General features: G+C 38.4%; 3 protein-coding genes and 1 long non-coding RNA gene across 4 annotated transcripts in view; 3 read left to right on the forward strand and 1 right to left on the reverse strand.

Annotated features, from left to right (window-relative positions):
* The first annotated feature begins 5,343 nt into the window (after positions 1-5,343).
* Positions 5,344-26,869, forward strand: ham (hamlet). The gene is given in 9 exon segments (XM_068295685.1): positions 5,344-5,658; positions 8,773-9,293; positions 12,863-12,994; positions 13,107-13,350; positions 18,178-18,322; positions 20,633-20,789; positions 23,908-24,363; positions 24,366-24,902; positions 24,972-26,869. Coding segments are annotated over 9 exon segments (3,519 nt in total). The 5' UTR covers positions 5,344-5,630; the 3' UTR covers positions 26,271-26,869.
* An 8,616-nt stretch (positions 26,870-35,485) lies between these two features.
* LOC137581451 (peptidyl-prolyl cis-trans isomerase-like) lies at positions 35,486-36,186 on the reverse strand. Its single transcript, XM_068295690.1, has one exon. The coding sequence runs from the start codon at positions 36,063-36,065 to the stop codon at positions 35,568-35,570; it is 498 nt and encodes a 165-aa protein (XP_068151791.1). The 5' UTR covers positions 36,066-36,186; the 3' UTR covers positions 35,486-35,567.
* A 2,331-nt stretch (positions 36,187-38,517) lies between these two features.
* On the forward strand, positions 38,518-39,155 carry LOC137581452 (uncharacterized). The gene is made up of 2 exons (XR_011033160.1): positions 38,518-38,803; positions 38,889-39,155. It is a non-coding gene; the product is annotated as an uncharacterized lncRNA (long non-coding RNA).
* A 29,300-nt stretch (positions 39,156-68,455) lies between these two features.
* Positions 68,456-72,089, forward strand: part of LOC137581448 (transcription factor hamlet) — a 20,326-nt gene continuing 16,692 nt past the window's right edge. Inside the window, 1 exon segment of the mRNA XM_068295686.1 lies at positions 68,456-68,823. The gene's annotated coding sequence lies outside the window, so the exon portion shown is untranslated.

A 72,089-nucleotide genomic window follows, 5' to 3' on the forward strand; every position in this document is an offset into this window, starting at 1 on the left:
CTTGCAGAATGCAATGCCACTGCTAACGGTTACGCTGGCAGCATTTGACCTCGTTATAATTATAGTCCTGACCCTCGGAATAGCGCACAGACAGTCAGACAGTCTGTCTGTGCTTCAACATTTGACTTGAGAACTTGGTTTACTTTTTTTTTCAGTTTTTGGGGTACTTTTTTTTCCTCTGTTGTGTAGAGGAAAGGACGACTTCCGTTTGCTTCGAGTGGGAACAATAGAACAGCAGTCAGAGTACTGGCATGTCAATAAGACACACAAACACACACACACACAGACACACACACAGACATACACAATTGAAATCGCCAGTTTTACAAGATCAGTAGATTTTGATATAAGGTAGTTTTTGGGCTTGGCAAGGGGCAATCCTGCACTCGGGCCACTTGAAAATTCAAACAAAGAAGTCTCCGACGACTTTTGATTTCTTCAAGAACTTTTCACAAAAACCTCCAAGCAAAAGGAAAGAAAAAAAAACATATGTAAAAGCTGCTTCCCTACAATTCCAATCCCTATCGAAACTATTGTCCTTGTGCGAGTCTGGAGCAGACAGTTAAAGTCAAAGATCAGCTATCCAGCTGAGTTAATTATAGCCGACAGCCGACAGGCATAGAGCAGGCACACAAACACACACAAACACACATACACACACAAATATCGGAAGACAAAAAGCCAAAGTCACTGAGTTTGAATGGCATTCCGAGTCTTTCGAGTCAAAGGAAGTGTTCAAGTTCAACCCAGGATCCAAAAGTACCTTGGGTTATCATCCATAATGCTGAAAGAGAGAGAGAGCGAGAGAGAGAGAGAGAGACAGAGATCAGAGGCCACTGTTTCTCAAACATAGAAGTTTTTGGCGCGTAAAATTCTAAAACAACAATTTGGCTACAATTATTCAAAAAACAAATACAAAAAGATCCTTAAGTTGATACAAGAGGAATACAGGGTAATAAATGGAGCTGGATGGTTACTTAATATGGCTAAATGGTTTGTTCTGATCCTCAAAGGACAACAGTTTTATAGATTTCAGAACTTTTTTTTTAGTTCTTTATAAAAGAATCTCTCAAGTTTTTAATTCAAAAACTTGTCTTTTGTGTTGATCTCATCTTAAATATTTTTAGATCACATAAAAACTACATTTTTATTTCAAAAAATAAACTTAAGATTAACTCTATACTTAACTTTAGGGATCCCCCCAATTAATTGGTTCGATTAGACTTTCATTTGAAAAGTGCAAACTAATAAAACCATAAAGAAAAATAGATTATCTAACAAAATACAGTTTCTAGAAAGAACTTTCAAAAAATTCTAAGAAAAACCAAGAGATATCAACGGATGTTTTGACGGCCCTTCCAAAATTTTGTGGACTCGCGTCATTTCCTTTCAGCTTCTTTGGAATGACTTATCTAAGAATTTCATCCAACTTGCAAAAAACTCAACGAATTTAAAAATGATAAAAATAATATTAAGTTTGGTTTTCTGATTTATATGATTTTCGGAAACACATTTTGAAAGTTTTTGAAAGGCGTTTCCTGTCTGAAACCCTTTGCCTTTTGACTTTTTGAGGCGTGTTAGCTAATGAATTATGTGTCTCTATTCAAATCTAACCAAATCGAAATGCAAATAAAGAATCATCCTATCCAAATGGGCTCTCTCTGTCTGTCTCTCTCTCTATTTCTGTATTGGTATCTTCCTTTTTGGCTTCACGCCTGTGACAAGGGCCCAAAACGTGTGTCGCATCGTTGTCGATTATGTTGTTTTAATTTAACGCTATTAGAAAGGAACCCCGAAAGTCAGACCCTCGTTCCACATGGAACGACAAACGACCCTTGCAACCCTTGACGATGTGGCTCACCCGTACCCATGCCCTCACCCTTACCCCTGCCCGTATGTACATACATACATACATATGTGTTGAGGTCCTAATTGACTGCTGCTGTTTGACAAACGCAAATAGATAGACGGCAGCAGAGATACCGATATGAATACCAATAACGAATGACACTTTTTGACTCGTATTCATATTTTATGATCGAGTTTTTTTTTTTATCATGTATGTTTCGCATTGTCATGTAGAATTATTAGGGGGATTGCCTTTAAGTGGCATATTCCTCATGCAAATAAATAACAAGTGAACAAATTTATGACCCAATCACACAATGCTCCTCCTCACTATCTCACCTTCGAAGAGTACAAAACCCATTCGGGTGAGATATGAACATGATTTGCTGGCTTTGGCATTGATTTTATTTAAGGGTTATGATTTTATTTATTTGTGGGAAAAAACACGACTTGCAAATTAGCATGAGAACGACAATGTATATCTATCTATTAACTAAAACGGAATTCCGTAAGATAGTGATACAGACTTTGTTGTACTTATAAATAGCCTGATAGTACGCCAAGTACTTACGTAATTTTCATGTCATTTTCAATGAGTCGGCTGTAATAATGAGTGTGAAGAGGACAGCAGATGTGATAAGCCACGTTGAGGCTGATTTATCTTATAAGGCAAATGACTCGATGAACAAAATTCTCAAGCTTATTTTAAAAACTCTTCAGATATTATAGAATTTTTGTGGTTTATGATGCTTTAAGCTTGGGATACGTCATGAAATTACTAAAATTCTTGACAGATTCAAATGATCAACTTTTAGTCATCCAGGAAGAATGAATGTTTTAAAATTCTAAAATCAATTCTTGCTAGAATTGAGGTAACAGAAATTCATAACTATCAGTAATCAGTTCCTCAACTAACTATCAGTAATCAGTTAGTTAAGGAAAAGTGACTTTCCTTTGAGAAAACCTTTCCAAACACAGTTAAAGTTTCATTTTAATACAAATTCAATAAGTAAAACTAGAAAATATTAAATAAATGAAGTACTTTTATAGTCTAAATATTAAGTATCGAACATAATCAAAAATAGGCGCTTAATTAGTGACTAATTGAGTTAGAAAAGTCATCAAAATGTATGTAACTGACCGAACAAGTCCTTAAACTATATTTCTTCCTTATCAGTATCAACTGATTTTCAACTCAGAGTTGAATTGGTGCAAGGACAATGCAAGGACTTACTTCTAATTCTATTCTAGCCAAACTTGGTCTCGTAGCATTATCTTGTTAACATTAACCACAAGCATTGAGTAAGCCATCATCTACATTATTTAAAGGTTTTACTGAATCTAAACTAAATCATATTAGCCCAGGACTAAAATATATTACAGAGCTAATTTTATACTCATTACTAAACAAGTAGTAGATAAATTTTAATGGTTCAATTTTGATTCCAGAAATTTGAGCTCATATGTATGTACATATATTCAATCCATTTGACCAAACAGATCAGCCGACTTTTTCTGATGCTTAATGCTAAATATATTTAATTTTGACTCATTAATGTTTTAAAATGAATATGCAAATGATAAACCGACTAGTCATTTAATCTTTTCCTCTGAATTTTTTGGTTTTCTTTTTTGTTTTTAGCAAATGTGGTGAAAGATAAGTACAATTGCGTGGGTAGACGTCCTTCTATATGTATATACATACATATACACAAATACACACACACACAAGCACACACATTTGCTTACTCACTTGCATCAAGCCAAAAAAAAAAGACAAAAAACTGCACAAAAGCCCCTAAAAAAAGTGCTAAAAACCACATTTAACTTTTCTCCCTTTTCCCTTTTTCTTGGCCAACAAAAAAGTTTAACGACAGATACGAAAATTAAGTTGCCAACAAAAGGCCCTTGGCCCCCCACATATACACAAACCCCCCCCCCCCACACACACACACACAAAATTCTGATGTTTGCCTGGCCAAAAAAAAAAAAAGGAAAAGAAAAAAAAAGCGCAACAGAAACGAAGTCCCGCTTACTTTTTGCCAGCCTCAGGCTAAAAGTCGTCATCGCTTTCAATTATAGCCATGAGTATTGTGGCCAGTATACACACACACACACACACATAAAGAGCACACCCACACACATATACATACACACAGAGCCATTAGCCTAATGTGTGCTTATTGCGCACGCTTTGGAACAGAGACGCAGGTTAGCTTTTGGCTGAAAAGCCACCAACCCTACACCTAACCCCCCCACATCCACACACCCAGCAGGATGGTTAGGATATGGGCAAACCACAAGCCAGAAACTTGCCACTGTCTGACTGCAGTGGCAAGGAGATGGGAGGGGGGGTGGCGACAGGTTATGAGTCGATGAGTTGGGTGGGCAACCACAAACAAACAAACAGAGAGAGAGAGAGAGAGAGTAAGAGTGAGGGAGAGCATGAGAGACAGAGACAACCACAGAGAGTGAGTGAGATGTGAGAACAGAAAGAGAGAGATAGGGCATCTCTATGTATCTGTATATCTCTCGTTTTGTGTATCTGTATCTAGGCATAATGAATGCACAAAGATGTATGCGTGCCGCCCTATTATCCTGTTGGCTCCTCCCTCGGAACTAAGAGATGTATCTCAAAGATACATAAGCAGCAGCCAGCAGCAGCAGGCAGTAGCTAGCAGCCGAGCAGGATTCTGATAGGAAAGAGGTAGGCAGAGTGCCACCAACTTACTCGCTCTCTCTCTCTCTCTCTCTCTTTCTGTGAACTATCCTTTTGTGGCCAAACTGCCCTTAGCAATATTCCTATCAGAAAATTTTCAAATGAAGTTTGAGTTGGAAATAATAATGAAACTGACACAGATTTTCAACAACCAGCGAGAGAGACAGAGAGAGAGAGCGAGACTAAGAGAGAGAGGATGATGAGAGAGAAAGTAGGAGAGGGATGCTTACCTCTCTTTTTCATATGCTGTTGCTTCTCTCAGATGCTCCTGTTCCTGCTCCTGCTCCTGCTGCTACTGCTTGCTGTTCATCCCTCGCCAAAGATACTTTTAGTCCTCATCATTGCTTGATCATACCAGCTGTGAGGCAAGAGCTGGAGGTGTAGATGATGATGATGATGATGCTGATGATGATGATGTCGATGATAGCCCACCACCATTTCGAACGAACGACAAAACAACCAACCAAAGAGATGCTCGACTCCTACCCATTCCCATTCAGAGCCTGGGCGACTGGGACTCATCATCATCATCACCATCATCATCTGTTCCTCATAGTCAATTCAGTTTGTTGCTTTGCGCTCTCGCAATCGGAATCGCTGCAGTCGCCGTCAGCGTCGTCGTCGTCGTCGTTGCTGTCGCTGTCGTTGTTGTCGACCATCAGAGTTCTCGGTTCGTTTTACGTTCAGTTTCAGTTTTCTTTCGCCTTTTTTGCTTGCTCTATCGGCAGCGGCGCTTCTTTTCGCTGGCAGCGTTGCGTATCCGTTTGGGGTATTCAGTCTTGCAAAGACAACCGGCAGATAGAGACGAAGACATCACAAAAAAAAAAGAACAAAAATCAAAAAAAAAAAAAATAAAACTTTAACAAATTGTGACAAAAAATCATATTAAGCATACGCCGCGTTAGCCGTCAAATCAAATCATAATCTTTCATCATGTCGCGTCGCGTGTGGTTATAGTATTATTGATAAAAATAAAACAAAAATTGCATTTATTTATAATTGTGATAACTACAAAGAAAATAAGAATAAGCGCAAAATTGTCAAAGCAAAAGAAAACGGCAAAATGCTATTCGATCGATATGTTATATCAGGTTGGTTCTAATGATGACAGACAACCTTATCTCAAAAATTGTGCAATTGTATATATGTATATGTGGTGATGTGCAACCTTGTGGATTACTTTGGTTAATTAATTTTACTCTCGGAATATATACATAGATTAAGTTAAACTAATCTCACGGCTCAGGATTCTTCAGAATGTCCATCCTTGATTCTTTTCTTTCCATTTCCATTAAGGGCTGACAAACTTTGACACTATTATGACTCAGTTCGATCATAAAGTTTAACAACATTGTGAATCTTATCGATAACCTATCTATCCACAGTTATCTGCTGTCTTATCGACTGTCCTTAAACGTTATTAAATTGCTGACCTTTAAATCAAATGTTTCTAATCTAAATTGTGGTTAATTCAGCGAAACATGAGTACAAGGAAATGCTCTTCGTAAAATATTAAAACGTTTCTTATTACCAAAATGTGAATAGTAATACATGGGATGAATCTTGGCAGTAATTTTTTGTTCTCCAAGGCATTTACATCTTAAATTGTCACTTTTTTAGGATCTTCTTTGGCCCTCTTATAGTTTAAACCTTTCAGTTTAAATTGAATCTTTATAGATCACAAAGCAATCCCTGACTAACTGTAAGAAGAGTTCCAAGTCCACTTCTCCTTTGTTATAACATTTGAAAAGACTTTAAACTACATTGGCTACCTGTAAACTTTATCAGTAACCACTTTTGCCTGATGACAAATTGCAGAAACATTATGATTATTCAAAAAGAAACTCAAAAAACAAACCAATTAACTACTTGGACAGAACTAAAACACATTTGGCCAAGAAAAAGTGAATAATTGCAAGTGAACAATAGAACAAGGACAACAGACCAGTCAAAGACTGAGAGAGGGAGAAAGTTAACATAGATTGAGAGTAGGTGCGAGGACAGGCAGGGGATCGGCTCTTGAGGGCACATCAAAAACATTTCACTAAATGGTGTGAACCCGCCGCAGCCGCCGACGAAGCCGCCGCCACCGACGCCGCCGGCCGGCAAATCAAACTACAGAAAACAAGAACTCAACTCGAATAGCCAATAAAAAGAAGGCCGAAACCTCAAGGGCTAAGGATGCTGGATAAATAAATATGCACATGTATATGTAGCGTGTGCCAAGGATGTGCGAAATGCGGCAGGTTATTGAGGGATATGTATCTAAGAGGTACCGCAACCATGTGAAACACTTATTCCAACAATGGGCCATAGTTCACCTTATTCGGTCTGTGTTTCTGTCTGTCTGTCTGTCCGTCTGTCTGTTTGTTGTTTGTGGCTTATTTATATGGCCGATACTTATCGCCTGGGTTCTTGTGTTTTACTGTTGACCATTGACTGGCCAGTATCTTTTTTGGTGGCCGTTTTACGTGCGTTATCTCTTGTGGCACTTGGCAGCGTTGTCATATTTTGTCTAACAGCTCAAATTACGATTTAGTCTCAAGTGTTTAAACAAGGCAGTAGGCAGGCAGGCAGGTAGATAGGTAGGTGGCTAGGTAGGTGGGTGCAAGCCAAGCCAAACCCAATTCCTTAAACAAATAACATCTACAAAAACAAATCAATAATCGGTGCGTAATTTGTGCGTGTTACTTTAGGGGATTTTCGTGTATTTTTTTTCATTTTTGATTTCTTTCTTGGCTTGGGCCATTGAGAATTTACAAATTCCCTACCTTAAATCACAATATACAATTATATTTTGTTTAAAATGATAAAGTATTTTATTCATCATTGAAATGTCTGAAAATATTATAAAATAGACGAAAAGCCTTCAGGAAGTTTTCAATCGCCAAATATGCAAATAATTTGATTTATGTTTTCGAAAAGGATATAACTAAAATACATTCATCTTAAAAATCTTAAATTTTAAGTCCGATGAAACATATTTGTAAGTTTGAATGACCGAATTCTAATCGAGAATATCTATATATTCTGATATAGTTATGTTTTAAGAAGGATAAAACTATCAAAAACGACAAAACGAGTTGCCATCTTAAAATAAACTTTAATTAATGTTTTCTTTTTATTAGAAAAAGTATCTACAAATGAATTTTAAAGAGTAATACAGAAACGAAATATAGAAAATTGAAAGTTTCAATTGAAATATAAGAACTCTGAATCCTTTCCTTAGTCAGAGTTTCATTACGATAATAATAATTACTTTGGATTTAACTTTCGGAAAAAGTAATTATTTGTTTGTTCAATTATCGATAGTTCATTCTTTTAGCTTTCTTCCTGCGAGTATGATTAATAGGGGTAATCGAAGCTTACATCATTTTCGTTTACTTGTCAATCAATTGGATGACACTCTGTCTGTCATGGAGTCTTGTGTCAAGCGAATGACAATTCAAAATTCTCTAGTCATAGTTTGGTTTTCTCCTTATCTATTTGAACGGCAAAAGCAGAACAAGTCACATCATTTGTGAAAGTGAATAACTTACATTTTGAAAGAAAAACAAATTTCCAATCGAAAAGTAAACAAAATATTTGAAATATTTGAAATATCTGTATTAAAGTAAAGACAGATATTTTCCATAAATCTAGAATACACTATTTGCTCAGGCTGCTCTGCTCGGGCGTACATATGTACATATAAGGTAACCTAATACAATTACAGGTGAAACAACTATTCTGATATGCCCCGTGTCTAAGAGTAAGTAAGACCAATTGTATGATAGATAGATGATATTGGACATGAGTGAGTGAGTTAGTAACTAAGTGGGTGAGTGAGTGGACGTTCTTGGTGGCGATGGTTTGAGTGATAGCAAGCAGAGGGAGGCACTTGTCCAGATCTATGGACTGTCATTTGGACATTGACAACTGCTCCTTGTAGTTGCGTGTTCTTGGGCTATGACTGTGTCTGTCAATCAGCTGTTGAGTGCAATTGCAAAATCAAAAGGAAATACATACATTTTTTTGGATGATAGAACTTCAGTATATAGTAGATTGTCATGTCATACTTTATCTATTCTATTTTATTTCTTTCCATGCCTTGACAGCTTGGGTTTGATTAAGATTTCGGATTAAACCTCAAGTGCCGGGTGTTCGAATCCCCTTTATCTCTCATGTCTATATATAAATAATGGTTTTCTGTTTTGGTTTTGTAGGTTCCAACGGTGACGATTACGATCCAAGTGTTGTGCGCCATCACCATCATCATCATCACCATCATTTGGATCTCAGTACAAGGACACCAGCGCAATCATTTGGTCCTTTGAGTGCATCATCGCCGTCAGCCTTTACCCGCCATCTTTTACCACCAACAACTGGTGCCTCATCATCAACGTCCCCGCGATTGGAACAACAACAACAGCAGCAGCAAAGTCACCCGCCGCAACATCCAAACCAAGAGCCACCGCCACCTACGTTGCCATCGATTGGCCCTGGTCCTGGGCCTGGTCACGGTCCTGGAGTAATAAGCGATTCCACCTCATCGACCCCCAACATGGAGCAGTTTACTACGGAGCGGCTCCTGCAGGAAATGGTACGCCTGCGCGAACCCGTCTGTGAACTCGATATACGTGATAATGGCGTCTATGCCAAGACAAATCTTCATAGTGGCACACGCTATGGCCCGTTTCCCGTCAAGCTCTGCCAACAGCCCAGCGATTTACATTTGGCATGGAAGGTGAGTGAAAAGGAAATCTGTTTCTGTACGCATACTTTTTCCTCCTGTTTGAAATACCCGACTATTCTTCTGCAGACTTCACTAGTCTGGAAGAGTTCTATATTTTCACATAGAAACTTAAAGGTTTCAACATCCCATGGGCATCTTTATGGTCTTCAATAACTTACGTGGATTTTCCACCACAAAAATTTTCCATTTAATTAGCGAGAAAAATAATTATTGGCATTGATATCTGTATTACCTAACACTTAAGCCTTTCGCATGTGTTCCCATTTTTTTCGCACAGCATCGTGCGGGCATCTCAAATTTCCGTCTGGGGAAATCTAATCCCATCAAAGCTGAGCTGGGCAAACAATTTTTTTATGACAAAATTGCATAGTTTTCATTACAGTTCCGTTTTTTTTTTTTTTTTCTACTTTTTTTTGGGTGTTTTCTATAGAAAATCAAACGATTGGAAAAAGATTTGATTATTTAGAGAGAGAAAGAGGGAGAGAGAGTGAGGGAAACAGGGAAGCGGCTTGCTTCCCAAAATGTGGCTCAATTGTCAGTCAAATGTCCTTAATCCTCTGGCCAGAGCTAATTTTTGCAACCAGGACGAAAAATCCACAAAGTGTACCCCTAAATGAGGCTTAAGTTGAGGCCGGCTGATGATTCCAATTAGTTTTGGGACGCGACCAACCGGCCAGACGACAACGATGAACCCTTCGATTGATTGTCAGTCAGTCATTCAGTCAACTGACACTTTTTGCGCCCTACATGCTTGGGCCTAAGCCCAGTCGATCCCGATCCCGATCCCTATTTCGGTCAGGCAGACAGACACACTGACAGACAATCCAATCAAATTATCGCGCCTAGTCTTGTTGACAATTTGTGTGTGCGGAGGGAGGAGGGAGAACCAGAGAGAGAGATCTCCTACCTAGTCGTCGTCTAGTATCTTGTCACTCAGGTATATAAATTCTGCCCATAGAAAAATATTGTTTTGCCACTCGAGCCAAAAACGTAAAACCGAAAAATTGCAAACAGACATCGCTCGACTGATCCCTTCCCTTTCATTCCCCTCTCTCCTCTTCCCAGTGGATGATCTTCACAATCAAGCGCACTTTCCTCCCGTTCACATTTCCGTTTTGACAGATACATTGGCCGTCTTCCTTCGTCTCTATTATTTCGAGATCTTCAAAAACCTTCATATGGATCTCTGGCAATTCGAAGCCAGTTGAGTTCCGTGTGTGAACCCAACACTTTTCGAGATTATCTCTGGCGCGTAAATATTTTCCCTGCTCATTGACTGTGTCATGTTATTTATTTTGCGTGCAAAAAAAAAGTTATGAATAGAAACGGTAGCAAGGACATGTTTGTCCTTATTTCATATGTTGTTAGCTGACTGGACTCTGGGATTAAGACAACTCAAATAACTATATATGAGACAGAAAAGGCAGAGAGAACTGTCAGCAGACATTCACATAGGTGTTTAGCCTTTGTGTATCCTTAGAAATGTATCTATCGATGATCTTATCTTTAGTAGCTGCCTCAAATTACTATTTCCGTTATGGAGATAGCTTAGGGAGAAAAGTTAATATCAATCAGGGGACTTGGTTCTTATAACTAATGTGAATTTTTAATCATTTTCTTTCCACCTATGACTGAGCTTCAATTCACAATTAAGTTTCATAGTTTATCTCATTAAAAGGTCTTACTAGTTACTTTCAACTCTCTCTCTCTCTCTCTTAATAGTGGAAATTGCCTTTATTGCATATGCCATTCGTTTTGAAGGATATCCTCAAAGGAATTAATATTTCTACTTTCTTTCTGCTTTCTTCTAGCCGAGTATTCAAATTAAGAACCCTAATTTATGTTAGATTTCTTCAATTGCTTAAGAACTTGAGTTATCTTAGCTTACTTTACATCAATTTCATAAGATAAGTGTGTGGAATTTGATATCCATTTCTTCAATTGAGTTCTTCTTAGTCATTTTCCAATAATTTTCCAACCAAATGAAAGGCCTGTTTCATTTTCCCATTACCGGAGATGATACTTGTGGTTGGTTCCAGCAAAAAAAAAAAAAAAAAAAAAAACACTCAAACACACAGACACTCAGATTTCAAGCTAAATGTTTGTACAATCCTCTTATGTGAAAACCGCAACTTGATTCGACGTTTTCTGTATTTCTTTTTTCTCATTTTTTGTTTTTCTCCTATAAAAATATAAAGTTTATTTCATATAAAAAACGCTCGCGCGTTTTCATTGCATATGCCAGGGGGCAAGGCACTTGAAACGTTGTTAACTTAATTTTTGGAGCGTGCACACACATATGCTCGCTCTCCAGACTCTCCCACTCAACCGCACACACACACACATACGCACAAACCACTTAATAAAGAGTAAAAACTGTAAAATGCCGTTTTTCCAAATGACTTCATAGACAAGAGGCTAACGACGGCGGGGACGATGACGATGACGATGACGACGACGACGAATGAACAACGACGGGCTGCATACGCAAAGTCATTCAGCCGACAACAACAAAAACAACAACAGCAACAACTAATGCTCGTTTTCGAATTCGGCGGCGTCACAGGGTCTACTCCTAAGGCTTTTCAGAATCGAAAAGATTCGAATGCAAATTATGCGTACTTGGTTAAAGGTTTTTCTATATGATTTTTGTTATTGCATTTCGAGTCCCCCCCATTCGCCGCTGGTTTTGTTTTATATACAAAAACCGTTGTTCGTCTCTTCCTCTTCTCTTCGCCTGTTATTTCTACTACACAATTTGATACATTTTTTAGTTGTTGTTTCCGTAATGACCTTGAATTTCGTGTTGTGGCCAGACTAAAAGGGCGACGCCAGTTGCCAGTTGAGCAGGTGGATTTGAAAAAGAGTTGGGACTGGAATCCAAACTGAACTTCATTTCAATTGGGTTATTTGTGATCTTTGACCATCAAGTTCTATTTCAGAACTAATGTTCATCTACCATAAAAATGACTAAATTATGTTTTTATTGCCCGAAAAAGATCATCAAAGTTATTACAACATAATTTTGAATGAAAAGTAGGAGAATAATGGTAAACGAATTGATTCTTAGGAAGCCTTTTATAAGATAAAGTCGAAACATAATATTGAATGAAATATTTCTTCTTAATGGAATAAGATTCAACACAATGACCTTAAAATTGGTTTAAACTAAGCTAAATTAGTTATTGTATGAAGAAATACTGAAAATTCAAATACCTTGCAATTTAAAAGTTATGAGGACAACAATGTGAGAGGAATAGAATATGTCCAATTAAAATTATAAAATTCTTTTAAATGTAATTTTTTCTTTCAATTTATGTTTCAAATTCATTTCTGCCGTTACTTGATTTGAAATTGCCACAACAGCAATTGAGCTAACATAACAGCTCATTTTGAGTCAACAGTGGCGCTGTCGGTTACAAGTTTCAGTGTTGTGGCGCCACTGAGCAAACAAATTGGGCGCCTAATTTGAAACATTTTTTATTTGGTTTAATGTTTAACTTTGTTAAATTAAATGCTTTAAATTAAATTTCTTTTTGGTTTTTGTATGTTTTATGCAGGTTCATGCTAGTAATTTTAGCGGCTGGCTGGAACCCTCATCCGATGTGGTCGGCTGGCTAAAAAAGATACGCTCCGTTCAGGAAGATGAAATTGAAGAGGCTAATTTACAAAATTTTATAATGGGCGGTTATGTGAGTATTATTTAACCACGTGCCAGAGACCAAACAAACAAAAAAAAAAAAAAGGCACACAATTACAACTTAATTTTCAATTTTATTGACATTGTTTCCAATTTTTCAACAGCTGTGGTACGAAACGAATCGTTTCATAAATGCTGGCAGTGAGATTGTTGTCGATGGCCGACCCAAAACTCCCTACAAAATCAATGATGATTGCATAGGAGCTGCTGCTGCAGCGGCAGCAGCCGCCGTACTGGCCGCCGCCTCAGGAGCAGGAGGAGGAGGAGGCCCTGGGAGTAGTGGAGCCGGATCTATCAATAACATCTTGGGTTCATTACCCAGCGATGATCGCAGCGATCGTGATAACGGTGAGTGTTTAAAATCAAGGGGCAACTGCATCCTATGCTGGTGTGGCTAATAACAAATCCTTGGCATGTGTGTGGTGCAAAAGCAATTACCAACGCATGGCTTCTGTCCATGATAGAAACATTGACCCACAAATGCGCGTGACAAAGTTATTGGCACGAGCGAGACAGCGAGTGCGCGGGAATAAAAGGGCAGGATCCTGCAATCTGATATCATCAGCAATCCTTGGGATCATCAACAGCATGAGGGTTGTTTCTCAGCAGCAGCTTCCCTTGTTCAATTGAACGCAATGTAGTTAGAGGCCAGGCACCTTTTTTTTTGTTCGGATTTTGGGTCTATGTGTGTGTGCGCATGCGCCCATGCAATATAAGGCAACCGCATATGTTTTCATTTGTTATTAAAATGTTTGATAATTTCATTAGGGATCCATCATCAAACAACGGGAATGGCTGATGATGTCAGCGATATATTGTGTTGGCCGTCAAAATGGCACACGCTCAATTTAAGCCTAATCCTTGGGAAGGCTCAATTGCATCCCTAACATCCATCCCGTGTACATTAAACGAGAAGAGCGGAGCTAGTCGGAGAGAGAGAGTCGTGTTTGATTATAAACATGTGGGATTTATGATACATTCGGTCTATTGTGTGTGTTCACACTATTTTTTTTTTTATCACACATTTCAAATCTGTTTCTCATCAGCTTAAAATTTGAATATATGCTAAGCATTTCCATATATTTCAATTGTCCATGTTTTTTGGTTTTTCAATTAAAGCCAAACTGGCTTTCCCATACGAGAACACACACACACACACACACAACAAATGTATTACCAACACCTGTGAAGGACTCGTTTGCTTGACTTTTTAACGTATTTTCGTGCAAGTTTTCTCTTAGTTCACGGCCTGCTGAACAGGCAGCCTGGCAGACAAAGTCCTTGAGGGTGCCACTGGCTGGTTATCCTGCGCAAGGGTGTAAGAAGCACACTCTCCTACTCCTACGAACTGTGGTAGGAAATTATACCATAAGATCGTTGAATTGTCAGGGGTTCAAACATGCATTTTGGCCGTTACATTTATGGAATACTTAATGAAAATGCTCGGCATTTTCAAGAAAATGCTTGGTGTAACTGAAGCATATGCAAATGACTTTGAAAGCTAGTTCAGCCGAACGTATATAATTGGTCATATGAATTGCATGAATTACACAAATCGCATTTCCTATACTCATTCGTTTTAGCAGTACGGAGACTTATTCTAATCTGATTTCCTGCACGTTTTAGTTCCAATTTATCAGTGAACTTAACCGATTAGAAAGGTGAACTGAAAAATCTATCTTTGAGCCTCTAATGTTTCTCTTTTACCAGCGATTCTGAAATACCAAACATTCTGTCTTGAAGAACAAAAATTTCAATAACAATCTCTATATAAGAAGTTGAAGTATTCCTAATATCAGAAAGATGTTAGATTAGCTTTAATATTTATTAAAAATATTAATTTGAGTTCACACAAAGTCAACTTCTTAACAATTTTAAAATGCTTAAAACTGAAATACGAAAATAAGATAAACATATTAGAAATTGCTAAATGAAGAAAGAGAATTTGCTTCCAACATTTATTCTGAAGAAAAGATTTCTGAAAATTAATTTAACTTATTTTGTCATCTTATATGTTGGCCATTTCCTAAAGAAAACTCTCAAATTTCCTCAGAAATTCCAAAATTAGGTTTATCAAATTAAACTTATTTTCCTTTTTGAAGATTCTAGTTCACGCCTGTATTTTCTTTCTGTGTAGTTCATTTCAAAATTTTCAAAACAATTCATTAACAATTTATCAAAGAGATCCATTCAGAGATGGATCAATGTATATGCTTGATTATTTTTAGATTTTCTTTTCGAGACAATCAGACCTGCCCCCTTTTCACCTCTCTCTCACTCTCTCTTACATCAATATGTTATCAATCGGCAATTGCCATTCCTCTTCCTATACATTTCTCAATCCTTTCACGCCTTTCTCTTTGGCTGCTACTAGAGGCACAGATTGATTTACTCGCCAGGCTGGCTGACAATTCAATAGAGAGATGCCATTGTCGGGGCTGGTGGATATTTGGTTTGAGGAATCGCAGGATAAAATCAGGCAGGCATGCCGATTATATAGTCGAAGAGTTTCAAACTGGTTGCGCTGACTGCCGTCAACTGACCCTGAAACGTTCCGAATGTTCCGTCGGGTGTTGCTGGTGTTAAACGGAAGCCAAAACTGTTGACAAATGATTGATTGAATTATTTACACCTTACAACTTGCGACGGCTGCTGCAAACTTAGATCCGCCTGCTAATCGATTTGGCAGCAACAAAACTCAATATCTATCTATCTATCTATCTATATATAATTTATAAAAAAAGAAAAAAGGGTTCGGTACGTTTGAGTTTGATTGGTTTGGCTTGCTGCTGCTGCTGCTACTACAAACACTCCTAATGATGCCCAAATTGACACACGATGATCAGAAGAGGCGACACGAGACACATAGACACACATGGGGCGATTGTTGTTTAGTATTATTTTTCTTTTTTACAACATGCCAACTCATTAATCATCCAATACTTCTCTCTTTTATTTCATTGTGGCGACAATGTGTCAGTGTGTGTCAGTGTGTGTGTGTGACATTAGCTAAGACTTCGAATTTTGATTTTGGGATTGGTCTCAAGTCATGCTACCCTCAGTCGTCTTTGGCGTGTTTCTGCCAAATAGATATACAGCAAGTTCAATTAAATTCTTCAATTGTTCGTCTTAAGCTGAAAGCCATCTCGAAAAAGGCTTAAAGAATTCGATATGCTTAGTTAATCTCCTATAGAAGAGTCAACTCGTAAATGGAATTTAAATTGTAGTTCATTAAAAAGAGAACAATGAATTTAAATTTATCTTCTATAAAGTTCATTGTAGATTCTTCTCCAATTGAGAATTAAAAAGTCTCACTAACTAGACTAGATGCATATATTTGTAACCAACCTAAACTCTTCCTTTGGCTATATGTGAGATTCCGTTCAAACATATGGACTTCTATCCTCGACAGATTTTGCATAAGAACTTCAGAATTGGAATGACTAAAACTATTTGGGAATTACAGCTAAATGAAACCAAAAAAAGATTGATGGGTCTCAAAAGATGTTTAAATCTTGTGATTTCTTAGAGAAAAATTTGAACTAATATCTGTAAAGCTTAAAGTAAAAACTTTCTTAATAAGGTCGACATGGATCTCTTTAGGAAGTTTCTGTAGTTTTCCCTTCCCTCTCACAATAAATAAAAAACATTTCTTTTGAGCAATAGGAAACTTTCCCAGGATACTCTGTCCTGAAGAGGCGCATCTGTCGTCCTACAAATTCGCCCTATTTCTATCCCACGAAAACTCCCTCCTATTACTCCTACATTTTTCCTCCTTCTCCTCCCACTGCCATCAATTGACCATAAGGTGGCAGCAGGCAAGTTCAAGGCAAAGAGGCACCTCTTTTTACGTGGGAATCTTTGATGAAAATGCCAACTTACTCCCTTCGACTTGTGTCTCTATGTTGTGCCCTCTTTGACCATACTGCACACGTTGCATATTAACTTTTGACCCAAACATTGCACCAACGCACAGCAATTACATACACCAAAAAAAGGAAAAAAGGAACCTTTGCACTTGGCCCATACATAAATATTCATCAACAATGGGAACTCACCCTCAAAAGCGGGCGGGTGGGTGAGGTGAGTGCCACGGGGTGGATGGATGGGGGAGTTAGGTGAGTGAAGTTGCCTTGAGAGGCAACACCTGTGCAACAAACTTGATGTGTTTTGAGTCAGTAAGGTGCTATATGACTTCTGATATGAAATCAGTCCAATGGAACCGAACTTCCTAACCGCGAGAGTGAGTGAGGACGACGACGACGACAATGACGACGCCGACGTCGGGGGTGAGAGAGTCCCTTTGAGCCCTTTTTTTCTTCCTATTTGGATGTGTAGTTTGTATGCATAATCTTTTGGTCATCGTCATCCCTTAGTTAGAGCCTAGTTGCATTCTTTGGCTTGAACTATCCGACTTTCCGCTCTTTGGTGGTTGTCCTTTGGCTCACTCCATATGTGTGTAGTCATTTCCCTCTGGGATTGTCATTGTATGTGTGTGTACTTGGCACCCGTCAGGAGCTGGTCAAGAGTTCTTTTTTTTTTTTTTTTTTTGGTAGGGGTGCTTTACTTTCATTTAGGACAATTATCTATTCAACGTCAAGCCCTGTATACGTGTGTGTGTGGATATATACAAATGTGTGTGTATATTTATATATGAGTGCACACGATTTGGTCAATGCTACCAATTTTGTGTTAAGTGTTTGCGTGTTTACCTTTGTGTGTGTGTGTCTGTGAGTGAGTGGGTTGGAGTTGGTCATATGTCAGTGCGTCCAGTGGTCCTAGGTCCTTCCGCAGATTGTTAGCGAGCAAACAAAACATTAGCTCGGCGGCATAATGCGCTCGCTGCGACACACTTGTTCATCAAACGCCAAACCGAACGGTTGTGTCAAGTACCTCCTTCTAGAAATACCAATAAACCAATCTTAAGTGAGATCGCTCCCCAGGGAGAGAGACCGTCAAAGTGTAATAGCAACTAAAAAGATTCATCAGTAAGTCATTTGTGTGAGTGTTAAGAAATTCTGAAGATGATCCTAAAGTGCAGTGTCATCTTTATAGCCATCTTTCAAAAGTTATCTTCAAGTGAACTATCTGCGGAAATCCATTCTTCTAAAGAATTTCACCAAAATAATCTGTTTTACACAAATCTCATATCTTTCTCAATTCAATCTATTGCAGGTTCCCTTAATAGTGGCGACGAATATCCCAAAGATAAGTTCAACTCATCGCTAATTAGTCAGAGCAGTCTTGATTACATTGACGACGAGAACGGTTTCGATATACGCTGTGAAGTTTGTGATAAAGTCTACACGGATCTAGAACGGTAAGTTTTTGAAAAGTTCTTTTAAAGTTCATCCAAGTTCAGATCATCTTGGTTTTATTGGTCTTCTTTTTTTTTGGTTTTCTGTTTGGGGTATGTCCCGCAGAACGCATTCGCCATAAATCAGAGATCATAAAGAGATCTTGCCTTTTGGAGAATGTCTACTCTGCAAATTGCTTTGGCATTTAAGCCCAGCCACAAAATAATCTAAATCAAAAACGAAAAAACCAAAAAAAAAAAAAGCAAAAAAAAACAAGCTACCAATTAGCTTCCAACTTACTCATAAGAATTATGGGTGCGAGTGCCGAAAAAGTATTTTCAAATGCTGCTAAATGGTTTCGAGCCACAGCGATTAGTATGTATTAAGAGTTGGCTGCTCTTTTGGCGGCGATCTTAATTAAAAGTTGATAAAGATAATAATGTTGGCCAATAAAAGTAGCTATTAAAAGTGAATTGAAAGTGAGAGTAAATGGCATGAAATGAAATGGTGTTATTTGGTCTAAGTCTTGATTTGGCTTGTGTCTTAATTTTCATTTCCAATAAATTTATTTAAACGTTCAGGTTTTTCGTTTTTTATCGTTGCCCCAAGTGGAACATCTGCAAGTGTTGACTTTAGTTTATCAATCCTTTTAGCCTAAGGCCTTTAAGGATCATTAAAGAATAATATTAATGCACCTAAAAACTTGATGGAACTTGAGTTTTCTTTTAAGTTTGACTGTTTGTTAAGCCAAATCTGTTCCCTCATACTTACTTAGTGTTTCATTATCTTATCTTTTCAAGCCGAGCTACTTAATTTGCTTTCTAGCAGTAGTTAATCATTAGGTAAACTGTTAGTTTCTATTTTTACATAGACTTAGAATCCTTAAGATATATTTGTTTGCCACACAAATGCTTACAACAATAGATATAGAAATTAAAAGGAATTGTGTATAAATTATAGTTCCCTATAATTTTGGATTGGCGCTTAGTCTTTGATATGCTTTCTCTTTTGCTCCCCTTGTCGTCCTGGACATTTCGGTGACAATCATTTAATGCAAAACTTTTGTTCAATATTTACAAATGTTTTTCGTTGTAATGAATAAATGACCAAATAACAACAACAACAACAAAAGAGCCAAGGCAACACGCAAATGCCTATATCTCGTCCTTACTCCAACTCCCTTTCATATATATATCCATCTATATGGATGATGGTGGGGGGCAGGTGGGGGAGTACATGTTGGCTTAGTTGAAGTGCTAAAAGTGAGCTTTGATTTGGTTTTGTTTTTTGTTGTTGTAGCTTTCAACTAGATATACATATACATATATATATAGAAAAGAGATGGAAATCCAAACATTAGTTGGCCAACTTTTACCGCTATAGTGAGTGGGTGGCATAAACTCCCCCTTCACCATCCCAACCCATCCCATCCCATACCATCCCTCGAAGCACTTATCAGCTAGCTATATACAAATATACAGATACACATACTCTTGTATTTGTGAATGTGTGTGATTTATTGAATTTTACATGAGAAGCAGCAGCAACCTCTGTGCCACCAATGATGGAAAGGAAGCTATGGCCCCGGTTCGGCGGTGTCTGCGTGTCCAGGTTTGGCCTGGCTTTTGCCATTTATCTGATGTTGAACATGCATAGTTTGTTGCTGTTGTTGTTGTTGTTGTTGTAAGCAAACAAACGCCCACACTTCAAATGCAGATTGGGACTGGGATTGAGACCTGGGCCCACTGTATGAGTGTGTGTCTGTTTTGTCCATATCGTCAACTCTTCCATGTCGATGACAATGGGAAACGGCAAAACTAAAGCAAAGCAAAGCAAGGCAACGCAAAAGGCAACGTTGCCGCCTCTTGTCGACATTTGCTCCTCCCACACGCCGCCGCCGCTGCCTGCCATCGATAAGCATCTTGTACCCACAATCAAGGACACGTGGACGCAAGGAATGCGACCATTCATTGGTCACAGCTGTTCCCAAAGATCGCTTATCTCTGGAGCATATTAAATATTGAACATCATTTGACTAATTGACGCCCGACGTTCCCAGTTGGGCAACAAACATACTAAATTTGGGGTGGGGGCGGATTGGGTAGCCTCTCCTGGGCGTGTGAACTGCCACACATGACAACTTTGATTGAGACACTCGGCCGCCTTTATTTTCATTCTTTCCTTTTCTCTTTTTGTTTCATTTTTTTTTGTGGGTCGCCGAAAATGTCAGAATGCTAATTTCATTTGCCTGATGACAGGCAACAAGATAACAGAAACAAAATAAATGTCATACTAATTGTATTACTTTCTCTTGTCTCTTACTTTCTTTGCAGCTTGGACGATCATCTGGTGGGCGCACATCATTTCAAACACGGTGAATTCGCCTGTGAGCTTTGCTCCCTACGTTTTTGCCACCGACCTCTGCTGATCAAGCACGGAGCTATAGCACATAATAACATACGAAAATATTCCTGCGAGAATTGCACCAAGGTAAGTGTTGAAAGGAGAGAGTCACAGAATATTGAGCTTTCTTAGTTCATCGTTTTCAGTGCTGCACAATGTCATATGAGTTATTTAAAAGAACTTTGGTCGCTCTCTAGTACCAGTATTCATTACTAGCACAGTTTACCAATTCACAATTGTTAGAGTAGAATCTTTTGCATGTCGACTGAGCCAACTGAGTCATGAGAGTTCATCTGAAGATCTTATCATTTGGTTTGATGTCGGAGTAGATCAATCGTATGAAGAGCTACCGCCTAGCAACTGTTGATCTATGCTGCTGGCTCATGCCAAGATTGTGGGGACCCTAAACTTACCAAGTCATTAATTATTGTATCAGCTTTTGAAGCATACATAAAAAGACTTTTGATTTCTAGCAGATCAATAGCTGCGGGCGATTCAACAGCTGCCGCTAACTTGGCTTACAACAAAAAAGCAACCTCAACTTGGAGTGCTTTGCCTGATCGCACGCGCTTGCAATACGAAAATCAGGGCGTGTACTCATCCAAAACACTTAACCATTCCGTAATGAAGAAACTTTGTTGCTCCCTCGATCTCCCTCATCTCTCTGGCCGCCTTGTGGTGGTGGTGGTTCATCTTTGTTTGCGCTGCATTTGAATGCTAAAGCGAAATTAAAGGGCTTGAAGCTGGAAGACTTTCCACCATTCCATCGAACGATCAAGCGATTCGTTTCGTGCGTCGCACTTCGTCATTGTCATCGACGACTTCGACATCTTCGAAAAGATGTTTTAATGGCATGTTGATTACAATCTTGTGGTCGCATTGCCCAGTTGAATCCAGAGTCGTTCGTCAGGCTTGGCTTTTTCTTCTCACCTCTTTACTCACCTCGTTACATTTCATTACATTTCCAAATGAACGGTATTTCAATCGCACTATCCCTTCGCCTCTCCCTCAGGCTGTCTTTGCATTACAGTTAGTTTACTTAGCGCTCTGTAATTGTTTCGGTGGCATGTAAGTAGCACGCATTCAAACCACCTCCACCTCCAGCCCAGTCTTACCGCAGTGTTTTCTATCTGCATCTGGACAGCGACATAAACGGGAGCCACTCGGAGCTAAACAAATGATGATCGATCTTTTGGGGCAACTCGTATGGTTACGGTTACGGTTACTTACTATTACAACTACCACCATTCGAGGGCATACAAAAAAGGGCATACTTTCGCTGAGGTCCAAAAGGCATTGGGCCCGACTCTGACTCAACTCTGACTCTGACAGTCTGCAGCAGCAGCAGCAGCGGCAGCTGTCAGCTTTGTTTGTTTTAAACAGCAAGCTTAAAGCGTTTCAAAAGGGATTTGCCACGGATCAACAATGTTTTCTATTATTGGGTTTTGGGATTTTACATATACCAGCACTGAGAGTACTTTCAGCTTAGGCTAAGGTAAGGTACGCGATGAGGCTGCAGTTGATCCCTGAGTTGGAGAGTGGTTAAAGCATTTGAAGAAGAAAATATGTCAATGCTGTCTCGAGGTTAAGTGAAAGAACAAACCTTGGCAAAGACTTTTACAAATTGAATGGCTCTTGATGAAATTTCTGCATTAATACGTTTTGATTAAAGTTGAAGGAGACTGATCCTATCCATTTCGTTTTAGACTTGGCAATGGCTTCCGTGACTGTTTTACCCTTTTGGTGGTTGCCTCCCAGTAAACTAAAGAGAAAAAAATATCTCATCTTCAGACATTTGGCTTACTGCTGACGCCTTATTGTTGACCCCACGTACGATCCTAACGCCACATGGCCCAAGCTTCACTTTACAAGACAATCGCATTCCATAAGCCATCAACAGAGTGAGCTCAGAGCTTGTTGGGCCCCTTTTCCCGCTCCCACCACCACCATTACCCAGTGCCTGCATGCCAAAACACCTACATACACTTATTCAACTCCAACTCCAAAGACTACAACGACGACGACGACGACGACGATGCTGAAGCTAGCTCTTCGACTGGCTTTTGTTGTTGTCTTTTGTGGCGTTTTTCGCCTTTTTGGAGAGTAGTTGAATCTAATCCATTTGATGTAGTTATAGCACGAGCTATTCTTGTATGTCGCCGCTGCGACGCAACCGCTGCTTTTTTTTTTGCTTTTGGATGTGCGGTGTTGGCTGGCTGGTTGGTGTTGTCTTGTCTTGCGGCTCTTGGCTCTCGGCATAGACAAAAAAGGCTGCCTCGATCATCGTTTGATATGAATTCGTAGCGCATTATGACAGCATGATTAGGCATAACAGTTTCGTAAAAGGCAGCGCGGGTGGAGGTTGACCGAAATCAAGTTTGAAGTGGGTACAAAAAAAAAAGAAAAAACTAGCAACGTTGCGTGCCTATCTACAACTACCTTCATTCTCTTCCCAACCCCTCACACAACTACTCACCCACCGACGTGGTCTAAATGAATGGCTCTATGGCTTGATCTGTCATTGCGTTAGAAAAGTAACTTTGCTGAAATACATATCATTTTATTAGGGATGGACTTTCGTTCAACACGCAGAGGGCGTTGTAGTTACCCTTTCACTTACTGATTGTCCTTGATGAGCTTCACCTCTTGTGGAACAAACTTAACCGGAACTGTTATAAACAATTCCCTTATTTTTGTTATCTATCAAAAGAAACTCAATAGGGTCAAAAAGACTATTCAAAATTTCTTAGTAGCAACAACTTTTTTGTTTTGAAAATTAACCTCCAACGATCAATCACAAGCGAGATCTGGAATCACAGGTTTTTACTTTACGATCACCTCTAGGTTTCAATAGATGGGCTCAGGCTATGACAATTGTATATCAATTGATGGTAATAATTGACGAAGGTGTCTTGTGGTGGGTGGAGGTTGCTAGGCCCAGCTCTGAGCTCTCTGTTACCTTTTGCGTAATCTCAGCTTGAGTATTGTCTAGTTGTGTGTGTGTGTGTGTGTGTGTATAGATCCGTTTAGCCAGCAGCAGCAGATGATTGATTAATTTCAGTTTCGTTTCATTGGATCTGGAACCAGATCACGATTGTTTCACACTCCCTCAAACATAGACTCGGGCGTGCGACAAACGTTAAGCGACGACCAATCGTAACACATTGTTTCATTTTTTCTCTGTCTCTCTCTGCGTGTTTTGCAGGTATTTTGTGACCCATCGAATTTACAGCGTCATATTCGCACCTACCACGTCGGAGCTCGCTGTCATCCGTGTCCGGAGTGCGGTAAAACATTTGGCACTTCGTCGGGCTTGAAGCAACATCAGCATATCCATTCATCGATAAAGCCCTTCGCCTGCGAGGTCTGCTTCAAGGCGTACACCCAATTCTCGAATCTGTGTCGCCACAAGCGCATGCATGCCACCTGCCGAATGCAGATCAAGTGCCCCAAGTGCGGTCAGAGCTTCAGTACGGTCACCTCGTTGACGAAGCACAAGAAATTCTGTGATTCTACGGGCAGCTTTCGCAGCCAATCGAATCGTCTGCATCACTTGCCAGCGCATCATCATCATCATCACCATCAGCAGCAGCAGCAGCATCAGCAGCACGTGCCACCAACAGTTTCGGGGGAAGCCTTCAGCCCAGTTCATCCCAATCGTTGGCGGACGCAGCCAGTGAATCGACATCAGCAGCTGCTGCAGCAGCCGTCGCTGCCATGACTACTCCACCGAATCCGTTTCTCATGTTCCGCGCCGGAGCGCCGTTCTTTCCTGGATTTCCGACATATGGACTCTTTCCGCAGAGTCCTTTGCCGGGTGCCAATTTTCCTTTTATGTTTCCCAAGCATCCGCAATTGGACATGGGCTGCGGTATTCCGCCTTTAAGCTCACCCACTGCAGCCTATCGCCAGCAATTGCAGTTTGGCCTCAAGTTGGAGAACCGCGAGAAGGGGCAAGTCAAAAACGAACGCGAATCGAAAGTAGATGTAGCATCTATCAAATCGGAGCCACATCTGCAGGTATCCGAGGAGGAAGGGGAGGAAGAGGACTTCCATGTCGACGATGATGACGAAGCTGAAGAGGAGCAGGCGGAGCAGGAGGCGGTGAAAAATGAGAAGATCAAGGTTAAGAAAGAGGGCAAACTGAAGGGGGTCAAACCGGAAAGTGCGTCCGAGCAACAGACGATCGAAGACGATCGGGTAAGTGTTTAAAGAGTTTCCCTAAAATGATAGATCTGCAATGGCTAACATAATTTTTGCTCTTTACAGAAATCCATTGATATTGTCAGCACACCACCGCCAACAGAATCCATTGCGGACTCCTCGAAAACAACTGCAGAGCTTCCGCTGGATCTCTCGGTTAGCCGCAAACGTCGCAGTTCCTCAGTAGCCTCACCGCCGCCAGCCGCCTTGCGTCTTAGTCGCTCATATACCCCAGAGTTGGGTGTCGAGGCCGACGATGAGATTGGCGAGTCAGATCAGCCACCGGCGAAACTCCACAAATCGCACAGCTCCGGAGAGAGCTCAACTTCACGACAATCGTACAAGGGGACAAGTAGCCCCACGCCAAGTGCTTCACCAGGACCCACACCATCGCCATCACCGCCCACAAGTACGGGTGGTGAGATGAGTAGCTTGTCGGACAATGGACAGCCCGCGGCCGCGGCTACTGCTGCCGGCCTCTCAGCCGCCATGATCAACTCTGCCATGGCCTGTAATACGCCTATGCATCCACTTTTGATCGAAGAGATCTACAGATCACGCTCAATGGCTGGATATCAACCACGTCCGTTTCCTTTTTTAGGCCCAGCGGGCGGACGGCAAAGTATTGAGACAAAGTCATCATCTCAATCAGGCAACAACAACAACAACATCCTAAAGTTCCCCCCGTTGCCGTTTCCGCCCGAACCATATTTTGACGATGTAGCCCCCCTCATGGATAATGGCCGCACTCCGCCAATCGATGGCTTTCCTGGTCACTTGAATCGCAGTGTCAAGCTCAAGGATCGTTACACATGCAAGTACTGCGGCAAGGTCTTTCCACGATCGGCAAATCTCACCCGTCATCTGCGCACTCATACCGGCGAACAGCCGTACTCCTGCAAATATTGTGATCGCGCCTTTAGCATCTCCTCGAATCTGCAGCGCCATGTGCGTAACATACACAACAAGGAGCGACCCTTTCGCTGTCATCTCTGTGATCGCTGCTTTGGCCAGCAAACGAACCTCGATCGGCACTTGAAGAAGCACGAAACGGATGGCGGCTCCGGGGGTCCAAGTGGTGGAGCCTTCGGTGATTCACGTAGTTCGGCTGAGGCCGAATATGAGTCCTATTTCGATGATATGCGCACATTCATGAATCGTGTCTATACGCCGCCAAGTTTGGGTGGTGCTGATGGCGATACCGAGGAGTATGCCGGCAGTGATGATCAGATATCGGTATCGACACGTCGATCAGTTAATTTCGATAAGGAAACGAATGGCAACAACAACAACAACAACAATAGCAACAGCAGCAGCAACAATATCAACAACAACAGCAATGAACTAATCGCTGTAAGCACTTGAAGGAATTACAGAGGATCGTTACAATTATAGTGAATAATAATAATAATAATAATGCTAATTATAATATTAGAGAATGAGAATTCAAAAGTCAGTTCTCTCCGCAAAAAACCTTCTCCCCATATCCAACCCGAGGGGAAGAAAATTTACTTTAACTTTTACTTAAGAGTGCCTCCGAGAGGGAAATTCATTTTAGTCCTTAAGTAGTTTCCTGTTTTTCGTCACACACACACACAAACATTATGCCTATACATACATATATATATATCCCAAAAGAAATATGAAAAGAAAAACCTATTCTTAGTAGTAAATATGCAATCAATGGAAAAAGACGGTGAAGTATGACAAAACAAAAACAAAAAGAAAAGCAAAATGTTTCAAAAGCTGATATTATAAACAAAAACACAAAAAGAAATGCAAAAACCAAACACAACAACAACAACAACAACAAAAATGTTTCAGTAATCTTTATAAACTATACAATTTAAACTATGAGAATAATTATAAAAATCTATATTCTATATGTATACACTCTAAAACCACCTTATCTAATAAATATCTTATATATATGTACGATTACTTATATATAAATAGTTATGCCATTGTACAATTTAGCCCACAAATTTAAGTTTCTAGTTATGAATGTGTACTGTAAATTTTGTGTGTAATCGATTTGTATATGATATCGGATAATAATGACTAATTCAATCTACTTTTATGAATATATTTGAACAGCAACGTATTGGATATATTCATATACTTAGCTACATAAATGTATCAAATGAAATGCAGTAAACTTAAATATTTAACATATAGGGCTAATTAATGCAGTTCTCAAAAACAACACAAAATGCAAAAGGAAAAATGCAACAAGAGCATAAATTTTATAATATTTACTTAACGTTTAATTATACAAAATTATATATATACATATATATAGGTATATATAAATGTAAATGGAATACAAGAAAAAGAAAGATCGTTATGAAAAAGTGAAAAAATCAATAAAAGAAACAATCACATAAGTTAAATTTCGTTTCCTTTTTGTAATGTTCATACTCAAGGACCTTGAGGGGACCTTCATAATGACATTTATTGCCCAAGACTCAAAGAAAAACCAATCTAGAGAACAACTTATATTTTTAGTATGGAAGTTGTAAAGAAAGTAAGTAGTAATAGCCAACTAAAGTCGCCTGAAGGAACTTCTCAATCAACTTTTATTTTAACATATATGTAAATGATCGACCTTTGGTTCTTAAAGACTTTCAATGAAATTTAACTCGAAGTCCCGCCAACAATTGAAAAGTGCTCAGTGTGTCAAGTCTTAACCCACTTTCACTTTCTATAAGGATTACACAGGCCGACATAATTTTTGCTGACGTTAACTTGAGAGGTATTCTTAAGTAATTCGGATACGCTGATTCTGACTGCATACTTGGTTTTGTCCATCACGTCCAGATTTTCTGAAATCTGGAGATCTGGGGTTGGAAAATAGTCACCCAAAAGTATACTATAGTAAGTTTAAAAAACATTTTTCTACTTTTTTAACAGATCTTAGAATATTCTATGTAAGAAAATTAGTTAGTTATATAACTAATAAACAATCTGTTAGACGCAGCAGATTTCCATAATTGTTTAAAATTTAAAAGCAGACAATTCTTGGAATTCCTATAGCATACTTTTTGGTTCAAATTTTACTCATTATAGAACCATATCCAAAGTTTATGATATGCCTTATAAACAAAGCATAAACGGCCTGTTTTATTAACTATAAGGTAACCGATTTCTTAATATTCTCTTACTCTTATTGATTTATTTCTCATATCTTGGCTCCACTTGGCCTAGTCTTAGCAGGCATCAAGATTAACATAAAAAGGTAAGTTTCAAACATTCACTAGCCAAAAATTGAGTAATAATTGCATTTTAAACGTTTTCAGTTTATTGAATAAAAATATTGAATGTCCTAACTATTTCTTACCCCAATCACCAGTAGACAGTAGTCAAGTGTAATAAATACTTACATATTTTGGCATTATTATCAAAACTTTTTTTTGCTGCTTACCAGAAAAACCTATGAAAATGTGCAATTAAATTGATTTTAATTTGGTCTAAAGAGCATAAAAATTGGTTATTAATTTTATTTCTAATTGTTGCACTTCATAAACGTGGGCGTGGGCGTAGGCGTTGGCGTTGACTCTCAGTTCGCACGTGTGACTTTTCGCGGCTTCTTTTTGATGTTTTGCATTTGCATGAGTCTTGAGTGGGAGAGATCAAGACGAATGACAGAATATCGTTTGCTAAGATAAATGGTTTTAACTAGTTAAATAATTTTTAACATTTAAATGAAACACCAACGTTATTTGATCTTGAATTGTTTCTTTACCCCGAACTACTATATCCTTTAAGTTGCTCATTGGCTGCGACAGAAAATGATTGAAGTAAGCTTTCTGGCTCTATGAAGATCCTTGCAACTGTCACATTATCTTAAGATTTGTTCAGTTTTCTTAGATCTGTTGAATATATCAAATTGGTTTTATTGTTGCTCGCACTAGGACCACATTCATCAGCACAGTAGTCGTCACAGTAATCATCTGTGAGGTTAACCAAATTGAAACCAAGCCCAGGCCTAAATCCTTCAACGCTCGAACTATATAGTCCAATTGCCAGGAATAGCAAAACTTCATTTCGTATAATATTAGCTCAGGCGGAAGTTCAAAAGAGGACTGATGTAAGCTCACAACGTCCAACCGAAGACGAAGACTTGGTCTGCTAATCGAGGGCGGATGTTAGGCCACGATAAGAACAAAAGGAACACCAAATCAGTACTGAAATTTTACAAAAAACTAAAGTCTAGAAGAAATAGCGTAACTGTCAAGCAACAAATTCAAGAACAACACTGATAATTTATCATGGGTGTATATTTATATTATATATATGTATATATTCATACTCTCAAACAAATCCAACGAAAACATTGTATTCACTTAATTTGTTTGTGCTTTAAAATATGTAGCTTGTAATTTTGAATATGAATCGATCCCAATTCAGCTAAAGAAGAATAACTTCATTTATGCTTCAAACATTATTCACTAAACCGCATAATATAGTCATTAAAGAAAAAAAAAAACCGACGATAACAAAAATGACCGTATAAAAGAAGACTTTATACACCCATCAATTCTCAGCGAAGACCCAAACTTGAGCTATTTGAACGTATTTGACTATAAATCGAGTACCTTTTATTATTAATCATTTGCACAGCGCCAAAAAAAAAGAGAGAAACAAAACAAAGAAAAAAATGGAAAGAGAGAAAAAAAAACTTAAAAATTATTGCTTTTTAATATAGACAAGAGACCGACTGACCGACGGATAGACCAACATCCAACATAGCAACGACCATCAATCCATCTATCCATCCAACCATCCACATCGAAACATTCAACCATCTATCTAAATCCATCTGCTCTGAATGCAAAGGCGTGATCGGCAAAGCGAGTTAATTACCCTTCCGGTTTAGAGTGTGTTACGCCTTCGGCGAAATGCGGTTAAAACTATATAGATACATATATATACATAGATGAATTCATATTCATGAATACTTTTCATTTTATTTTTGTAGTTTCTTGTGTTTCTTTTTCCAATAGTTTTTATTATTGTTTTGTTTGGTCTTTTGGGGAATGCTTTGTTTTAAACTGAAATTTAAATTGTATTAGCCGGGGCGCTGGTATTGGCATCAATCATTTTTTTGTTTTTGGCCATGTATGTATGTATGTATTGGTGGTGGTGCTAGGGCAACCTGTGCAAACCACCGACCGTTACTTGGGGCATACAAAAGATCAGTCAAATAGCTTGCTGCTACTCTGCGGTTCGGTCACTTTCGATTATGCGAAATATTATTGTACCTACATTTTGGCAGTCATTTAGACAGACAGACAAACAGTCAGTCAGTCAGTCAGGCAGTTGGTGAATTGGTCCGGTAGCCAAAATACAAGCAATAATCTTCGGTGGCTCGTGGTTGGCCCTGACCACAGCCAACTTCCACAAATTGTGCCACAAATTTGAACGCAAAACTGGCCAAATTATGTTAAATTTGTGTAGAAAACAGTAGATAATTGGTAATTGGTTTCATTCCACCACATGGAAACGCCCTGCCCCACTGGTTTGGCCAAGAATCTAGACGGGCAAACTATATTAGCCGGTTATTTGGTCACAGTCAAGCCAAAAGCAAAAACAAAAACCAAAGTGGCCTTTGGGCGTTAATTGAAGAAGGCATAATTTGGAGCAAAGGCAAAATCGAAAATGTAGTAATATGTTGGCCAATTATTAGGTTAGACTATGATTTGTCTCAATGGCATTTCAGTTGAACTTTTCTTTAAAATTTAAGCAACTTTAGGGGAAAAGAAAAATACAATTTATATTTCGGTTAGATAACCAAAGAAGATTCAAAAGTGAATCAATATATGGGCAACAGGTTTCTGCCTTTCACCTGAAATTACTTTCTGGTTCGCAGTCTAAATGCATGATATTAAAACATCTTAGAAGGTAGATCTTGAGAGGCAATTAGTTCTTGCTAAATGAGTATTTTTGGAAATGAAAATAATTAGCAAACGAAAAAAAAACACACCTCTCTCTCTCTATCTCTTTTAAGGAAGAACTTGTTCAAATTGTTAAGTCACAAGTTAATCAAATTGCTAGTCTTCTTTCTTATCGTATCGGTGGAAGTCTGGTAATTATAATATAGTTTATAAAAAACTTTGGGAAATCCAATAGCCTCTTTGTTACTGCCTAGTTTTTACTTTCAGAATATACAATTAAGAAAAAAAGGTGTCATCTGTTAATTATAAGTTATTTTTAGAGAGAGTCTTCTCAGCTGAGCAAGCGAAAAGAGCGAAAACCCCAAAATGTCTGGAAAGTTTATATTGTATAATTTCTATTTCATCGATCTGATTGAAATTGTTTTATATGATGAAATTGCAGTCCTCTGTAGATGAGTTGTCTAAGTGACCCAGTCATTTGGGCAACTGATCAACGAGGATCCGGGTTCGAATCCCAGGCTAGTGTATGGATGTAGTTTTTTCGTCTAAGACGAAGGCCTTAGTTGGCAGTGCTTGTAAAATATAGTTAGGTTGATAGTTTTCAACTATGTATAAGCGACATAAATATTAAACATTATATTAGAATGTCCATTGATTAGTTGTTTTTGTTTTTTTCATAATAACAAACAAATTTATAAGCAAAGAGCACTTTTCTATGCCAAAGGATCTATGCAGCATTTATTTGTGTTCTTTATAAATATCGATCATTCTTTGAAATGTTCATTTGTTATCAATTAGATATCTGGAATTGAAACTAAATAGTAAAAAAAAGTAATTTGTGAAGCGAAATCGGTAACCGTTTTAATTACCCTTGTCTCCTGGTTGTCATTACATAAGTTGGAATCCCTCTCCTGTAGAGAAACAAACAATCTATTATCCTGACACTCTGTCTTGCATAAGTCTTTGATATTCCTGGCCAGGAGTTTGGTAAATCGAAAAAAAGTATTTCCTTGCATTGGCAACTCCTTGGATTATGTGATATGAACATTGTCGGATTGGTAGTACTTCATTTTTTAACCAAAGATTCTCTTAAACTCTCACTTATAGTCAAAAAAGAATTGTTTTTATCGAGCAAATGAATGTTTTTAGGAAGAACCTCTATGTTTGCAAACAAATTATTTCATAAATGAAGTTGCTTTAGTTGATTAAAGCCGTCGACTTCTTTGTATCCCTTTAAGATCTTCAGGTTATTGTGTTCAAACAAGAGAGTAGCATTCTTGGTTATGGATAGCTTTTTAATATCTCGATCAGTCCTCGATTACTGCAGTTGATCATAAATCTCTTGCTAAAGACTTGGCGTTAATAATTATACAAATTATAATTTGTCATTTCCTACAATGAGAATACAATCTTAATTGATATCTAAGCAGAGCATCAAATCTAAAGAAGAGGAACATTTCTATTCTTTTTTGATAAAGTTGAACTCTAATGCTGATCTGTTTCGGTATGAAGGATTAAACAAAATATAGATCGATTTGTATTGTATTTAATATATACACAAGTCTAGTTAAGTATGCAGTGAACTTTGAACGTCAAGGTAAGCGCGTCTTATTGAATACCTGGCGGTGATTACATGAGGATAGCCGCCATAAAACACTATTATCTGTAGAACCTTGCTAGCCTTGCGTCCCTCCATTTATGGCTGGAAGGAATGCTTTAATATGGGATCAAGTAGCTTTTCAAATTGAAGTTTCTTTTTGGTTGAACATTCTCCACTTACTGGTTTGGCCGCAACAATTTCCCCCTTTATTCAGGTCACTCACACCTCGCTGATTACAGAGTGCCGGGGCTTCTGATGCACATGAAAGACTACTCCCTCTATTCCTCCAACTCCTCGCCAAAATGATCCAACACATTATGATAACGAGCATGGATAAAATGGAATAGGAAAAACCCGAAAAAACCAGAACCATAACGCCCTGACTAAGCAACTGTTGATTATGTGCCAGTTTACAGAAATGGCCTTTGTTGCGCCCCAGTTACACGCCCAACTTCAGACCAGGCCACCGCCCCGAATGGGATCTTTCGTCTCTCTCTCTCTCTCTCTCTCTCTCTCCCTCTGTGCCCGAATGTGGGGCCCAAAAGCGCGCATCAATGTGCACATTAGGCAGAGGATTGAAATCATGGAGCCTTCGTTGGAGACTTTCGAAAATAAAAACCTAAACGGATGCAAATGTAGACACAAGCCAAAAATGTAGAGGGACTAACTTGCATGGGGGGAGATGAGGCCGACGGGGGCCGGGATGGCTGGCTAATGGCACAATTATTGCAAACGAAATCAAGCAAACGGAAGACGTGAAAAAGCGAAGCAAACAGAATCTAGCCGAAGGATATCACGCGTATCCCATTGATCCATGAAGACCTACATAGCCCAGGCTCCAACTACTCTAACTAACTGTAGTTCATAACTTGAGCTGAGTGATTGGACAGGGAGCAGAGAGACAGTCAGAGCGACAGAGAGAGCACGAGAGAGAGATGGAGATTTCAGCATTGGTTTGCAACCAGGGGGCAATCAGTCAGCAGATGTTTTCATTTCCTACTCTTGACGACGAAGCAGCCCCACCGCCAGCACCCAAAGCAAAGGTTTTTTTTAAAGGCGCAGATGTTTGGCACAGTTTCGTGTAGTAAATTGCGCACAGTGGGTTAGCCCCCTGCCCCAGCTATGTATAGCTCCAGCCTCTGTCTCTGATGGAATCAAATATTGTGCAAACTACAAGCCAACCCAGTCAGACGTCGAAGCGTCCAACGGGATGCTGTGTTTCTTTTGTTTCTTTTCTGTTGTTGTTTTTGTCTTTCTTGCTGTTTTGGTTAGCGACCGTTGAATCTGCTGCAGCTTGTGTCATGCGCCTGGCACACGGCCTGTAACTAAATCACACTAATCAAGCCTCAAGTGCTGCTCAGCTTCGAAGCTCTTCTAAAAACCAAACATAAAACTGATTCGAACAAAAACGAAGGAAAAAAAAAAACAAAACAAAATAAGCTGGAGCAAGCTCTGCTCGTGCCGTCACCAGGTCGCCTCCGACGCACGAGAAGCATTGAAATTGGCAAATCAAAGCAATTGATACATTAAATTACAATGCCAACGATTTGTTCACGACTCCACGCCTCGTCTTCCACATCAACTCAACTCCAACTCCACTTCCAGCTCCAACTCGATCTTGAGTCTCAGGCTAAAGTCTTTTGGCTCCATCCACGCATGAAACAAATTTATCGTCATGTCTGTTCTCTTAGCTGGTGCTAGTGTGCTGGATGCCAGTGATGGTGCTGGTGTCATCGTCAACGCCACGATGTGGCCAAAATGCCAACCACCAGACAAGCGACAACCAACAAACAAAAAATTAAAAACACAAATTCTTCAACAAGAGATCCCACCATGAGAATACCCTGTATTTCGTACATTCAAGGATCTCTTATTGGAAATTGAGCTTAACTTAACTAAAAAAGTCTCTTAAATCCGTTGATTGATTAGAAACTAGTGTTGGCTTCATCTCGAGCTCATCTGAGATTCTTGAAAACAAATTGCTTTGACTAAACTTTGAATCTGAGTATTTAGTGAATCACTTTTTGCTTATTGGAAACGAAACCTTTGTCCTGCTAAATCGAATATACTTCAGAAAACGTGTTCGAAAGAGATCTTCTAATACTCGAAGTCCTTCTATCCTATAACAAAGAGTGTTATGTTCCAATCAGTCAAAAGTGAAAAGGTATTATTCGAAATCAAAGCAATTCTGTATCTCAATCAGGATTTAAGTAAGAAGAAAACCTTAAGGAGGCCAAAACTTATTCGATTGTGAAAAATGTTTAGTCCTCAAAAACTTGTATCAAGTTTCTAGCAAAAAGTTTACAGGGTAATCAAAAAGAAATCGAGTCTTGGGACGGAGCCACGCCATTCAACACCCATTATCAAAAGCAACAACAACAATCATGATGCTGCTGATGTTGATGATAATGATGATGCGGCTTGATGATGATGATGATGTTGACGATGTCCCCCCTGTGTGTGTGTGTGTGTGCGTGGGCTTAAATTATGTTGAAAATGTCATCGTAAGATTCAACACGACAACAAGGGATGACATAAATTTCCACCGATGTTTTGTTGCCACATGAGAGACGCCTCACAGCCATACCAAAAATGGCAATGGAAAATCCTAAAAAAAAGAAACTGGAGTATACGTTTTGGTCTGGCCTGGGCCATGGGATGTCAGTGTACCAGCTCCAGCTACACATCATTGCTCTATCAGTTGAGATCTCCAGTGATTGTGGCAGCAACAGAAAAAAGTAGACGCAAAAAAGATTGAGGAAAAGGAAGTCCCCAAATCGGGCAACAACAAGAGACAACGAAGACGACAATGTGGACCCGGAATCTAGGAATATGCATAAATAGAGGGCTGATTGAAACCTAATCTGTTTACGAGAAGTCAAATATTTAGCAAGTAATTAGTTTAAAATGATTTCTTCTTTCTTTTTGTTTGACTGGTTTATCGATTTGGTGACTAAAACTAGTTCACATCATTTTCCCAGGGTGGCATTTTCGATAAGCGATGAATTCAGGGTCACACTTAAACATTGTCATTTGCTTTTAAACACTTTTTTCAGAACCAAAAATTAAGTAAAAGAAAACAATTGCAATGCATCCACTATTAATCCCCTTTTTATTGTTCACCATCAACCCCTTATCCAACTATCGATTTGTTTGGAAACTAATTTAAAGGGCGCCACTGTCGGCCACCTCGACCTTCTTTGTAGGCTTGCCAGACTGAGAGCCAAACGACTCAATCTTCTTGACCACATCCATTCCGTCGATAACCTCTCCAAAGACGACATGCTTGTTGTCCAACCAGGTGGTCTTTGCGGTGCAAATGAAGAACTGCGATCCATTGGTATTGGCCCCAGCGTTGGCCATCGATAGGACTCCGGGTCCGGTGTGCTTCAGCTGGAAGTTCTCGTCCTGGAATTTGTTGCCGTAAATGGATTTGCCGCCAGTCCCATTGTGTTTAGTGAAGTCACCTCCTTGGCACATAAAGTTGGGGATGACGCGATGGAAAACGGATCCCTTGTAGCCAAAACCCTTCTCTCCAGTGCACAAAGCGCGGAAATTTTCAGCAGTTTTGGGCACAACATCAGAGCGCAGCTGCATAGTGATTCTACCTATGGGTTTGCCGTCAGCGGTCATGTCGAAGAAAACTTTTGGTAAATTACTCATGTCTTTTGTCGCTCTCGAGAATGTAAGTGTGAACAAACTGAATGCCAATTAGCAAGTGACTTTTTGGAAGAGCGTGTGTACCGACTTGAACACGTTTCAGAAAGGAATGGCCAACTCGGAACCGGAAACTACGACATAAGTGTGACCATGCTAGGAATCGTTCGAAAATAACAGAAAAGTGAGACCAGAACAATAGAAAAGTGTGAACAGATCTTATTAATATATTGGATATTTCATGTCAATTGCAATCTAATTAACCATATGAGATCTATATAATGGATAATAATATAGACATAATAGCAGTTCTTCTTTATCAAGTTATAAAATATAGAACTATGTAATATCTATGTTTAGTCTTGTATCCGGTTCGTTTTTCGAAAACTTCTCAAGCTACCCCCACATCATTTGCAGCATCATATAGTGCATACATAGCAATTGCAGCGCTCAGAGAGCAGCCTCCAACTGGGCCTCCAAAACCCAAACAAATCTCCAAGTCCACATCTCGCGGTACCTGTACCTTCTCTCCTTCTGCTGCTGCTGCTACCTTGGCTTCACTGTGTTGCTGCAAAGGTGTTTTGCAATTTAGCGGAGCCAAAAGAGCTCTCCACCACTCGTGGATGTGGATCTATCTAAGGCTCATTCGTTTGGCTCGTTTATTTTAGTGTGCGGAAAGAAGTGGAAAGGGTGGTAAGGAGCGGGGAATGGGAGCTAGGAAGGCAATGGGAACGGGATCTTGGCTCTGGGCTCCACTTCATATGCCATATGGCAACATAAGTAGGCGCGTGGCATTCGTGTGTTGTTGCTGTTGCATTTATTGTTGTGTTGTTGTTGTTGTTGCTGGTTGCAGACATACATACATACATACATATACATAACTACAACGTAAAATGACAATAAAATGCAACAACAATAACAACGAAACGAAATCCAAATTGAATGCAAATGAAAGCCACAAACTATGCTAAATTCCTGAAATCGCATCGCATTGGATTGGCAATTTGTGCTTTCTTTCTTTCCTCTTTGCCAATTGCATCTATGAAAACAGAGTGAATGTATGTACATATGTATGAGTGTGTGTGTGTGTGTGCTCTTCTCTAAGAGGGGTCTCTTTCTTTATTTAGTTGGCGGAATACTTATACATCTCGAGTCAGATGATTGCCCTGATCTTGGTCGAGGAGTCGATGTTGAAGTCGGAGTCATTGCTGTTGTTGTTGTCGTCGTCGAGGAGTCGTCTTCTTCATCGATTCAATTGCAATTGGGTCGCACTCGAGAGTCTTGTACCGTTGCCGTTGCCCATTGTTGTTCCTGTTCTTGTTGTTGTTGTTGCCATTGGAAAGAACTAAAGGCCTAATGAACGTTGCAATAAATGATTGCAAAAATTAATGTTGATTTGAACTCTTTCGTTCAGCATGCAAAATGTTCAAGAAATAATAATTCTGCCTCATCATGTGAGTAAACTTTTTAATGGAAACCAGGCAAAGATATAACAATTTGCAAATTGTCTTAGATACCAAACGAATGATATCCTTGTCCTTTGATCAGATGACCTTATATTCAAGTAAATTAACCCACAAAACGATGGAAAGGTATTTGAACAGAGTTAGACAATGATAGTCCCTTAAAACTCTTAATTAAATCTAAAGATTAGTCGTTTATTTTCATTTTGTTTCCCACCTTCATTTCAAATAAAACCAAATATACTGGAACCAAAGCGAGAATGACAACACTGACAAATATCTTCCAGCTATTCCAATACGACTTATTAAATGTTGTGTTTTACAACACTGCTACGGCACAGACATCAGTGTGGCGAAGAACATGATAACTCAGAAAAGAAAGAGACGCGACTACTTTGCTGTGCTGCTTGCCCTTTCCCACTTCGAACCAAAATCAGGGCTGCAGGAAGTTCTTTACCCATTTTCTTTCTCATTTCATTCTTAAATTTAAATTTTTGCAATGTCACCTAAATCAAAGTAGGCAATGATTACAAATCAAGTAGGCAATGCCGATTTGAAAAAGTCGACGTCCCAACCCCAGCAAGGCCTTAAATTCAGTGTGTGTGAAAGCATTCAGTTCGATTCGGTCGATTGTCTCATCTCGTGCTACTTGTAAAAATGTTTTAAAAGTTAAAACAAACACAAAAGTCCTTTTTAGATTTCAACAGTCAAAATTTAGTAAATTGTCAATTTTACACTACGCCAAGGCGAGGACTTCTTGCAGTGCTGACTATCGGGATGGAGGACTTTCCTTTCAATACGGGGCTTCTGAGATGTCTGCCTCCACGTGGACACAGCCGGCTCTGGATTCCAATTGGCGTAAGGCATTGATTACAAATCAAGTAGGCAATGCCGATTTGGGAAAGTCGACATCCCAATCCCAGCAAGGCCTCATGTTCAGTGTGTGAAAGCATTCAGTTCGATTCGGTCGTTTGTTTGTCCTCTCTTGTTTTTTGCACTACACCAAGGCGAGGACTTCTTGCTGTGCTGTTCGTGACCGCCTCCATGTGGACACAGCCGGCTCTGGATTCCAATTGGCGGAAGGTTAACAATCCGAAGAAAAAGAAGTAGTTTTGCAGTGACGGCGGGGTTGACGAAAAAGGAAAGGGTTTCGTGTTGGCTACAAAGCGTAATTATCTCCTTTGTCCAAATCAAATAGAAAATCAAAGGGCGATGTTGTCAATTCACCTCAATCGGATGCTAATGGAGAAACAATACAACGCGATACCATTACATTTTCAAGTAAATATTTTAATTTCCCTATTTAAATCAATGAAAATAATGTTACTTTCACAGTGTCACTTACCATATGGAAATCGCTTTTCAGTGGGTACTCGCGCTTTGGCGCCGAAGCGTTATCCCTTCCCAATTTCGCTGACTGTGCGCCGACGTTGCTTATCTGCTTAGAAATTTGGATTGAAACATTTCGCTTGATAGACCTGAGATCCATTCTGAGAATTCCTCGCCATCGTTGCGGGAAAAAGCAAATTCTTCGCTGTATTCGGCGAATGCAGCGTGGGGTTTGCATGTACTAAATGTATTATCTAATGACACTAGATGAGAAGCGACCGAAATAAACAATTTGTAATTAGAATCGATAGCCTAAAGAGTAGTTTGTTTGTTGGCTCAATGCCCATTAGGATGCGATTAGGAAGCCCGAAATATGGATGACAACTTTACATATGTTAGTGAAATATATTTATATGCAAATGTGGTATGTCTGGGCCAAGTTCCTGCATCCGTTTACTATTCAGAGACAGGGTCGCCCACATAGCATAGCGAGTTGGCTGTTTTGTCGATGACTTTCCGGGCTAATGTCAAACGATTTCAACTCCCCCATCCAATCAAGTTGAGTGTGTATTACATCAGGCTGACACATTTCGCACTTTACGCAAAATGATATAAATCATTTGTCGTTGTCGGATTTCATGTCGAAATGCCCATTAAAAAAACATTTCTACATAAATACAGACGCTCATAAATAAATAATTGCAAAAAAACCAAAACAAAAAAAAATAAATATATTTAACTAGAAAGAAAGACAAAATAAATGAAGCCGGAAAAAATGAATGTGAATAGAGAGAATTAAAGCTCTTAATTTTTGCATTAGGTTTTTATTTTAATTCATTTTTTTTTCTTTCCATACAAAAGCTTCCAGTCTTAATAACAAAAAAACAACAACTCATCATTGAAGTGGTCAGTCAGCAACGCCTAGTTACTGATATATACATCTATATATACTATATGTACATTGTTGTGTGTGTGTGTGTGTGTGTCTCTATCGATCTATGCGGCGGCACCTAATATAGCAAAACAAATTTAATTTAAATTACAGGCGTGGTCGCTCGGCCGTCTGAAGTTGAATCTCATAGCTCATAGATAGATCAATTGTGCATTTGTTGTAGTTCATAAAATATGCAATAACACCAAAGCCGAAGCCCCACCACATAGTCACTCTACTACTATATATTATATAGTATAGTAAAGATAAAGTTTAGAGGTCGACATGGGACTTTCTAATTTATTTGCTCGTTATGTTCTCCATTTCATTCCTAGGCCATATAGAATCTAAACATCTGTCTCTCTCCCTCTCTCTATATAGTATGCACAAGTTGGTGGATCATGATGCGTTCAAAAAAATATATATGTATGTATGAGAGATTATAAACTAGCTGCTGAGTTTTGGCATTGATAGGAGCTTTCTACACCCAGGCGTTACACCCAATTTCCGAACAATGCCAGAGCCACAACGACGCGACCATCAAGGAAACACGCCCCATGAAACAAGTTGCACAGCTGTGCAACACAAGACCAAGATCGAGCCCTGGCATCCATTTTGGCCAGAGACAGAGCCAGACCCAGAGCGTATCTAATTCAATTTGCCAATTGTCGACAGACAGACTCAAAAGACCTGACTAGACCAAACCAAGACCAAGTCAGACAGACAGACAGACAGACAGACAACTGCTTATTACAATACATAAGACATTTAATTAAATTCTACCCAAAATCAACAAAATGATTTGCCATTTGCAGCCGAAACGTAACCTAGAGAGTAGACTCAAATAACTAATTGTTCTCTTAGACTAGAACCTTTCACTATTTACGGCCACTCATAGCCTTTAGCACTTACTTGGCCAAAAAATCTTTGTTTCGTTAATAAGAAAGTTCAATAGAATGTTTCAGGTACTTGGCCATAAATACTTTTCCAACTCTTTAAAGCAAAATCTTTTACCATTTTACACATTTACTTAAAAGTATAACTAATCAATACTAATCTTGTGACTGGCATAAAATAGTTATAGCTCTACATATTGTAGTTGTATTTAAGATAGTCATTAGGACTGCTCATCACAGAGCATTGCCAATGCATTCTAGTAATTAAAGTAAGAAATTTTAGAAAGCTACTTTTATAATGACTTAACACAGAAGATCGAAAAGAAAGGTTTCCAATGTTTAAAAATTAAAAGACAAATGCGTGAAAACAATTCCAATCGAACAAAAGAACCAATTTAGACCATTTAATTTTCTTAAATGTGATTCAAATATAATCTCGAATTTGACTTTTCTTCACTTGAGTTCATCTAGACTTAAGGAATCTACACAATTTCCAATTCCATTCGATAGTATTTTATTGCAATCATTTATTAACATTGATATGTTTGTTTGGTCTTATTAAGAGATAAGATTATACATATACTAACCATTTACTTTATTAATTGTCAACTAACATCGTTTGATTGCCTTTAGCCAGAGGCTTTCCTTTATGCACCCACTAACTAGATAATTTCATAAATAAACAGCCTACGTCTCTCTAATTTTTGCACTAACCTGATGGATTTTATTTGCCATATATCAATCTAATCTCCAAGCCCAATCTCAACACATCGCCAACAATCGGTGCCAGCCTACAAGAGAGACACAAGGAGTCCATGCACTCTATGGCTAAGCCGCAAAACTTTATTTTGATTTTGATTTTTATTTTTTTGATTAAATTGTAACAAGTGCCAGCCCACATGGTGTTACTATCTACCTCCGCTGCCTCCCGGTCCCCCTCCTCAGTACCTTTCGTTTCTGGTAAAACATTTACAAATTTATTGCTAATATTTCATGTTATATGTCATGTTGCATAAATACAAAAGCCACAGAGCCAACATTTGATATCCCAGGCGCAGAAACAATTTTCGCCCGTTGTTAATTGCAAACTTTTGCTTTTAATAGCAAACAAAAAAGCGCAAATAAAAAAAAAAAGACAAAGACAAAGACAGAGAGAGAGAGTAAGAGAGACAGAGAGAGATAGAGAGGGCCAGCAGAACAACTGCTGGAGAACGTTTAAGGAGAGTCCAAAGCGAATAGAGTCCACACCAAATCAGAGAAAAACAAAAATAGCTGCCCAGACAGAGAGACCAGAGACTGAGACTGAGACTGAGAGACTGGCGCTAACGGTAATCGACAGAGCAGTTGGCGTTGTTCTGCCGCTGCTTCTGCTGCTGCCGCCGCCTTACTAACAACGCCGTTATGGGCAGCGGTAGCCAGCCTCTGCCTGGGCGGGGGGCCCACATTCACATTCATCCACCATCCACCACTACCACTCCACACAGCACCACCAGTACCACCACCATCACAGATGCATCTACATAAATCCAAAACCATTACCACTAACACATCGAAATCTATCCAAAAGCCACATCCACATCCACATCCATAGTGAGATGTAGAAAATTGTATCAAAGGCCGCTCGTTTCAGCTAAAGCTGGAGAGTCCAAGTCGAGTTTCTTGCCTAAGTCTTTTGTTTTTAGCATTGAGCGTGACTCGTTTTTTGCTATTTTCATTACCCCGTAAATGCGCTGTAAGAAAAGGGTATTTCAACTCCTGATTAGTTGCATTGTCATTCTTTTGTCGGTTTAGAGTAGATTAAAGGATCACATATAGAGTAAGTATTCAATTTTTATATCACTTCTTAAATAGGTTTTGATTAGCTTATAAGGAAGAACTTTTTGGTTCACGCAGAAAGCAAGCTAGAAACAAAAATATAAAGCTGATTAACAAAATATAAACTTTTTATTTTCAAATATTTCTTATGGCTACCTTTGAAAGTGGCAACAGTTAGCAGCCCATTAAGGAGTTGTTAACTAATTTTATCCAAAATAGATACCATTACAATAAATGTAGTTTGAAGTAAATTGACAGTTAGGATAAGCTTTAATTTGGTACTCCCATTTAATTTGGTACTTTTTGGCTCTTCATAACGGTCGGACCTTATATTTATGCTACAGTAAAAACAGTTAAAACACTTGTAAAAACGATATTTTTCCAGAAACAAACATGATGAAATCCAATTAATGATACGGTCACAGAAGAGGCTGAATACCTTTAAGTACTAGATCGAGGGTAACTGATAGTCGATCATATTCAAATGTCACTTATATTTTTGGTGCGGCTTTTTGTGCACGAGACCGACCACTAAGGCAGCGCAGTGGCAGCGACGCTACCACACCCTTGACTGGATTGCAAAAAAACGAAGAATTGGAAGAAAAAAAAATTACGATCGCTGTCCGGTCCGGTCCATTCGCCGCTGCTGCTGCTGCTGTTGAGCTGCGCTGGCCAAGTTACTGTTGCTTTTGCCGTTGCGGCTGTAGCTCTGGCATTTTGTTGTTGGCGTCAATTTGCTTTTAGCCATTTCGCGCCAAAGCAGCAACAGCCACCGCCTTGTCCCACCTTATCCCGCCCGCTTGCCAATGGACAGCATTTGCTCCTTTTGTAATTGTGCAGTTGCTGCAGTCGTCGTCGCAGCCTTTGCTATTTTGATCGGCTGCGCCAGAAACTGCACTGAACCGAGGTGAGGTGGTGAGCCTTTGGTTCAATATCGGTCCGGTTTCGCATTTGGACTGGGCTGACTCTCTTGTGGGCTCGTGGTGGGCTCTTGGTGGGGTGATTCAAGTTTTCGCCTCGGATGGTCTGCTCTGTGTGGCCGTCCAGCAGTTGGCAGCTGCGGCGGGGCGTTAATGTGCTTTGGCTATTTTATTTATTCATGCCAAAGCGTCTAAGCTAGTAAATTGTATTGCCGTTCGGACTTGGGGACCTCAAAAAACTCGGGCTTGGCTACGGACATTGCGGACCTCCGGACGGCTCAAAGAGAAAAAAATGCATTGCAGGCCAGCAGCTTTTGCTTTTCTTTGGACCACAACAACGACTACGACGACGACGACATCAGATTGTCATTCTTGCTTGTTTTTTTTTTCATTTGCTCTTTTTTTTTTTTTTTTTTTAATTGAAAGTCGAGTGGCATAGCTGGATTGTACATATACACTAGACCTGTGGGGCATTTCAACTTTATTAGAAGGTTAAATTTATGTGGGAAGAAGTCAATAATTATCGATTGTGAGTAGTTTGCCCAAACAAACGAGTTATCATATTTCAATATTTACTATAGAGTATAAACTATATACTAAAGACTCTGTTATCTTGAATGATCGTAAGTGAAAAAAGTTGTAAGGATTCTAAAAATCTTGAATGGTCTTTAGATAGCCAAATAAAGTAAATTTTGTTTAATAGCTCAACAAATGAAATCAACAATCACAAGATCAAAAGTTTATTGAATCAAATCCAATATAATCAAAGCTCAGAAAGGTTTCTAACTCTGCACTAATTATTCACTTGGATTACATTAATTCTCTTAATTACTAATTGAAGTATAAAGATACTTTAATTTAAGTTTTGACTACTTTGAATGTAATCAAGAACGATCAATATAGATATTAAATTGGATTTACAAAGCTTTAAATTAAAAGTATATGTAAATGTGATGAGACTAAATGGATTTGACAATTTTAAGCCTTGCAGAAACTCTTCGAAAGCATTCCAAACTCATGAACTAAATTTATGATCACCATTCAATGAGCAAAGGATTACTTTTAAACTAATTCCAACCTCTTGTTTGTTTCTGATTGAACTGAACGTTAGAAAAACAAGTTTTAATACTTACATACGAATGATTAAGTAGATCTTTTGAATACAGTCATGAACATGTCTAAAATCTAGTTATATAGGTAAAAGGATACAGTTCATAACAAAATTTGGTTAAAAGAGATTAAGGTTAAGAGAGTTTAGGTCAAAAGGCAATTAGTCACCATAAGCCAGAAAGAACTCTAAAAAACTTATTGGGAAGTTTCGTTCTTACAAGAAGACTCAAAATGAACATTTCAAATATGTATTAATATATATACGATTTTTGAAATTTCTATATTGATAAAACCTTGCCAAGTTAGATTGGTTGTGTAGATTAGTTAGAGTATTTCTGTTTTGTAGTAAGTTTAATTTAAAATGTTGTTGCTCTGTTTGCATTGATATTAATTTGTTGCTCTAATATTTTTTCTTTTTTTCTTCTCAAAATTGGTTGACTTTCGGCTGACTTTGCCGCGGACTCCAGCTGCTGGCTTTGGATTCACTTTTTAATGACTGCGTGGAGCTGGATGTGGACTGGATCTGGACTTGGACCTGGTGTCCAGCTCCAGTTTCAGGTCTCCTTTTTCTTCTCACTCACTCTTCTTTTCTCTCTCTCTCTCTCTCTGTGTTGGTGTTGCCGTTACACAATTGCGGATATGAATGAGTAATCCGTGGGCTTTGGCCTGATATATGTCCGTTTGATATACATATTCATGACAGAGGGGTTCAATGAGGGGCGGCCAATTGGACAGAGAATGGGTGCACACGTGTCGTATACGTAACGCAAAATTTGTCTGACGATTCTTATCGACCACGTGCTGTTGGCATAGTATGTTTGTTTGTATTTGAGTCGGTTGATTGTTTTTTTTGTGGCTTGTGGTTATGTAACTGCCAAATGAGAGAGCTCCGTCGAGTCATTAAGCCAACTTAATATCGTGCAAATTTTTAACAGCTTCATGCTGTGAGTGTGTGTGTGTGTGTAAGTGCCAAGTACCAGGGCAATCACCCACGCGGCCATGTCCATCTGGTGATTCATGGTGTCACGGTGTCAGCTGCTGCTGATGATGATCGAACAACCCACTTTTTCAATTTCCCCTCCCCCCAGCCCCACACCTTTGGCTACCGACCACCAGAATTCGGTAGTCGTTAAAGTCACCGTCTGTGCAGACAATCTCATCCAATTCTCCATCGTGCTGTCGCATCGTAACAAAACCTCCATCCAAACAGATCTTGCACGCCTATAAAAAGCGGTCACAAAAACAGATCAACAGCGTTTTAAACTGCCGTCGGCATTTTTTATGGCGTTTTGGTTATACTTTTAGTTGCTGTTATTGCTTTTAGTAAGTGGCAACAAGTGTGCGTACCTGTGTGTGTGTTTGTGTGTGTGTAGAGTGTTTTTTTGTGACTTTGCCTATTGACAATTGAATAGCCTACGGCTAGAATAAACATATAGGTGGGTGAGGCATTCATTCATTCGATGGAAAGTGACATAACTTTCGTGTTAATTAGTCGAGTGCCTCCACTGAGATCGGTTTGTAGAGGTCCAACCAATGTCGATATGTAGCCGATCATTTGGTAGATCAAAGATTGACAGCTTTTATAGCATTCAGTAGCTTAATTTCAATGAAAACTCACCAAATTATGTTATAGTTTTTGTAATTTTATGGCCATTCATGGATCTAACTGGCTGGTATTTCAAGATTTTGTGATAATCTGTTCTTCAATGAAGTTAGTTAAAACTGAAAACCTCATGGAATTCAGGCCACAATCATCTGGATGAATTATATGTGACGAATATACAGTTATAGCCAAAGGCTTTAAAATCTATGATCTGATCTATGTTTTCTTATGACTTGATGATTGGCAATGAAATTTAAAGTAACCCATGGAGAAGCAAAATATAAGTTTTTACCACGAATAGCTATAGATTAGCGTTAATTAGACCTGTTAAGTCTTGTAGATAAAATTGAGATAGCAGATTAGAATGATAAAAGTAGGATAGTAAGGGTCAAAAAGAAAGAGTTCGCAAACTAAAGGTGAGGTAATTAAGATAATACATAACTTCAAGGGGTTATTTAATAAAATGATCTCTCTAGAATATTTCTCTCATAAACTAAATGTATATATTAAATTAGGTAAGTAAATAAATTAATGAGATAATCCATAAGTATGGCATAGTTAGAGTAAATGAAGTACCTACTATTTAAAAACTAAAGAATGGAAAAGGTTCTTTAAGTACCAATTATGAGAAGGACGATTAGACCAATGTTATTTAAATACACTGACTATTCTAGTGGACTTCTTTTAGATAAGACTAGTAAGATCTGTTAGTACAATAGGCATCCGTTTATCTCTTTAGGTCTTAGAATAAATCGATGTTCTACTTATCATGACTGGCATGAACTTTTAAGGATCTTTTGCTGTGATTATCTGCTCAGACTCGTCTCTTGCTTTACTTAAAACAAATATAGCTCAAATAAGCATATATATTCTTTCCTATTTCCTAACCATATAACAGTAACCAGACTAATACTTAATTAGATGGTGATTTTAAAAGAAATAGTTGGACAGTTACAGTGTCCAAGAACAAAAGTAAGAGAAACTACTTCAAGATATACGAAAGGATAAAAAAAGACCCTTAACATTGATAAGAGTTTATGGAGTTCTCCATAGCACCCAAACCGAAATAATTTCGATTACTTTAAATCGATTTTGAGCAGTCATTGAATCACAAATGCGATGATATTTCATTTCAAAACAAAAACTAGTTTAAGCCAAACAAAATTGACATAAATTCTATTAAGATTGTGATAAAATGTATGAAAAATATTTATGAAATGCATTATTTTCAATTCCACTGCATGTTTACATGTTTCTCTCTCGCGGTTGGTTGCATACCTCATTCAAGATTTAAGATATTAGACAACAACATTGCATAAATTGTTACAACTTTGCAATAAAACGATACAACACGCGCTTTTCGCATTGAAATAATAAATATATATATACAAATATATGAAGCAATTTAGTAATTAGTAAGAATTTGCCAGTTCAAAAATTATTATGGGCAAGTGAATAAAAGTCAAGCGAAACAAGCGATAAGAAGTCAGGAAGGCGGCAAAAATATGTTTCTATATATAACAGCGATGTTTCCCTATAATAACAACAACAACAACTAACAAGTAAAACCAGTATAGTCTATATAGAGTACCACACAAAAAGCAAAAACAAAAAAATAATAGGTAAAAATCGTCTATACAAAACGAAAAGTGACAATTTAATTGCGTCAAACGCAGTATTCGATTGGCGGCGATAAAGAGCGCTAAGAGACGATATGTGGACAGTTAGATATATGGAAGCAGTCCAGCGACACTTTGCTCGACTTCAACTTCAATTGGACGACTTGGCGCACGGAGCACATGAGGCACACGGCACACGGTTTAATTGAGAAGAGATCATAAAAAATGCTTATGGCTTGTTTATAAGCACTAGATCGAGCCGATCGAATCGATGGGTTATTGAGTACGAATTGGATTGAGTTTTTGTTTTTTATTTTGCAGATGATTGCCATTTTTTTTTTTTTTTTGCCTACCGAAAATGTATCAATAAACGTAGCCAAATATTTTAGTATTTCAAACAAGTTTTTCTTTTTATTGATTTTGCTGATTAACAGAGCGAAAAAATATAAATTCTTGAGTTGGTTATCATCTAGTTAAGGGGGGAGGACCTAAAAGTGTTTTCCTCTGCCTATCAGTGGGCAATCCAGGGATCTTACGATAGAGATGGGTTTGAGAAAGGCCATTAGAGTCCTAGTCAACTAATACTTGTGTAAGATTTAGTTATTAGGATCCTGCATCTAAATATTATGATAGTCAAAGTATTTAAGGAGGCTGGCTAAGGTTGAGTAAGATTATTTATTTCTCTTAAAACACGTCCAAAACCCTGAGCTTTCCGAAGGAAAGAAGACGTTTAACTTGTCAATCCTCATCGATTGAATATTTTGACTGCATTTAGTCTTAAAACTTTATTTCATAATGTAGAGTATTTGAACTTCAAGTAACATTTGCAATTGCTTCAATATATTGTTCAAAATATTGTTTCCTTCTAAGCTATTTGTTTTGACGAACTTTTCGATTGATATCAAACTTATAAAGAGCAAGATGACTCAATGTTAACACAATCTTTAATCTTTTTAATCATTTGATTATATTTTAATCTTCAAGAAAGAGGCGAATATATTTTCGGTATATCAAAGACCAACAATAGCCTAAAGAATGATGATCTATGTTGCTTAAAAACTCCAAAAGTTTTATGTAAATATTTATAGCCGATGCTTCTTTTAAATGCAGAAAGAAAGTAATTACCAGATACTTAGGTCATTTTTGGTGAAGCGATGATGGTAAGATACACATAAAGACACCAAGGTCATTAAAACGGATAATGCAATATAAAGTTGCTCAAGTTTAAAATCCTTCTCTCCCCTTGTAAATGAATTAGAGAAGAGTTTTGAATTTGCAAAAATGAACAATATGTACATATGTATCTAATGGAAATCAGCCTCAAAATAAAGTAAAACAAGTGCATACACATGAGCAGCATATTTACAATGTATGTATATACCTGTGTATGTATGTGTTTGTGAATAGTTTTGTTGCATGTTGCATATGTTTTTGATGTTGTTGTTGTTGTTGTTGGTGTTATTGATTTATTTGTTGGTGCGACAGAAGTTGGCATCATTAAGTGCCGCCGCAGCCATTCTCTCTATTAAGTAGCAGACAAATTCTTGGCCTTCCCTGTCGGCGGCGGCGGCAGCAGCCACAACAAGCGGTCGACTTGGACACCTCAAGCTCATGGAGACGGACAGATAATTCTTGTTCACAATCTAAATGGCCGTCTTGACACACCTTAGAATTTGTGTGTTACAATTTGAAGTTGTCGACAATGGCGATGCCGATGCCGATGCCGATGCTGTTAGGTGGTGCTGTTGATGCTGTTGTTGCTCGTTGACCAACTGCAGCAAATTGTGAAAGTATCTATTCGATACAAGAGCTCTTGTGAGGGGCGCTGGCTAGTTGACTGGCTGCTTGAATGCCTGACGTTTGGCATCCCATGTGCCACACGACGTATGCTTAATTAAAAACAAGAGCTTAAAGGAAACAATAAGAGTCAAGCCGAGGCGAAATGCCTGCCAAAAAGCTTGTGAAGATTAGTCGCAGTGGGTCGCACATTTCGTTTCGCAATCGATTGCAGTATGCAACAAGCCAACAACGACAACAACAACACACGAAACGAATGTGGCCGGCTCTTTGCTGCTCTGCTCTAAATCACCGAAAAAACAACAACAAAAACTATACTAAAACTAGTTTAGGTGGGTCCAATGGATATTCTTTTACTGCGCGATTTTGTTGCATTTGCCGCCGAGTCGAGCTGAAGTTTTTTTTTCTTCTTTTTTTTTTTTTTTTTTGTGCATTCTAATGGCCGCCCAATATGACTAAGCACACTCATCGCACTCCTGCGTCCAACAACGTGTATGCAAATCAAAACCAGTTTAAGCCACCACCAAACAGATATGCACACTATCTAGATATACACGAATATACATATATATATATATATGTATATGGATACCTACAAATATATAGCAGAAATATGGGTCGAGATCTGCAAAATGCAGCTGATCGAATTTTTGCATTAGGCGCAGCGGCAGCAGCAACAACAACTGCCATCCGGACAGGCAAATAGTGCTGCCTGCTGCTGCTGCTGCTGCCTGATTATCTCTCAAGGAAGGCATTCGAACAACTAACCAACTAACAACTGCAACTGCAGCCGGTACTGCGAATATCGAATGCTATCTATATCTTAGAAGCAGGGCCGTATAACCAACATTTTGCTATTAGCCACAAAATAAAAAAACAAAATGAAAAAAGCAAAAAAAAAAAAAATAATCTACAAACACACATACACTGAGAGATAAGAGTGGTGGCTAATGATTTGTTGGAATATACATATAAGTAAGTTCCATTTTTCAAAACATTCAACAGGCTAAGATCTAAACCGAGTTTGGGAATAATCCTATGTCTATATATTGCTATTCAACATCCTGCAGATGAATCCTGTATCCTGCGAATGCGGATCAACATTAAGTATATGTAAAACTGGTATATAGCAAATTCTTCTATTTGATTGAACAGTTTATTAGTCTTTCTATGATTCCTCCATGATTCTTATTACTTTGGCATTATTACACTTGGCTTAATATCGATTTAGTCAATTATCCTTTGGAATATCTTATAGTTCTAAAGGAATATATTTGCTACTGTCCTTGATACATGTATGTAGTTAGGTAACATTCTATTTTGATATCGTTTATTTAGTCTTTTTGTTTAGTGTATAGAGTAGACATATCTATATCTCAGTCTCGTCCAAGCAAACGCAAAGAAACGTAACGTAACGTATAATCTTTGAGGTAACAACGCGGTGGCTAAGTCTGAGGTCGAAGTGAGGCGCGGTGGTGGTACTGGTGGTGGTGCACAAAATCAAGAGTGTGTCTTAGCCATGGCAAGGCAACTAGGCAACAGGCAGGCAGCTGCTGCTGCTGCTGCTGATGAAATGCATTGTAAGCCACCGCCAACAACAGCAACAGCAACAACAACAACAACAGAAACGGACGAACTATGCACGCCTTGCCGCGTACGTGGCGTTGTTGTTGCCTGTTTATTTCGGGACGGGGACGGCCCAATAGTCCAGTCCAGCTGAGGTCCATTCGAGCCCGTTCAATGCGATGCGAAGCGATGCTCGCAGGCCACTCAAACTGAACCTCAACTCGTCCGAGCCGTTGTAGTCGTCGTCGTCGTCGTCTTTGTCGTTGGTCGTTTAGCTAAAAGAAAATCTCCATTTGTCCAAAATACCACGACGTCAACTGCGATGCTGTGTGTTGTGTGTTGCATAAAAGCAACGCTCCAAATTGCTAACTGAGCGATCCAGTTTAAATTGCAATTGCTCGTTAATGGGCACTAAAACGTGGCAGTGTGTCTATGTGTGTAGGGGTGTGTGTGTGTGTGTGTGTGGGAGGGTATAAAAGTTTTGTGTGTATGCAACTAAAGTCACTTTGAAATCAAAAATATATATTCAAGCATCGCATGACCGGCGTGTGGCATGCGAGGCGTATGCGCAACGAATCAAGATTGCCATAGACGAAACTCATACGCACAGTGGGTCAATCAATGATGGCAAGGAATTTAGATCACTGCTTATCATTTCATTCATTTAATTCTTTTTCTATTCCTCTCAATTATATTTAGTTTAAAGTTACAACTAAACTAATTCGTTAGAGTTCTTCTTAATTAATTATTAAACTCCTTCTCTTTGTAGAATTGGATACCTTGGATTTCATCTCCAGTTATTGCACCCATAATCATTTACATTTTTGGTTTTTTCTAAACTAAGACTTTGTTGAATCTAGACAACGTTTTTAATTCAATAAACTTCTATATAAACGTATTCTTCTGCTGGTAGGTCAAAAAATTATCTTTTTACCAATTTCCATTTAAATTACAATGGCAATAACCATTTTGCTGATCAATTCACCGTACTTAGAATCAATTGGCATTTTTGGATATGTTAACGAAAATGAGTTGCCCTCGGGCCTGGGATAAATGCGGAATGGAAACAAAACACTTGGAATGATCTGAAGTTCCCTTGGGGCTAGTAAAAACTAAACTGAGAATATATCTCTTTTAGGCTGTAGAAGATTGAAATTGAAAAGACTTGGCTGATTAATATTTTATATGAGACTGGGGGCAAAACTTTTCAATCTTTATCTCATTACACCTTCTGCATTTCCTGTGTGTTTGTGTGTGTGTGTGTGAGCCTTCCCACAGAGAACAGATTGCCCTCCAGCTAACAGTACACACATTTGTGGCATTGCAATGCTAACAGCAGTAGAAGCAGCATCAACAACAGCAACAGCAATACCAACTGCAGCAATAACAATGCTTACAACATGACAACATATTTTACAATTACGAAACAATTCTGCCCACTGGTAAAATAGAGAGAAGAAAAAAAAGCACACAAAATCTGGCAGAGCTCTTCAGCCTGATGGCTGAACAAAAGAATCCAATACCAGAGCAGACGAATAGGCGTAGACATCGGGCCAGAATCATGATGGAGACCTCCACACACTCCGAGAACGAAACCAGATCAAAGCTTATGGCAAAACACTCGTCGATGTTGTTGTCGTCGTCGATGTACACGTCGTGCCGCATATTGAAATCCCCCCCGCCCCCGTCCGCAATAATAGTAATAATAATAATAATAATAACAACAACTATTAAAACATCGAACATCGAGAAGCAATTACATACAACGGCAGCAATATTGTTGCGGTGCTTGGTAAAGCGATCAAAAGTCGCTAAAAGCAACGCACAGTGACGGCGTTATTATTGATTTAAACATCAAGATAAATTACAATGAAGTCTCCCTCAGACTGAGACCAGTCAAGAGTCACCACCGCCACCACCAGAGGCATCACTACCACCGCCTCCGCCGCCACCATCCACAACGATCCCCTTGTACCATTAGCAACTTTGGCTGAATCTCTTTGATGTAGCTACTAACGATTTGGTATACCCTAAAAAAGGGTATAGATGACTTAGAAAAGAGAGAGCAACAAAATAATATGTCCCAGAATCTGTTTCGATCGTACAGTTGTCCGAAAGTCTATATATCGTATTAGTATTTATTTGGCAAAATCTTCAATTGGTTTTATTTTCACTTTCCCCAAAGGTAAATTCTTAATTGATTCTAAGATTGATTGTATATCGTAGATTTATACATTGTGCTTCGAATATCGTATATTACATATATTGAATGCTTCAAATAGCTCAAGTTCATAAGCATATATTTAAGTATATATTGTATGTCATCTAATTTCTAGAGTGTAAATGTTTCGGCCAAGTTAAGGAATCGTTTTTCCTTTAGCTTTTTGTGGCTGCCGTTGTTTTCTTATTGTTGTAATTGTGGTAATTGTTGTTGTTGGAGCTTTTTTTTTTGTTTTTTGGCTTTGTTTTTGGGCGCTACAAATTTCCAAACCCACTAGGCACATTTGAGTTAAGGCACGATCGCAAAAACCCCCAAAAAAAAGCAAAAAAAAAAAAAAAACGTTAGCAATTGTAACATCAACATGAGATGTGCCCGAACCTTAGCCCGAGCCTGGGCCTGTGCCTGCAAGGAGCAGCGTGCCTGTTTTTTTTTTGTTGTGTTTTTGTTTTTGGTGTTTTTGTTTCTCTGCTACTTTGACTTGTCGCTCGTTCCAAAACGTCGAATGCGTCTAATTTCTTGACTTGCTTTTTGGGTTCTCTTGAATGTCGTGCCATGGCCTGTCGCTGTCTCTGTCCGTGTCTTGGTCTCTGTCTCTGAATCTGACTTCGACTCTGACTCTGACTATGGCTCCAGCTCCAGCTTCAGTCTGGCTGCCGCATTGTCGTTTAAATCGTACCACCACAGGCGACATAAAAATAATGAAGTGTGCGGGTGTGGTCGGACTCGCTCTCTAGAGCTCTAAAGCTTCAGCTGAGGCCGGCTGGCCCCGTCTCGGCCCGGCCCGGCACGGCCTGGTTGGGGTCTGGTCTGGTCTGATCGGGTTTGGCGGTGACGCTGACTGGCGATCTGGCGACTGTCGAAGTCATAGCCAGCGACGTTTTTGCAGATTGTTGAGTCGTGTTTAGCCCAAGCGTTTGCCAGAAACGGTCTAACCCAATGAACAATTTGCTAGCTCAGAAGGAAAATTGCTCGCTGAATATGGTTTTCTTTTTAATAAAGGCTTAAAGTTTATAATGCCCTCATTAATGTCATTATTTTAGTTATTAATTAAAGAATCAATTCATTAGTAAATTTGAATTAGCTTAAAATCTATATTTCTGTATTATTCATCTACAAAAGGCTCTTAAATGAAAGATATATTTCTTTTAAAAGTATACAAATTTACGATATGTTGAGTTCTTATTAACAATAAAGGATATACGGCATCTGAATGTCTTAAGAGAGATACATATCTCAAGGAAGAATTCATTTCAGGTTGACATTGAAAACTTTTACTCAAATTTACGATATAATGAACATTTTTACCCATATTCGGTCTTTTTGGCTACTCAAGTAGATCTAAAAAAACAAATAGGACTTAGCCAGAAAAAGCTTATAAGGACGAAATCGTCCTTTCTCTTTTTGCTAATATTAGAAGCACTTGAAACGGCTTTACGATATACGATATTCAGCATGTTTGATTTATGTATACACAAAACTAATGGGTAACAAATGTTTATTCAATTTCGAAGAATTTATAATCTATTCGAATTGTGGATTGGGTAAATTTGTCGGCTGCTCTACACACGCCCAACCAACTGCAAAAAAATATAACGGTATCCAAGGTTGTGCTACGCTTAAAATGTAATTGTTCGACTTAAGAGCCAAAGCAGCAACAACAATAATAACAACAACAACAACAACAACGACAACAAGAACAACAGCAACAACATGAAATCGTACGCGATCAAGTTTGCCTCTCAGTCCAATCAAATACATACCAGACTAAAACCCAGAGCCAGTCCAAAAGCCAGACTCAGGCAGGCAGAGCCAGAGCCAGAGCCAGAGCTACCCACCTATAAAAGCCATGTGCATATATATTTCAATGAGAATGAGAGAAAGACGAGGTGATAGAGAGAAGGAAGGAGACACCAACACAACGTCAACGAAGCGCCGCACTCTTGACTGACTGAGCTAAAGCTAAAGCTGGAGCTCGATCTGTAGCTGTAGCTGAAATTGTAAGGCTGGTATCCTATGGCTACAAGAAGGAAAAAAAAAAAGCAAAACGAAGCCTATATAACTCGGCTGATATCGCAAAGTCTATGCGGGAAATTTTCACTTGAATATTCGACACACTTTGGGCATAGGCCCAGACCTCGCGCTCACAGCTGGAAGTCGCCGTCTCCAGTGAACGAATGTCTCAGGATTTTCTGGGAGGGGCGCCAAAGCGTTTGCTGTCGTTGCGGTTCTTGAGGCTATGCATCATCATCATCATCGTCGTCGTCGTCGTCGTCGTCCGTGTGTCTGTCGTCCCTGGTCTATAGTCGTCGTCTCATGGCAACATGTTGCAATATGCGAGAGCTCTGCATGTATAAAATATTATGCAACATTGTGGCAACAGACACAGGCCAGACGACACTTGGCTAAAAGGCTCGTTGTTGTTGTTATAGTTGAGGCTGTTGTTGTTGTTGTTGCTGCTGTTGGTTATTAGAGTGCTCAAATGTTGACAGTATTTAAACCTAATTGAATTACTATGAAATCGAAAACGAAATCGAGGATATGTGTGTACATATCCAATTGACATCCTCTGAGAATTTTCATTCGCATGCGGCTCCCTACACTGTCAGAAAAGAAGTTGCAGATTCTAAGGAAAAGTAGTTAATCTTCTTTATCTTCAGTTCATTATGAGCTCTAACACTAACACTAATACCAATAGTTGATCCTACTAACTCAATTTAATGTATAGGCTATGAATTTGATCAAAATTTGGGGGTTTGAGTCAAACTATATAAAATAAAATAGTTTATGATATGAATATGTGAATACAATTAAGTATAATTCAAACCGAACAACTGCCTGAAAGTACTCAAATAAGTTTTGTCCTTGCAATAAGGTCAAACTGATGACTCACTGTTGCCACTTTACTCAACATACAAACATATTCAAAAAAGGTCAAAGGGGAAGTCACACAGAAAGGATAGAGAAAATGTTCTAGACAAAAGCATATTAAACTAGAGATTAAGAATCACCCAAAACGTTTAAAGAACTATCTCGTTCTGAGTTGTATGTTGAATGTTGTCATTACTCACACAATGTTCTAGTCTGAAATTGCATTCTTTAACCCAAATGATACATTTTTCTCACTGTATGCTCCCATTTGGCCATATCCCATAAATCTTCTCCAGTAAAACGTAAGAAAACAAAAATAAAAACGAACCCACAGCTTGAATTTATAGAGTTCAGAGATTGTGAAATAGTTAGTATTTGCCAAGTAGCGCCATGAAAAATAGCAATAGCATAAAAATCTTGAAAAATTAAAATGACTAGTGCCGTGGCACGATCAAGACCTAGAGCTAGAGCCCCAAAGAGCTGGTGTAGTTGGGTAGGCAACAGCAGCAGCCGCCACCCGCCATAACAATGGAGCTGGAGGATAGAGGAGATGCTGCTGATCATGGTGGAGACCCAAAAGAGACCCGAAGTCAGTAGTCAGCATTAGGGCGTCTGCAGTTCAACGTTCAAGTGGCATAGTACGCCCTAGAAAAATGAATTGATTCGATTGTCTTGCTGACTCGAGTTCATTGTTTGAGTCGGCGTATTTTTTTCTTATTTTTTGGTTTTGGTTTTGTTATCTGCAACTTCTGCAAAAATCACAGTCAGTCGCAGTTGAATGGCGCCCCCAAAAAGTAGAAAAAAAAATCTGTTGATGATACAATCGCGTTTTTGACTTTGAAAAGTCAGCCTCAAGTCGCTCGTCAGCACTATTGCGCGGCTCTAGTCATCCATTGTTCGATAGCTATAGACGACGACGACGATTCGCAGTAAGTAAGTTGATTGTTATGCTTTATTAGATGGCAAATGCACTTTAAGAAAATGCACTGCAATTTTTATTACTCAACTTAAAAGTTATTGGCAGTTCCATTCCGAGTTCTAGTCGAGTCTTTAGCAGTAAAAGAAATCATGGTATTTGGGTGTCGGTTGCAACTTGCATTGGGTAAAACGTAGATTCTTCGGGTTCTCTTGGTCCTCCACCTGGGAGAACTTATTCTCTTGCAGCCAATTCATCATTACAAGAAGGTTACTCCAGTTGGCCTCCATTTCTCCTACAACCTTAAGGTCGTTTGGTTTGCGTTGTATGTAACCGCGTACATTCAATTGGGATGCCTTTTGAGCTATACGAGGCAATAGATCTTCATCATCCTGCACATTCAGTTCGAAAACGGTTTTGTAAATTAAATTTTCATTCGATCGGTTGGCAACTTTCGACAACATTGTGGTTAAAACAAAACTAGAGAAATATTTACGCCAATATACATATATTTTTGAAAATTGAAATATATCTTTTGACATTAAAGGCAATGTGTCTTGATCTACATGAAATATTTGAAAACAAAATAATCTTTTAAACAAAAAGTTCAACCTATTAATAATATATTTGAATATGGCGGATAGAAAAAGTAGTTGTTAATAGTTAAATCTCAGTTTCTACCAAACGTTTTTGAACCGGAACCTCTCAATTTACATCAAGTGAACGTAATTATGTTTTATTTATGTAAACCATATGAAAATTACTTGATTTTGATTTAGGAAACGAGTGCAATTTCATACGAAAAAAACATAAAGCATAATAAAAATTAGCAAAAATTGCAAAATAATTGCATTTTAAATGAAAAATGAAATTGCCTCAGTATAGGCCATACTTTCAAGCCAATTTACATGTTGTTACAGATATAGACCTGTTTATAACTTTACCTCCTACTGAGCATCAAACAGGCCATAAACATTTAGTTGCCAACACGAAATCCTTAAAACGAAATCATTAAAAATGTAGGCAAAAAAGATTTTCGCTCAGTGTGAGGGAGAGGCAGTGACTAAAAGCGAGGGGGCAAGACTCGTGCTACCAACAGCTTGTAAAGCCATTGTTCAACACTATTTGTAGGCTTCAATCTCTTAATTAAATATGCGGCCAGCTGCAACTGCAACTGCAACTGCAACTACAGCTGAGGCAGATGGCCCAACAACCAACTGACTATACGAATTAGACTCCAACTTGGACATGGCATCGTTTAGTGTCGAAATTGTGCAAGTTTTGATTTTCTTTTAGACTGGTGTTTCTGTTTTGTCTGCGGATAATCACAGCTCGGCACAACAAGAAATTAAATCAGCCAAGGTTATCGCATTAATAAGCCCCCTGGTTTTCATTTTTTTTTTTTTTTTTATCTGTTTTTGGCTTCGATATTGGTCTCTCTTAGAGTTTCCGAGCAACGGCTACTCAATTATTAAATTTGCAATTTCCGTAGCTGAACTTTTGGGTCAGTAGACTGATTTAAATCAAACTTATAATTGAGCCTCTTGAGCAGAAAGAACCAAAACGAACAAGAATCGACAAATATTTTTGACGGCAATAAAGAGTAACACAAATATGGCCAAAAAAAAAAAAAAAGAGAGGGGGGAAAAAAGTGCCTTTTGGGTGAGGCTTCAGCTCCAACTATATATGTATGTATGTATGTATGTGTGTGTGTGTGTAGGTAGGCACATCTAAGGCTTTCGATTCAGCCTCTCTAAGTGGCTTTCCATGACATTTTATTGACACTTTGTTGTGTTCCGTTGAACTGGAAGACCTGTTTTGCTGTTTCAGTTTTCAGTTTCAGTTTCTCAGTTGAACTGAGTCAACTTATTTAACACATTTTGACGAAGATGTCTATGCCAGAAATGACGTGTCATTGGGTCTTTGGCTCCCACATAAAGATGCACATGGCACAAATCCTCCACATCCGAACAGAGAGCGATGTTGATAAGCACATTTTCAACTAGTGTGCGGGAGGGAGGAGGTAGAGGATGAGAGCTGAGAGAAAAGTAAAGAGTATTAATAAGCCTGACATTTGAGCAGAGCATCCCCAACCCCAACCCTAACCCCAACCACATTGACTTTTCTGAAGTACTTACTTTGAAGCCTCAAGTCTCAGTTTGTGTGTAGGCGTCAAAAAATAATTATTAGATGGAATAAGTGTCTGTGTGTATGTGTGTGTGTGTGTGTGTGTGTGCGCTCAAATGCGGAAATGTTGTGACTCTATGCGAGGCTTAATGCCGAAGATGTTAGATAAATATATCAGATTACTTGTTTTGGGTTATTGAAAACAACAAATAAATCATAAGACGATCGAGCCAAACATTCATCAATTGATGCTTTGTATAAACTTGGCCAGGAAGATGACAAACAAACTTGAAGGCGAAGCTTTGTATGTCAATTTTATTTAAGTATAAAAATTTAGTTTAATTTTTATATAAGTTAATTTCGTAGATGTATTATAATTTTCCAAGAAGCTCAACAGTTGAAGTAAACAAAGATGATCAAAGATGATCTTCAGCCTATATAAAATATATTATCCAACATTAAGGACTCGTTTATATGTAAGTACATATATGTAGGGTGGACCTTATTATACTCAACATTTTTTATTTCTCTAGAAACTACTGAACTTGCCTCTTGGTGATTGAAATGAAAATCATTTGATGATAATATGCGAATTTGAGGACAGATAAAAACCAACAGTATTAAAAAAAAAAAACTATAAAGAATCTAAATAAAACAACAAAACATAATAGTTTAGTAATAACAATAAAAATAAGTTGGGAATGTCCATAAACAAAGAGTATTCAAGCCAAGTTTGTTTCCTTCAGATTATATTCTTACGTTTTATGATATTTACAGAGAAAAAAAGACAAAATATGAACATAAAGAAAACATTCAAATTGATTTATAACGATTCGCTAAAATGCGCCATCAAGACATAATTGTCTAATTGCCCAATGCATTGAGCATTGATGATAGGCACCTGTGTCTTTCAGTCTCTCTGTCCGAAAGGTGTTGCAGCCTCCTTGGCCAGGTAGAATGGAATGGCCAATGGTTTGATACAATTAATCGATCTGATTGAAGAATAAAAGTCAACTCAATTTGATTAGGTTGACTGCCATATTAAATTGTTGATTGATTTTTGTTTTTCTAGTTTTACTACCTCGAGTTGTAAATGGTCTGAAAAATGTAATTCTCTAGTATTTCCACTATAAACAAACTTAAAATTAACGATCCCTTGTTTTATGTGTTGTTTAAGTCGTTTAAAAGTACATTTTGTCCTAGCATTGTCTTCGGATAAGTCAGCAGACGGAATTCCCTTGACACCAAAAAAGGTGTCAATAATTGGGACAAAAGAATATATACATAACATACATATATCTGTATACTTATATATGCTTGGGTATTTAACAAAACCAGTTTCAAAATAGAGTATTGGATTTTCACTTTGACACTTGTTGATGAGAATACAAAAGGGTATACAGCCTTCCTCACGAACTGAGAGATAAGTCATTCGACTCTTTTTAAATATCACTCTAGTAAAAATTTGTAATACCGAAAAGTTCTAAAGCAAAGCCCATTAGTTGATCTAAGGGATAGGCAACATCAATTTATTTGACAATTTCTTTTTCCTTTTCTTGTTCCTTTCAAAAATATCTTCTTTTAAAGGCCACAGATCCTTTTTATAAAAAAAACTAAATTCGGTTGATAATCGTAAATGATCAGCTTCATCAGCTAAAAAGTTTCACTTTCAACATAAACATGATGTATATAGCCACATTTTACATTCAATTAGTTGTATTTAACGTTTGTGCTGAAAACATCTAATCAAGTTTAATAGTTAATCAATTAGCCAAGTTATTATAAATAGAGATGGCTTAGTCATTGCTAGCCCGGAGGGGGCCAGCCGAAATGTGACCCAAGTGTTCGGGCTCCGCCTCAGAATGTGGCCTGTTTTTTCCATTTAGTTGAATGGAATATGATAGACTATGTTTAGTTGGAGTGCCTAAATTGCAATAATTAAATATGTATGAAGTAAGCACTAAAGCTAATAACAGCTGCCGCTACAGAAGCCTTTTTGCACAGCTGAAAAAAAACTAAAAAAACAAAAAATTAATAATCCACTCTTAAGTAAGAAAACTAAATCTATTTCAAGACGCCATGCCCAAAGCCAAATGCAATGCTTGGTTTTGGAAATGGGTTTGTTGGGGTCTGACTCTGGACTGCAGTTGGCCACACACATCCATACAAACACACACACAGCTAGGTGTATCTAGATACAGTTCAGTTTGGGGGCAGCTCCTAAACGATGACGAGAAGGTCAGACCCCGCACGTTTCATGGCTCATAGCGCACCTATCGTATAATTAGAAACGAACAACGACGACAACACGACGACAAAAACAACAATAACAACAATAGTATCTAAAACAAATGTATGTGTGAGTGAGCATGTGAGTGTGTGTGGCCGTCTCTAACTCCAACTGGGGGGCTACGCAGCAAACGACTGTTAAATGAGCCAATTGTAGAATGCTTTGTGCTATACATAAGCGAGAGCTCGAGATACAGATACAAATACAGATAACTCAACTATGTACATAACAAACAAAACTCACTTAGAACCAAGGGAGCCGAAGAATGTTGACTCTAAAGGTGACTATTGAATGCCCTCACAGAAATACAGACAGTTTTAGTAATACACTTTTGAGTTAAAGACCTTACTTATGCTTATTAAAAGAAAGGACTATTAGGAACTCATCAATAGGAGTCATGGAGGATCTGAGAATCTGCTCATTTTTGATCATTTAATAAAAAAGAGAAGTCGTGGGGTGGAAGAAATCATTCATCTTAAATTTTAGACGTTCTGGGAAGAGTCTTCTAGTTTATAAGACACTAGAAAGTACATGTAAGACTTATGTACACTTTTTTGAATAACAAATAAACCCATTTGAGAATACTCTGCAATGAATCTAGACCTAAACACCATTCAAGACACTCTAAAGCATGTCCTTCAGGAATAACTGCTTGTTTAATAGAGAGTTCACACATTTCTATATATCTTATCAGCTGTCATTCGTGTTATTCTTCAATGATTCGTATTCACTTGGCCAAAGAATAGAAAAAACACATTAAGATGTTACCTATTTGTAGTAACTTGTAGTAAATCCAACAGTTTAATTTATTTAGAGCTTCAACAAATAAAAAACTAGACATTCAGTTGGCATCGGAATGATTATAGTGTAGGGGATCAAGAGCAACTCCAGCAAGAGGTGCAGAGGCGTTTAAAAGTGTTGGCATCAGACTAGACCCAGGCTAGACTATGTACTTGTATGTATTTATATATAGAAGACGAGATGGTCATTAACACGTCACAGTCCGATTCCGATTGCGACTCCGACGATTCCGATGGCGATAGCGATGGCGATCGGCCATGCAAACAAGGCAAAACTCGCTATGCGTTGCGAAGCGTCGCGCTCTCTGATACGTCGACAACATCGTTGGCATCGCTTGACTATATATATATATTCACTTTCGATGTATTTCATTTTTTCTTTCGTTTTCATTCGCTGCGCGATTCGAAAAACGTTTAAACAAAAAAAAAAAAGCAGCAACAACAACGACAACAACAACCACATAAACATCAGCAACAACTTCAACTGGCGGGCGGGTCTTCTGCGTATACACGAAACACCAACAAGAACGACAGCAACACAAAAAAGAAAAAATAAAAATAAAAAATAAATGTTTACGAGCATTTCATGTTTTATTTTTTAAGCCAATTATGTGCAGCAGCTGCCGTTGAAGGGAACTCGAGGAGAGAGAGAGAGACAGACAGAGAGTGAGATGAGGGAAGGAGGGCTAATAAGAGGTGTTAAGACTCCTAAATGTTGCTGGTTGTCGCTCGATGTTGTTGCCGGTTGACTGGCTTCATTTCTCGATTTCATTTTAAATTCATGCATAAATTTATCAAATTGTTAGTTGGTTGGATGGTATAGAAACTAAGCAAAGTTTATTTAGTTGTTTGCCATTGTCATTTCGTATTTGTTAGTGTCTAATTGTATAAACATTTTCATTATGCATCGTGCCCTCGTTTATGCAAATTTCATTGAGATGAGGTACAAAACCATTTTGTTATTGTACAACAGCTAATTATGATATACCAACTCGTATATAGCTACATACATATCTGGAGAATGTACCGATTGCAGGCGTAAGTTCGTGTTATACCCTAACTCCGAGGAGTCTATTCATTGTGATCAGCATTGCGAAATGTAAACTAGGCTAAGAATGACACGCCGAGTCTGTTAACCAATTGAATGGGGCTTTCGTCAGTTACAAATGTCCTTAAATTTGTCACGTATCAGAAGTTTACAGCTTCGTTATTTTCATATTAATGACAACAACAAAAAAGTCCTTAAAAGAATAGAGATCCGACTCTAAATAGTTTGAATGTGTAGAAATCCTGGGTAAATATTAATTTATTACAAACAACAAAAGTTCAGATAAATAATTTACAAATTTTGATAACTGAAACTTTTTGTTTCTATCTGAATTATTCACTTGGCATCCTATTTGCTTGTGTCGGTTCCAAAATCTTGTAAAATTTACATGTTTAATATTCTGAAATTCCTGTCAAAGTCATCTAAAGGAAAACTTGATAGTCCTTTTTGTGCTTCCTTTAAATTAGTCGACGTATTTGTGGAGAGATCCTTGAGACAAAACAATCCTTTTTTATATTATCACATTATGTTTTTTAAGACTTCTGAAAGGTAAAAAATATATTTAATTAATCAGGGAATATTAGGGTTCTATCATATTCAATTTCGATTAGCAATGCGTACTAGTATAGTATATAAATTAAAATAAATACATAGTATTTAGGTTAACTATCACAAAATAAAGTTAAAGAGAACTTTCTTTGTATTTTATAAACATTTTAAATTCAATTCATCCTAGATAAATCCTAATAAATCCTAGTAGATCTCACGACTTCATATGCATACATCAGTAGAAATGTTAGGGGAAAAATATAAATGTGTAAATTGTGTAAATTATTTTTTATAACTTTTCAAAAATCATCAAAATCCAAGGCCAGACTTCTTTACTTATATTTTATGAAGTGCAACCAAACATACTTTAGGGTATAAAACTATCGGTGTTAATTCCATTTGAAACTAACTCTATCTATGGCCAAACAGGAAACTTTTTCGAGCGTAACTAACTATTGCATATAATTATGATATGCATTGACAAGGTTTTTAAAAATCGATTTTAAGTTAGTTAGAATGTTGTGTGAGATCAAATGAAATCACCTTAGTTGCACTCATTTGATGTAATAATTGGCTCAAAATAAATAGAAAATCACACAATTTATTGAAAGGAATATGTCAAATTAGATGTTGTAACTATAAATAATTATATAATATTAGAGAGTTGACTTAGTTTCTATATATGTATGTAGATCCATCAAATAACCCAGATATAACTACTAATTAAACTGACGATCATCTTGAACTCATTAACAAATCCTTTCCAAACGACTTAACTCTATGTATCTGAATCTCTCGGCACTTGGGCATTATCAAACCATCAATCAAGGCAAGACAACAAGGCGCTTCCTTGCAACCTCCACATCACTAACAACAACAACAACAGCAACAACATGATGAGGAAAACAGTGTTGGGTAAAGGGGAGGGCGAGGGAAAAAAAAAGCCATTAAGGAAAAATAGAAAAATAGTTGTGAACTCATTGACTCAAATAAATAACAGCCATGGCACGCGGCAGCGGCAGCGGCAGAGGCAGAGGCAGGCGGCATCACGAGCTCCACTTGGACTCTTCACTCGAGAAGAAGAAGAAGATGAAAAAAGATGATGGTAGATCATCAGCAACAATAACAACCAAACAGCAAACAGCTACAATAATAAGACTGAAGCGGAACGAAACGAAACGCGAGATTTGCAAATATCTAAGCCATAAAGCTGCCAAGTGTTGGATGATGTTGGATGTTAGATGATGATGATGAGGAGGACGACGCTAGTCAGTCAGTCAGTCAGTTAGTCAGTCAAAATGGACAAACGACCTGTGGCATAGCCTGGATGGTACCTGTTGCTCTAGCTCTGACGCTGACGCTGACTCTAACTCTTACCTGCTGGCAGCTACCTTGCCGCGTAACGGTAAAATTTCTACAAGGGAATGTGCTTTCATTTTGAAGTGTTGTGTATTTGCAACGGCCAAGTCCATGGACATGAACTGTACTCAAACTCATGCAACAACAAACAGCTGAATGTGTTTTTGGAGAGGCCGAAAAATCAAAGCAATCGTTGAAGCTAAGCTACTGTTAGACAGCCACGGACGACGACGACGATGACGATGATGATGATGGTGGTGATGGCCAAGGCACTGCTCCAACCAAAAGGCAACTACAGCAGCTGGCATTCAGGCAGTTAGTCACTTCACAAAGTCATTTTTGATTTGATCGATTTCGTGCAGCAAGAGCAGTAGAAAAATAAAACCCAACCGCAGACATAAAGTGGACATGGACATGGAGGTCTTTACATACATTGAGATGAAGCTGAAGATAGCAATGTGGCAGTGGCAGTGGCAGCAGCAGCAGCAGCAGTGGCCATTGGCATAGCCTCGTGCCACACGGCACTCGACAACCGAGTAGAAGAAGTAGGACACAAAGACCCTTCTCCTTTTTGGCATGGACGACGATTCATAGAGTATGTATGTATGTTTGTATGTGTGCATTTAGTAGAATCAGCTAACGTACATCGTCGTATGTTAATCACCGCATTGCAATGGGTGAAAGACCATTGGTGAAAGACTTTCCATCACCATTCTGTACCATTCTCTTCTCTGTCTCTCTTGATGACTTAGGTCTCTTAATTACGTACAAGTACGTGTGTTCTCCATCTGATGATGGTCAAGCAACATGTTGCCGCCTTGAGCTGCTGGCTGCGACTGTTGCCTATGACTCAAAAACGCTCACTTTTTTCTTTTTTGTGGACTCCAAGTGGATGGCAAACGAACGGCAACGATCGTTTGTTTGAGTGTGTGAGTGAGCTCGGCTTCTTCGAGTCGTCGTTGTCATGAACGTATGGCCGGGGCGGAAGATCTCCACCCCGTTTTCGGATGCAAGCTTAGCTTTTTGGAATGTTGTCTGGACGTCGACGACGCTGCTCGCTGCAGTCCCACTATTTTTCATTGAGTAAAACAGCCTTTGGTCGGCCGATCGGTGCAGGATGCAACTCTGCTGACGTCGGCGCTGCCAATTCTGCCGCTGCTGCTGCTGCGTCGATCTTGTTTGCCCCTCATTTACCGTTTGAGCATAGACGAAACTTGTCTAGGCAGCAGCTGAGTGAGTGAGTGAGGTTCGTACGATCGTCAGGCGATCGAGCTCGTATTGTGTGGATCGCTCTACATTAAGAAAGAAGTGTATTAGCTTCGATTTATTGCATCGTCTCCGCTAGCCTAGCCAGCCTAGACTTCCTCAACACTCTGTTGCTGCGCTGTCGCTGCTCTTGCTCTGAGACTGAGACTCTAGTGCTCTATTGTGGATCGTGTGTTTTTGTTTCTTATGTTTTTGTGATGTTGTTGTCGTTTTTCTTCGGTTTGGAGTCATCGCTGCCTAGTTGTGTATTCATTCAGAGCACCTATACATGGATATACTGGTGGAAAGACGTTGCGCTGCGCGTCTATTTTGCGTTTATTATTAGGAAATCGAAAACGCTTTGGCTTTGGCTCTGACTCTGACTCTAAGCCTGGGTCTAAAGCATCGACTCTGCCGCCTATCATCAGTCCGTGAGACGGTCTCAAAGCTATTGGTCGTGTTGTCGCTGGTCTCTCGGTCCACAATACAAAACCCCTCACAAAAGAGATACTACATTTCTGGGCGAACACAAAAACCACAACAACATAACGTCCGCGCGGGCGCGTAATGATAACGGTAAAATATTCAAATCTAACGCCAATTAAGGTGAAGTGATTAAAGTGCAAAGTAAACTCAAAAAGGATCTTCAACTCGTGAATGTGTGCCCAATAGAACAATTCCATTAACTCCTTATCTAACCCAACCAATTCCTAACGAAAAGCTCCTAAATTCTGTTCACCTAAGTAGATCAAATCGAATGATCGCATGTCCAGTATATAGATGGATTATATACGGCATACGTCTGGCATGCATTGTATATGGATCGGTGCTAAATCAATGATAACTACATACTTAAATGCAATTAATGCAAATTGTGACAGCGCGTAAATGCGAAACTGTATTAAGAGACAGGCACACATCGGAGCCATGTGCACGGGTTGATCATCATTATGGGCAGGCATTAAAAGACAATCCATAATGAAATTATAGAAAATATATATAATAGCCTCACCTGAGACACGGAAAAGAGATAGCCAGAGTGTGTCAGAGGAAGAACGAACCAGAAACTGGGAAGTGCTCGGACTGTGGATTGATGTCAACCAAGTGGAATTGAAAACTGGACTCCAATCAGACTTAATTAATACATATGATAAACTAAATTAGTAACTGGAATCATAAATCAAAGTTTAATGTGAAAAGTGTACAAAAAACAACTTGCAAAAAGGTGCAGAACAAAAACGTTCAACAAATCTATTTAAAGTAATAACGAATTTTACGGAATTTCAACCAAATTAAAGCTAAATCAAAGACATAAAAATCAATAAAAATTTAAATAAATATAATCAAACTGAAAACCAATAAAAAATAAAAGAAAAACTTAATAGAACTTTTTGAAAAAAATAATATTTAACCATTTAAATAGTGAATTTACTTGGCTTCTGTAATACAAATACTAAAATTTAAGTAACAACACAAAATTTTAAAATAAAAATAAACTGAAAGTTATTAAATCTTACTATAAAATATAAGACGAAACTTTTGATTTTATTTTAAATTACTAAATACAAAAATCAAAGACAAAACTCAAATATTAAACATAAAAAACTGAAATAAAAACTCTTAAAATAGTGAAAAAATGGAACAAATGTTGAAAAAAAATTTGAATTAAATAACTATAGAATATGAAATATCATATCGTGTATGATATAAACAATAGAAAATCAAATAATAAATTAAAGAAAAGAAAAAGTTTAGTTTATTTAAGTGAAAATTGTATAAAATTCAATATATATATATATATATAGTGTATAGAATTTGGATCCAATTGGCGAGTAAAGTTCGATTCGATTCGATTTCCCACGCGACCGTCGGCTAGTGTTGTTGTTGTTGTTGTTGGCTAGATTGCAGGATGACTTACGCTCGACAGTGCCAACAACAACAACAACCTCCACAAACAAGATCTACTTTGTATAGCCAATGCCATATAAGTTATCGACATCCGTAAAAAATCATAAGAAGAAAAAAAGAAGAGAAAAAAAAAGAGGCAAGCAAAAATCGCTTCAACAACGGTGTTCAAATGGTGATTTCTTCCTGCCGGCCAACGGATATCCGTGCGGATTTTATAGCAGCAACACAACCAACAACTCCGACAACAACAACAACTAGTTGTGCAATTAGAGCACAAGCAGAGTTAGGAGAAGTTGGCAAATTGATGCACCACGACCACCACCAACAACAACAACAACTACAACTACAGCAGCAATATCATCTCCAGCACACGTCTTCAAGCATGTAAGTAATGTAATGTAATGGAAACCTCCAATCGTCCGATCGTCCGATCGTTCAATCAGTCAGGATCGCAGGTCCATTATAATATTAAAGTTAATGTCATTCGACAGGCAAAACCGTTTCCATCTCTGTATATAACCGTAATCGTAACCGTAACATATTCGCTTGCCGCGTTTCAAGGCTTCTCTCGCCATTGTAATTGATGAATGAATGAAATTGAAGTTCGAGTAATGACGCAGCACAATTTTTGGCGATCGGTGAAGAGGGTATGTGACGGGGAGGGGAGGCACAAATAAAGTTGTCTATCTAACAGATACTTTTTAATTTAGCAATCAAAAGAAAAGAAACGAAAAAAAGTTACAATTATATAACTATATTTGAAATGCACGCACTTTTTAACAGCCCCCTCCCCACCCCTCCCCAGCCCTAACCACCACCAACATTTGGTAACAATATAAATTATTTCAGTTGGAGATCTCTTCTAAAGTTGCGTTTTGTTTTCGAAAGTGATTAATAGCTTTGACATGTTACTTTTACGCTAATTGAGCGATCAAAATCGAATTTTGCTAAATGTGGCAGCAGCAGCAGCAGCAGCCTTCAATCCCGGTGAAGGGTGAAAGGGTATCCCAAAAACACAAAGAAAGAGGGAAAGAAAAGAAAAAAAAATAACAACTAAACTGTCCAATTATGCGTTTATTCGAATGTATCCGATAGATACATAGATGCATGGTATAGTGGGCATATTTTTCAGGCATTGAAGCGATTAGTAGCGCCTTTCGATTTTCCTTCATTTTTCGAGTGAATGTGTTTTTTTGGGCGCGTCTTTCAACCAACAACAACAACAACTCCAACTTGTGGGGAGCAGAGGTAAATTAAGCAGGTTAATTTAATTTTAAATAGAAGTCGATGGGTGTGCGGTGGCAGATGGGCGTAGAAGAAGCTTCATACAAAACACAGGAACCAAAAAAATGGAAATGGATCATTAATTAAACGTTTTTTTCTACTACTTTTGGAGGTTAGTGAGTGGCTCCAGCAAATGGACAGGTTGATAGAGCGAATAATGAAGCTTGAAGTAGACATCATTAGCCGCAGAACATAAAACAAATTGAATTGAAGACAAGACAAGAATTGAATGTACATTTTGAGGAGCGTTTCTTAGATACAATTGCACAACTGCGTTGGGGAGTGATTTATCTGACAAAGAAGAACGCAAATTTTAAAATTAATTTCAAGAAACAATCCTTGAAAAGTTCATTAGATTATTTTACACAGCTTTTAAATTAAAAGTCAACTAGATATTTTCATATCATGGTCATCTTTTATTGGCTTAAAGGGAAGTTCAATTAGTTAGTAAGTTAAAGATTAAGTTACTCATAAGATTGCGATTAAGTTCGGTTTAGAATCATCACATTTTGGTATTGATTTCACATTAATCTACATATAAATAATAAATTTCACAAATGAAATGAGTAGTTGTTCACAAAGTTTTATCTTGTTTTCTTTAAGGTCTATTATATTTTTTTTAATTTTTCTTAATTATATCTTAAATTTGATCTTAATTAGTAAATACTTCATAACTTAATGACATAAAAATGACTTTCTTGTTGTGAATTTTTTAAAGTAAAGTTGGAGAGAGGCTTCTTCATAGTATTGATAATCATATTTAGTCAGAATAGTGAGACTCTATCATATCCTCATAATAAAACAGGATATTGAGAATTTATCCTATCGTCCTAAAAGTGTTTGCTTTCCCTAAGGATTTGTATGGATATTGCGACCCTTTTGATTTTTATTGAAATCTTTTAAATGGCGGATCGAATTTGATTTGCCTTGTAAAAAAGATAAAATATCTATCTAAAAGTAAATATAATAAAGTAATCTCCACGTCTATTAAGTTTATGGAAGGTGCTTAGATTAAGACACTGTGTTACATGCGACCTTCAGGGGCAAAGACACTTAAAGAAAGACCTACTAACATGAGATTTATTATATGGTATGCTTGTGCATGCTAATTCAGATAATGGATGCAGATCCATTAAAAACAAATGAGTTTAATTGAGCTATTTAAAGAAGCATTTAGAATATTTCCTTATTACAATTCTCATAGGACCTAATATATACACCTTAATATACCTCAGAAAATCTTTTGAATTATATGTTCATATCTCTGTGCGCCACCTGCAAACATTTTCCAAGAAAAGTTTTGCAATTAGTCCGAAAATTTCTCATTTCATGGTCTCGGACTCATCAAAAAAATACTTTCGAATAAATTCCCAGAGAGCTCTGAAAAGAAAAAATAAAAAATCGCACATTTACAAGATGCCGCTTGGGCCGATTGAGTGAGAGAGAAAATTATGACATTTCATCATTCCAACTACCGAAAAAAACCGAAATTTGTTTACAACATTAAAATGCCAATTACGGTGTGAGTAGTAGAGGAAATAAGTGAAATGCTGTAGATAATCTGCAAAATGATGACCATGACTCCTAAATATGGACGGAAAATCTAACTGCCGTCGGGCGCCAATTGCAATTGAGGGGGGTGGTGAGGGGAAGAGAAGGTGAGAGGTGAACGTGGTGAGCCCCACGATGCCCACTGGCACAACGTAATCCAAGGTAGTTAATTGCGCCTTAAACCGGAAGCGATGGCTTTGATTGCGTTACACATTTTTTTCTTGTGTGCTGGAATGTGCGCTGATTTTTTTTCAATTTCAAACTTTATTTTCGTTGTGTGAGCCAAGATGCTCATGATGATGATCACAATGATGATCGAGATGATGATGATGATGATGATGATGATGATGGCTCCAATTCCAATTCGAGTCCAAGCGAGTCAGCGATAACCGCAATCGCTTTTCGAAAATCTAAAAAACAAATCACTTTAGGCTATGCCAAACCAAAACTTCGAATGCTACAAATCAAGACAAAGGCTTTATGCCTTGGCATACGCTTAATCCACATTCATCATAGACACGAGAAGGGAGGAGGGGGCGCTTTCGACGATGATGGTGATGGGGCTGGGGATGGGAATGGTGATGGTGATGGCGGAGGCAATTGGCGGCCTCGCAATGAAAGTTGCGACGAGTTCGTCGAGCAATTACAATTACAACGCTGCCCGAAATACGCAAATCGATTAAATGAAAAGCATTTTGCAGCACAGAGAAAAGGCAGCGACAAGCAGCAGTCACTCTATTAATGCCTCTATATAGTACATATAGATCTCGATGTCGCTGCCTCGCCCGACTTATGTAAGCTGCAATTTGCAATGC

This window comes from Drosophila tropicalis, unplaced genomic scaffold (assembly GCF_018151085.1).
Source record: "Drosophila tropicalis isolate 14030-0801.00 unplaced genomic scaffold, ASM1815108v1 contig_845, whole genome shotgun sequence".
Classification (NCBI taxonomy): domain Eukaryota; kingdom Metazoa; phylum Arthropoda; class Insecta; order Diptera; family Drosophilidae; genus Drosophila; species Drosophila tropicalis.

Bases quoted from the DNA above. Each gene is read 5' to 3' on its own strand.
- LOC137581451 (XM_068295690.1), bottom strand. From the start codon at position 36,065: ATGAGTAATTTACCAAAAGTTTTCTTCGACATGACCGCTGACGGCAAA.